Below are 72,089 nucleotides of genomic sequence, written 5' to 3'. Positions count from 1 at the left end.
GTCTGTCGCTTATCCACTTCCTGTTTGCCGACTTAGTTAAATTTTCGACATTAATGGTCAATGGTAGGAAATTTTCGTAACAGTTTTCTCAGCAACTACTTATCACAGCCTTTTGATATTTGGTATACAGCATTAACACATGGTCCCATACCGTGGGATTTGATTTCAGGTCTGTCACTCATCCACTTCATGTTTGCCGACTTCGTTAAATTTTCGACATTATTGGTCAATGGTAGGAGATTTTCGTAACAGTTTCTCAGCAACTACTTATCACAGCCTTTTGATATTTGGTTTACAGCAGTAACACATAGTCTCATACCGTGGGATTTGATTTCAGGTCTGTCGCTTATCCACTTCCTGTTTGCCGACTTAGTTAAATTTTCGATATTAATATTCAATTGTAGGAAATTTACGTAACAGTTTTCTCAGCAACTACATATCACAGCCTTTTGATATTTGGTATACAGCAGTAACACATGGTCCCATACCGTTGGATTTGATTTCAGGTCTGTCACTCATCCACTTCCTGTTTGCCGACTTAGTTAATTTTTCGACATTAATGGTCAATGGTAGGAAATTTTCGTAACAGTTTTCTCAGCAACTACTTATCACAGCCTTTTGATATTTGGTATATAGCATAAAAGCATGGGGCAAAAGTATTATAAACCCTATTCCGAAAGGATCTATAACTAGCACAAAAGACCCTCTCTCATACCGTGTTATTTCTATTACACCTGTTGTATACAAAATTTATTGTAAAATGAGAAACTTACATCTTTTGTTGAAACAAACAATATTTTATTTGAAGGTCAAAGTGGCTTCCGTAAAGGTCGAATTTGTCGACCTTGACTAGTATTCTTGATACAAGTAGGAAAAGGAAGTTGTCAACATATTGCTCATTTAGACTCTTTAGATTTAAGGAATACATATGACTGTATAAAGAGGCGAATTTTATGGTGTAAATTAGATAGTGTTTTAGAAGGTAAATTGTAAAATGCTATTTTAAAGTCTATACAATAATGTTTTGTGCTCAGTTAAAGGTAACAATTTTCTAAGTTAACATTGATTGAAACAAGGATGTACCTTATCACCAATGCTGTTTAATCTTTAAATTAATGACCTTGCTACAAAATTAGACATTTAGAAACACATCTGTAAGAAAATGTGATTTTGTATTTTGATGTGGAGATTCAGAGTATGCCTCTCAGTACAAGTACTTAGGTCTTATTTTGACTAAAATCTAGATTATTCTGTCGCAGCGAATGCGTTACTAAGTTTCCTGATATTACCTTAGGTTTGCTTTTAGCGAGGGCACGCTCAGTTGCTGGATTTTCATATCAAGCGTTTACTCAAGTATTGTACCAGTAATTACATATGGCTCTGGTATATGGGCAACTGAAGAGTTTAAATGTATAAATGCTATCCATCATAAAGCAGCAATATATTTTTTGAACGTTGGTAAATATACTTCAAATGCTGCTGTAAATGATGATATTTGGTGGCAACCAATGATCTGTAGTGTCAACAAACAGTTGCACATTTATGGTCTAGATTAGTTTATATGTCAAGTGAAAGAATAAACAGAAAAAGTGTTTGTTTGGTAAATTAATGTAAGTAAAAGAATGTAAAAAAATGGAATTTTAAAGTTGTTAACATGTTTCTGAAGTATGATTTAAATGTACATATTAGCAGGTTTGGTCTAAGCATGAAATATGGAGAAAACTTGTTCCAAAATTATATGAAGAATATTTCATGTCATGGCATGCCGAAGTTAATTGAGTTAATGCCCAGAGAGGAAATGGTAGAAATAAAGTAAGGTTCCACCGATTATTCAAAACTTCCTTTCATATTGAGCCATATTGTAAATTAGAATTAAATCGATCACATAGAGCTGCAAAGCTTCGTAGCGGTTCAGCCCAAATCAATGTTGAGATTGGGAGATATAATAATGTTTCGTTAAAGAATAGAAAATGTTCATTTGGTCAATATTGAATTAATGTAGTTGAGGATGAGATGCATGTGTTACTGCACGCTCTTCTGTATATTGATTTAACACAACAGCTATTTTTAAAGCATGTCAACTTTTATTAAGTTGATAGTGTAGATGATGTTGAAAAGATAAGAATACTTCTGAATGAGGAGGCCATTGTTAATTGCTGTGCCAAAACCTGCTTTCAAATGTTAAGAAAGCGTCGTGGTAGCTAGTATACTGGGTAATTTGAAACTGTACTATATTTCATTACATATAAACATTATTTTAGCATATGAACATTGTTTTTCTTGCTCTTGAAAACCTTGTTAATAAGTAATATGTCTGTTTATATCAATCATGTGCTTTTACTGTTTAGACCATTTTGTAATGTTGAGCATTTAAAAACTATCTTAAATTCAATGTTATTAAATTTTTAATCTTAAAAAAAAAATCTTATGACCTTATATAGATATGAAAGTTATATTATAACATTAGTAATTTATCGGAAGAACATGTAGACAAGTGGCGTAAATCGTTGACTTATTGTAGTTACCTCCGTTGGCATGAAATTCATTTCAGACTAGTTCAAGGCACATGCCTGATGTAATTCTAAAAGTTTCCAAGTTTTGCCATTATACAATCATATACTGTATTTCTAGAAAAGATTTTGCGCGTTTTAAGTTGGCGTTTTTCGCGGTAGGCATGATTCCGCGAATCTTTATAGCCTCAAGTATGTTACTCATAACAAATCCGCGAACATTTCTAGCTTCAACCAAATAAAAACATAAACGAGCAGAATATTTATTATAATCTACTTACACAAAAACATATAAACACAGGTGCCATAAGTATACAAGAACTCAATTTATGTACACACGGTGCTATAGAAATGTGTCAAGAATAGAATAGTGTATGAATGTTATAGATACCTGTTTGAACCCTGAAAATAATATGTCAATTATTAGTAATTATCATGCTTGCTAGTTCGGCGTATACAAAAGGATTTACAGTTTGCATACATTGAATGACTTGGATTTTGATTGCTTGGAGTAGGTTAAATCCTTTGTAAAAAGTGCAATAGCGATCAAGTGCTACATTGATAAAATTGACGTACAGTCTTATACTGTGTAAAACAAGACATGCCGATACTGTTTAAAAAATACGAATCGACATTTTGAAGATTAAATCAGTTATAATTCATATGAGAATAAAAGCAAACGTCTCATTTAATTTAATCACATAGTAATAAGGTTATGAAATAAGTAAAAAGTGTTTACGGAACAACCGGCCGTGTTAGACTAGTAAATAGATGAGTATCGAGTCGACTTATAAAAAAAATTGAAAGAATTATAAGTACACAATAGGCAAGGTCATGCATTAAACAACGTAGCCTCCAAAGACTGTAATTTAGGCCGTAACGACTTAATATTCGCATTCATCTTCTCTCATTGATACTAACATCTAACCCTTCTCTAATTATTTACTCAGGAGTAAGTGACCCTTGTTTTGATAAAACAATACGTTATCATTGCCCTGTATATGGTTTTCTTACTCTTAAGAAACATAAGATGGCGTCTTTTAAACGACATATCTGGCTTTTTGACAAAGATAATTATCATCTCCTTAGAGAGAAAGTTGCAGCTGTCAACTGGGAAGAACTGAAAGACACAAACATTGATACATATGCCATTAACATTTCTGATGTCATTTTAAAATGTTCGAAATCTTGAATTCCAAATAAACAAAAAACAGTTCGTCCAAGTGACCCTCCATGGATAACATCACATTTAAAACTCCAAATACGGCGTAGACACAGAGCATACAGAAAAGTGAAACGAATAACCAATGCAGCTGAGTGGACAAAATTTAGATCTCTGCGTAATCAAATAATTAATCAAATGATTTCAGATATAAGAAAGGCTAAAGATGATTACATCCATACACTTGTTGCAAACCTTGAAACTTCATATCCAGGTCAACTATGTCTTGGTTGTCTTGTCTTAAATCTTTTATAAAACCATCAAATGACTCTTCAACAATACCGCCGTTGCAAGACGGTGACGATCTATTTGAAGATGAACAGTGTAAAGCTGATAGTCTTAACAATTATTTCCGTGATCAAACTTTTTAGATGAAAATCCTACACAGAATTTTGAGGAAGAAGAGCCTTCACCTCATAAATTGGATTCAATTGTTACTTCAGCGACTGAAGTAGAGTCAATACTACAAACGTTTACTTTAGGTAAAGCATCGGGCCCCGATAGAATTAACAACAGGATTCTTAAAGAACTTTCCAAAGAATTATCAATTCCTCTTTCAGATCTTTTCAGTCAGTCTCTTCGTACATCTAGATATCCTCATGCTTGGAAAGAAGCCAATGTCACTCCAATTTTCAAATCCGGAGATCGATCTTTACCTGTGAATAACCGTCCTGTATCTCTTTTTGTATAACAGGAAGGTCTTTGAAAGAATTGTTTTAAATACATTTATAACCATCTTTTATCACATAACCTTTTAACACCTTTTCAGTCAGGTTTTGTCCCCAGCGATTCAACCGTAAATCAGCTTACTTACTTGTATAATTTCTTTACTGAGGCAATTGACTCTGGAAAAGAGGTTCGAGCAGTATTTTTCGACATCAGCAAAGCTTAAGATAGGGTTTGGCATAAAGGCCTCATATGTAAATTGAAAAGGTTCGGTATTAAATGAAATCCTATAGGTTGGTTCTCCTCTTATCTGTCGAACAGAAAACAAAAGGTTGTTTTTCCTGGTGCATCACTAAGTAGGTATATCAGAGCAGGTGTACCTCAAGGGTCCATCTTGGGCCCCCTTCATTTTCATCAATGATATTGTTGCCGACATTAAAGCTTATATATCCCTGTTCAATGATGATAGCAGTCTTTATATTACAGTCGAAGATCAAGTAAGTGCAGCCAAACTTTGAACGCTGACTTACAAACAATATCAAGATAGGCCTCAAAAAGGCTAGTCAAATTCAACCCTAAGAAAACAGAAGCTATAATTATTTGTCTTAAACCAAAATCCCACACCATCCTCGCGTATTTATCAACAATGTTGAAATTCAGGAGGTATCAAGCCACACACATTTAGGTCTTATTTTTGCAAATAATTTGAAATGGAATACTCATATTGATTATGTACTTGGAAAGACTTATCAGCGCATAAATAAAATGCGGAAGCTAAAGTTCACTCTTGACCGACAATCGCCACAAACTATATACATTTCATTTATTCGGCCATTATTAGAATATGGTGATATAGTTTTTAAAAAATTGTACACTCGAGCAAAAAACTATATCACTTGAAAATGTCCAGAATGAGGCTGCCCGTATTGTTACAGGTTCAAATAAAGTAGTATCTTTGCAAAAGCTTCTAGATGAAGTTTGTTGGGACACTTTAGAATCCAGACGTCAGAAACATAAGCTACTCCTTTTTTACAAGATGAAGTCTAACCTAACGCCAACTTATCTTTCAGATTTATGTCTGTCCGCCATTAGTTGATAATGAAAATTATCTCCTCCGTAACCGTGAAGTTCTTAGAACACCAAGCGCTAAAACGTTGCTGTACTATGACTCATTTCTCCTTGCAACAACTAGAGCCTTTATTGAACTTCCTATATTTCTTAGAAATGCAGCAACAGTTTCAACTTTTAAGAAAGAATTGTTTAAACAAACAAAAACTGTACCTCAATACTTCTACTTTGGAAAACGTAAAAATCAAATTATTCACGCCCTTATTCGTACAAATTGTAGCTTACTTGCAGATGACCTATTTTCCAAAAATATCATCCCATCACCACTTTGTACCTGTGGATTACGCGAAACAGCCTCTCAATTCTTTTTGCATTGTAGGCAGTATGATAATATCAGGACTTCCTTGATAAATGTTATCAAAGCTTATTGTATTGTTTCTCTTAAAACCATTATTTCAGGAAACACATCTTTATCATTTGGGGAGAATGAATGTATATTCAAAGCTGTTCACACTTATATTGAAAAGTCTAAACGTTTTGACTGATCTGAAAAGGTCCATTATCTTTATGAATGTGTCATTCTGCAGTTCGCCCAATTATATAGCTTCACACTTCTTTATATCTTTAAATTTTCTCATATTTTCTTCTTTACTCTTAACTTCTTAACACTTCTTTATGTTTTTCTCTCGATTTTTGTTCGTTTGTTTTGTTCTAATTTTGTCTTATTTTCCTTATTATAATGTTAACATATTTCATCTTGGATGTAACATTAAATCATCTGTAACGCAAAATCTGTACCGATGTCTAGCTAAAAGTGTCGACGTTATGAAAAACGCGAAATATTGAATCCGCGAACATTTTTAGGAATACAGTAATACTAATATATTTGTTTAGGAAATAGACATCAATTCTGAGTGCATTGTTGTAGAATAATGCACGGTTTGAGTTCAAATGCGTAGTAATATAATCACGAAGGCCGATAGGATAATTACAAAGCATTTGAACGAAAAACGTGCATTATTATACAATTATGCACAAAGAAGTAACATCTATTTCCATTCTAACACGTCAATAAAAAGTATAATTATTATTATAAAGTCGGACTTTATGTTTGGTGGTTAAATTTGTTTTCGCCTCAGAGTTTCCAATAGAAACGTTCTTTAAAGGCTGTTACAGTGGTATGAAAAAAACTGTCGTTAAATCTTCCGTGTGTAGAAACATTTTGAGAATAATGCATTTTGAAAACGTTGATAAAACTTTGTTTGTTTATTTTATTTCACTCTATAATTTTTCAAGCGAAATAAAAATTATTAAAAGTGAAATAAATGTTAAACATAACTCGTTTGCGACATTAAAATAGCGTACTTGATTTGATTGTTTTGCACGTGCTGTTTGGCGCTACATTGTGGCGTCACGTAAACAATACTTTCAACGTCTGTACAGCGTTAACGACTGAATAAAAATTATAGGTGTTCGGATTCATTTTCTTAATTAGACCATTTTCTTTGCTTTCACAACAAAATTCGACCAAAAATTGTTTTATTTATTAGATTTTTCAAACAAAATGGCGACCGCAATGTGAAAATACATAGGGAGATAATAAGAACGGCGAGTGCATTGTTGTAGAATAATGCACGCTTCGGCCTTCTTTGTTTAGATAAAAAAAAAATCTTTTTTTTTTTTTTTTAATGCGTTTATTTAAGGTCGCCGCCGGAAAGCCCATATGGGCGACCGTACACTCAAGTCGGGCCATCCTAGAGCGTCCCGCCGAGATTTTTCGTCGATTTTTTCCAGCTTTATTGGTGGAGGAAGACCCCAGGTGCCCCTCCGGGCATTATTTCAGGCACGAGCGGGCACCTGGGTAGAACCACCGACCTTCCGTAAGCCAGCTGGATGGCTTCCTCACATGAAAGATTTCGACCCGAGTGAGGATCGAACCTACAGCGGTGAGGGACCTGTGATCTCAAGTCAACGACCTTAACCACTCGACCACGGAGGCCCCTCGAGGAAAAATTTCCGAAACTGTTAGAATTTATAATACTGCACGTTTGTAACGTCGTTTTTTCATTGGATAATCGTGACGTTTATATAGTTTTATATACATGGCTATTGTCGATTCATGAACAAATCTTACTTTTTTCTCTAAAAAATGATATTTGCTGTATTATGCAATATATTTACAAACAGCCGTTTATATAGGGCCATATAACCTGTCAACAATCTTTATAACTAATAATGTTTATGTCATTTCAGACAAGTTCAAGGGACGTGCCTGATGTAATTCTACAGTATGGAATGTTTCGTACAGCGACAACACTGCAATTCCAAATATTATGTTTAATGATGGCTTTTATGCATGAAAACGAAATGCATGATATCGGATGCACGTTTGACAAAAAGGAAAAGAAGAAATACAATGTTATTAAGACCCATACTATTTCAGTTTTTTTGAGAACCAATTTATCTTCAAACACATGGGTTTTTATGACCAACAGCAGTACCCTATCGGAAAAGCAAAAAGCAGAAATCAAAAGAGAAAAACGAAAAATAGAAGCGAAACATATCAAGATTCCGCTTGTTATGGGCATGGATTTAGTCTCAAAACAAGGCTATTTGATTGTGGAAGAATATCAGGCCATATTTGGCATGCCACACGAGAAAATGAAACATATTGTGGAATATCTTAAGTACTGGGATATTCTCCGAGTATGCTGTGGAGTACAGATGTCTGCTCACTGGCGCAACCACCTCTTTACAAAAACTCGTTCTGGTAACTTGCAACATAATACAACTGGCAAACCAGCTTGTGATTTGTACAATATAGGTGAAATAGAGAAGGAGTTCATAAAAACGTATGCTTTTAAGAAGTTTGCTCCGTTTATTGACGCAATTGGAACACTTTCGGTTAATGACGGGAAACTTGATGGAAACTACTGCGAACAATGTAATAAACAAATTGCTAATTTACATCTAAAATTCAATAAAAAATGTCTTACTTTAAAAAAAAATAAAACAAGAGCCCAGTTTGAAACGGGAGATGTTCCCAAATAGGTTATGAACACAGGAAAGTACATCTCTTGTAGTGTCAGAGTTATTTACCTGGAAAAAGTTCAAAGGGCAATAATTCCAAAATAAGGCTAGGCAGAGTAACTTTTCCTTGCACTGCACTTCTAATCAATGCGATCGATCAACCTACAAAGTTTCTTGTTGCTACCTCATATGGTTTCCGAGTTATGTCCCGGACAAAGTTCAAAATGTAAAAATGAACAAAGGGCAATAACTACAAAATTTGGCAAAGCGAAGATCAAGTTCTTGTGCACTGCATACCTACCCATTGAGATCTATCTACCTACAAAGTTTCATGTTGATATCTCTTATAGTTTTAGAGTTATTTTCCGGATAAGATTTTTTTAAAAGTTGAGATAATTCAAAAACTGGGCAAAGAAGAGTTATGGTCTTTTCGTACTGCACTTTTATTCAATGAGATCTATCTACAAACAATAAGTTTATGTTGATATCTCTTATAATTTTAGAGTAACGTCCCAGACAAAGTTCAAAAAGTTAAACTAAACAAAGGGCAATAACTCCAAATTTGGCAAGGCAGAGTTATGATTCTTGTGCACTGCACATCTACCTATTGAGATATATCTATCTACAATGTTTCATGTTGATATCTCTTATAATCTAAGAGTTATGTTCCGGACAAAGTTCAAAGTGTTAAAATTAACAAACGGCAATAACTCCAAATTTCGACAAAAAAGAGATATGATTCTTGTGCAATGCATATCTACCCATTGAGATCTATTTACCTACAAAGTTTCCTGTTGATATCTCCTTTACTTTTAGAGTCATGTCCCAAACAATTTTTTTCTAAAAGGGGAGATAATTCAAAAGCCGGGCAAAATAGAGTTATGGTTCTTTGACACTGCACTCCTTCTCAATGCCCTGTACCGCTGTGTGAAGTTTAAACAAATTTTCTCCAAGGGTTTTCAAGTTATGCTCCGGACAAAACAACGGACGGACAGAGCAGACGGACGGACGGATAGACGGACAAGGTGGCGACTATATGCTCTCCCTTCGGGGAGCATAAAAGAGAATAAATGAATACATAAACAAGGTAATCAATGACCCCATGTCGGCCAATTTTGATCTTAGTGTAAGACATGTAAGTTTGTTATTGTTTCTGAAATATTCTATTTTTAGAATCATTATTTATTTATTAAATAATTACTTATTGTCATTTTTAGCATTTAAGTAATGTATACGCAATATTCCTCCTTAAATAAGGACAGTAAAGTTATTATATTGTTTTCAGCATTCTAATAATTCACTATGTATAAACGTTCCTAAAATTGAATGTTACCTTTCTCCGAATTTCATGTTAGATTGTTGACATTTTAGGAAGCACGATTATTTCTTTATTCCTGGATTAACATGTCTGTTACTCCACATTTTTGTAGTATCCATTATGTTTTGATGTTATAATCAGTAATTGTTCATGAAACATGCTCTAATCAATTTATTTTTGTCAAAATAATAATTCCTAAAACTTTCCCAAAATGTTCATGAGGCTGCCATCTTTGTTTTAGGTACACGAGTACCGATATGAAAGGAAGCATATTTGACTTTATTGTGTAACATGTATTTTGTATTATGTGATTATAATGTTTGCTTCTCAAATTGTTCAAGAGATTTACTGTAATATTTTATTTTTGTAAAACAAGACCGCACTATTTGTTCGGTCATACGCGTAGTAAGTAAAGTTGTGGAATCACCCTAATTCTCTTTAAATTGTAATAATCCTGCTAAATTACCATAAGTATTTAATTGAAATGTATTTAATAGCATAAGTTTTATTTTTCAACATAATGATTACTTACAACTTTATATGTTTACTTTGTATTTTGTTATTATGATCTGTTGAGCTGTTTACTCATTTTAGGATGGGAATTCCTAACCGATTCTGATTGGCTTAGATAAATCCTAAGTGCAATCTGATTGGTCGTGAATCCTTTCCTAAATTCCTAAACGGCTCAAAGGTTATAAATAGAGCGACAGTCCTCATTTTGGAACAACAACGCCCACTTAAGTTGCTTAGGCGCGATAATTCAAAACTGAGCAGAAAACATCAAAACTGAATTTTAGTAGGAAGACTCCTAAATCACATTGGAATATGTATTAAACTTTTATTAAGCAACTTTCCCTGAATGAGAGCTGACGTGCTTCATGTTATTACTTTTAATCCTAAATTAAACGGATATAAGACCAAAGAATTCAAACATGATAAAAGCGTTGTTGACTTATATTTAAGGAAATCATAAAATCACTTAACATAGCGCTCATGAAATGATGCTGAAATATTGATGATAAGATATATTAAAAGTTAGTATATATATATGCAGTTTATGTATACAAAACTGATGTATACACTATTAAACCAAAGAATTGAAACTTGATGAAAGCGTTGTATTATTTTTCCGGATATCCTAAAGAAAAGAGCCTACTAATATAACATTGAAACCAGGTGCTGTATATTACTGATGCTAAGTTAGCATATATGTTTATACAGTAGAACTTGTGGCGTATTTTTGAAACAGCTATCCTGACACTGCGGCAAAAGTACGTTACATTAGGGCTTTTATTTGAACTTGGTAGACATTCATTAGAAGATGTTTCATGCGAAATACCTAACCTCTAGCTCTTTGTGTTTTGTTTTAAAGAAGATTTTTAAAAGTTTTTACACAAGAGGATATTCAATGGCCTCCAGGGCGGGGATCTCAGTGATTTTATTTGAATAAATTTGGTAGACACTCACTAGTTTAATATTAAGCTCTCGCTCTTTGTTTTTTTTTTTTTAAGAATATTTTTAATTTTTTACTATATACATATAACACATAGAGAAAATCATTGACCCGTTGAGAGGGGCCAATTTCGACCCCAAGGCTTTTATTTGAACAAACTTGGTACTAGACGATTTTCCCTGCTTAATATCTAAGCTCTAGCTCAAAGAAGATATTTTAAGTTTTTACTATATACGTACATATATGGAAAATCAATGACACCAGGGAATAGGGCCAGTTTTGACCCCACATCCCAGGGCTTCGATTGGAACAAACTTGGTAGACACTCACTAGAATATGTGTCATGCCAAATATCAAAGATCTAACTCTTTGGGTTTTTAAAAGAAGATTTTTTAAGTTTTTTCTTTCGGTTGACATGGCAACCAGAGTTCTGTATGGAATAAAATTCTTCGAACAATTTTCAAAGGTGACCACCAAGGGAACATTCCTGTGAAGTTTTGTATGAAATTGGCTAAGCCATGAGAATGTGTCGTTTAAAGAAAAAGTTTACGGACGGACGTAAACTTAGATATTGAGCATGAAACATCTTATATTGAGTGATGAGCGATCACAAAAGTCGAGGTACAGTATTCAAATGGTCCCGGGTTCGAGTCCCCGTCAGGCTGCACATTTTCTCACCCTGAGAAATACAGTATACATGTAACTTTAGAAATACTGATTAGTCCCATTTAGCACGTATGTACAGAATGGATGCATAATTGAAGAGTTTAAAAAATATGCTGTCAGTAACCAATTTTAACTAGAATTCTTTGTCATTTAGGGCATAACTCCATGATATTGCTTTAAATATTAATATGTATCTTGTCTTGTTTTTTATGTTTGATTGATTTGCTACATTAAAGATTTTGTACATTGACTCCTACTTCATTGTTTTTAAAGCCTCAGAAAATGCAATAGGTTTTATTACTCACAAACTTTTATACTTGGTATCTTGTTACAGTTTCCAAACATTTACTCATTCATTTGCTACAAAGCTGAACTATCTGTCGCTTCTTTTTCACTGTTCGCAACTGGTATAACTAGAGTGAATTAGTATTTTGAATGGATGTCAAAGTACATTGTACTATTTTGTTTACATTTAATTTTTACTTAAAGTCTTTGCTACATTTATGGCGCATTTTTGTACATTCAGTGCTACGTACTCTTTTGTAAGACATCTAATTTGCTAATTAGACATTTCAAGAGTATTGAAAAGAATGTGATTTCTGAGGCATAATGTGCCTTTGATAAGCACTCATAATACCTGGACTTTTTTTATCGAAGCAGACGAGTTGAAAATGATCGAATGTAAACTAAAACGGCCTCTCGATATCTCCTTTCACTAAATCGGTGATATCTATGGTTCGTTCTCTTGGAAATCGGGAACGACTTACGAGTACGAGTTCCTTGTCATTATTTATGTCCAGCGCCTGCGACCTGTCCCGAAAAATGCTCTCCAGTCGCAGGGCCCTTCGTCGATGAAAAACTAGCATGAACGCGGCCATGTTTGATTTCGGAGTGGTTTTGACTTAGGTCAGTCCTAGGATACCTTTAAAATATTCCTTGACTTAGGACTGTTTTTGGTCATAAATATAGGAGTTATAAGTTAGAACCGTTTTCAAGACTTTCTTTGAAACGCAATCCTCTCATTTCTTATCTTAGGGCCGACTTTAGACTCAGGACTCTCCATGAAACGTAGCCCAGATATCTCTTCATAAATTTAAGCTTTTATTTATGAAATCATTGCTTCACGCAATTAATGAGCTAGCTAAGATTTGGTCTCTTTGTTTAGATTCCATAGGTGAATGTTTAGAAGTTGGCATAAACCTTAACTGCCTTACACTTAATACGAATATACATTTGATTGCATGTCAGGAATGTAAAGCCTACATGAGCCATGGGTATGTACATGTACCAATACTGGAAGCAAACTCGAAGGTGATTTGATTTTTTTTCATCAAAATTGAAATACAAAAATGTACTAATTTAAAGTCACTTTGATCTTTTTTGACAATACCAGCGTCTTAAAATGTTGTTGACCTTAATATTATGATTATTCTAAGATCGCTCGGTCTAACTATCCCAAAGACACCCCAAGAATACTTCAATATGCCCCTAGGCAAACCCACGACTACTTTTAAACACCTTTAAGGGATATTTTATTTAAAATAAAAGATATAGTGCTGATTTAGGACTGTTAATTGATTTTTAATGCGGTAAGATGTACAAAATCTATGGGTAGTAAAGTATATAAGAATGCATGTCCATGCAGTGGACTAACTAATTTAAATGCATGTAACTACACGTATTTTCATTTTATCCATGAAAAATGATGCCATAGTAGTCAAATATGTCATATTTGTTAAAAAAAAACAAATATGAAAAATAAATAAGAAATTTAAGTAGGCGGAGTCAAAACTCATATCTATTTTCTCAGATGATTTTCTATGCCTGGCAGTCAATTAAGCTTTGAACAGCTTTTCAGTTCATTACCAGAAATTTTCTGGTTATGTTACCTCAAGACAGTTAAAGATGAATAAATCACGCACTTTAGAATAGTCAGTGTATTGCGTAACAAATGGGCGTTTTCATAAAGATTTCTTTCCTTGAAGGTAAAATTAGATAAAAAGGTTACTTTTTTTCGTTTTTCATGAAATATGGTATATTTTCACTTAACATGATAAAATTCAATATGTTGCCGAATTATTAATTTATTCAATATCATTATATTTTTCCTATTCGGTGGCATACACAGCTTATCTTGAAACTAATGGGATTTATTTCTACCTCCTTTAAATTTCAGAAAAACGACAATTTGATAGTTCTACGTAAATGCACAGATGTAATATTTTTTAAAAAAGAAAATAAAAGATTTTCGTTATTTTCTAAACGTCAATTTTTTCTGAAGAAGACTAAACGTCGAAAGCTTAAGAAATGCGTTTGTTTTTATTGAACTGATTATATAAAAAAAAAGAAAATAACATCTTTTAACTAATTTTCAATTGGGACCCAAAAGTATTTTAGTTCCCAGTTTTTAACCAATTAACATCATAAATCACTCATTATGATAACAATTTGAATACATTTGTCTCCTAATGCCTGGTAAATTTTTTCTTATTAATTAAGGTGTCTCATAAATAGCGATGTGTTTGTGCCCACAGGGACCCAGCGCAGTGTTGGGATAGTGTAAAAAGTAATTCTAGAAAAAAAATACTGTATATATAATATAAAGACTTTTTACACTATTCCAAAACTGTGCTGGGTCCCTGTGTGGGTGTGTGCCTACGAATATTACAGCTAACAATTAGTGTTGTATGACCGTACAAAATTAATTTAGCGTCACTATGCCGATTAACGGAAAGGACAATGACCAAAGTATTCCAAATAATACAGGAAGTAGAATTTTTTGACAGCTGGCGGTGTCGGTTTTGATAAGAATGGCAGGTAACGGCGGGTTTCAAGCTTCGGGAGGTTACAATGACAGGCCTCCGTCTTCTACTGGCAGCGGCGAACCAGATGTGGGTGTTGATCCTGCAAGCAGCAGTTTCTTTAACAACGAGTTTAAACGGTATACATTTTACTGCTATGTTAAAAAGTGGGTGGGGTATGAATTTTATTCCTTGTGAGTTGGTCTATCCAAATCAGCTTATAATACTCGCAATCAATAAATCCATGGTTTTCACTATAGTGTTTAGTGTACTTAAATGATTATTTCACTTATCTTTTGTCCGGGACTGACACTGAAATCAGGTGAGTGTCCCGGACATGTCTGGTAGATGAATTTTGTCTGGGTATAAACAAAAATCTGAAATTATCTCCTTTGCAGCAAGAAATAAATAAATTTTTATGCAATCTTATTGTCAAGTTAATATTTACCATGATGATAATCCACAGACAGTATAGCAATGTACAGGAAATGGCGACAGTAATCGTTTAATTGGTAAATCTAAGTGACGTTAATATGAAATTAGGCAAAGCCTATGAATGGGGATGTTGTTAAAAAATTCCTTTCATTCTTTCCGTTTTAAAGGTGTCATTCGGTATTACATGCTCTTCTTTCCGTTTTCACTCGGGAATACTCGACGACTATTTTTTATCCGAAAAGTTGAGATTTGTTCCGTTATCGGAATACCCCGCCTATTATCATTGAGTTACATTGTAAATGGCGGCGCCCGACTAGAACTGATAGTGAAAATTTCATTGATAGGTATAGAATTCTATATATTTTTTAATTGTTTTTTATTTGATTTTCTTTTAAATTTACACGTGTAGTCTATAGCCGGGCAAGCCAAAGCCCTGACTCGCTTCGCGGGCCCGGTCTTTGACTTCCCCGTAATAATTTAGATGAATTAAAAGTTAAGTTATGTATCCCCAGAAGCTTGCTGAGCGAAGGTGTCAAAAACTGTAAGCAATTGGAGCAATGGTTCAGCTATTTTTACAACATGAAATGGCTAATTGTCCTTTTATAACATAGTTTTATGCTGTTCTGTAACAAATTGAATTTACAAACCCTTGTTACTTTTAAAAAAGATAGATAGATGGAATATAGGTATTTCTTGTGTTTTCAATGACATAGTATGAAATACTTGGAAGGGCATGTTACAGCACCTATCTATAGATAGATGAATTATATGAAGTTTTTTTTTCTCTTGTATTATAAATTGCAGCCATGAAGATCTGAAGATAATGCTGGATAGTAACAAAGATTCACAGAAACTTGATGCTATGAAGAGAATTATTGGAGTAAGTATGAAAATCGAGGATAATCCTGAGATAAAAAAATATGGATTAAAAAAAATCCCCTAAGGATTGCCAATGAAATTCTCTGAAATGGTCTGTGATGAATTTTAGGCCGTCATTTTTCACAAATGATTAAGAATATTTTCTAAGTTTTTAGGTACTCCAAAATACATTGAGACAGGCACTCTGGCCTCAAGCTGCCTCCTTATGACAATCAATGCTAAATTGCTTGTGATATTTCTAATAACATTTAGATTTGATTTTCTTTATCAATGGTGGAAATTTTATTTATGAATTGATGTTGTTTGTTATTCCTAGTGTCAGATGCTTGTATATTTAAAAATTTTGGTTTTCAAAAGCAATGAGATTTTTCATGTATCCAATTCAATATGTAATACACTGAACGATATTTTACAACTAAATATTTCAATAAACTTTAAATATTATATTACATACTTTTTGGGTTAAGACAATATTTTACAACTTAAACTTTTCAATTAACATTAAATATGTATATGTTGCATACTTTTTTTGTTAAAACGATATTTTACAACTTAAACTTTAGATCAGCATTAAATATGTATATTACATATTCTCTAGGTAAATCAGTGTAATATTTCATCAGATTTTGAATTGTGAAAATACCAGTCATTTCTCCATATGATAAAAAATTTGTATAAACAATAATCATCTATATTTTTCCTTAAAAAAGTTCAAATTTAATTTTTTTCATAGCTGTGGGCTATTGGTCGTTCCTGAGTTATATGTAGTATTGTTGTATTGTGTATTTTCATTTTTTTAAGATGGTGGCCAAAGGCAAGGATGCCTCAGACTTATTCCCTGCAGTGGTGAAGAACGTAGTCTGTAAAAATCTAGAGGTAAGTTTATAGTCGTCCTTATTAACATCATTTTAGGGTTCATTATAAACATAAATAGACTGATTTTGACTTACTTGCCTGTTTTTATCTGAAGCATATCTTAACTTGTCTGTCTGATATTTAGTAAAATAGTAAAATCTTGAAAATTTCAACTTGCCTGTACAGGCTGTGGGACAACGTGGGCAATATGGACAATTGATTTTGCTACCTCTGTTTAAGGGTAAAAACAAATGCTAATGGTGTACGGACAGAAAGAATGTGTTAATCTATTTCTGTAGTAAATTATATAAAATGATAATACAAATGTATTATAAAGTCATCAAAACATATTGTAAGAATTATTTATATAGATATGATAGATTTCTCTATTATCACCTTCATCGTAATCATTATTATTTTACTATTCTCAGCAAACTTGTCTTAAATGTTTTTCATATCTTGTATCTGTAACATTCTCTTTATTATCTAGAATTTAAAAAAAGTGATTGCTATCTTGTATTACAAATTTGTCAATTTAAAATATGATTAGAAATGAATGCTGTCACACTCGCACCATCAAAATGTTATGAAAATAGCACGTCTCTAAGGGTAAAAGTGCATATGAGCAATTCCAGAACTGCATGAACTATGAAAAAAATAATATGAGCAACTGTAGAATATTAGCAACCAGATAATATTAACAACTGGATTATATTAGCAACCAGAGAATTGTATGCAATATTACCCTGAGAGACATGTGCTAGTTTCTTCATCATACTGAACCAACATTTCAATGTATTTTTTCACAGCTATGCACAATTACTTGGAGTGCAATTCATCACTGATTTTTTTTCATACTTGTGCAGGGGAGAGAACTAGAATATTTCATTTTCTTAAGTCAATATAGATTACTTGCCCTTGGGGGATTATTTAAAAAAAATCTATAACCATTCTGCTGTTTTAATTACGTCAGGTGAAGAAGCTCGTGTATGTCTACCTGACGAGGTACGCCGAGGAACAGCAAGATCTTGCCCTCCTATCTATCAGTACATTCCAAAGAGCTCTCAAGGTAACAAGTGTTCTGACATATTTTATAAACACAGAAGTATTTAAAGGCCCATTATGCCTCAGAAATCCATATATACCTTATTCCCATTGATTTGTGACTTCCCATCAATCTGTGACTTTAATAAATGTCTGTTATAAACACTCCTGCAAGGACAAACGATCATTTGAAAACTACACAAGTATTAGCCGACACTTGATTAAACAATTTTATCCATTCAAAATGCATAATTGAACAGGTGTTCAGATCACGAATAAACGAGAGAAAAGCATATATTGAATTTTTTGGAAATGTCAAACATATGTTTAATAATGTTTTGATAATGGATTTAGAGTATATTCGGTGTTAAACAGCTGAGGAAAGTAGCACCGAATGTACAGCAATGCGTCGCAAAGGTAACAAAATGTAAACTAAGTAGTATTTTTACTTCCATATAAAATACTAATTCACAATAATTATACCAATTGCAAACAAAGCAAAGATAGTTCATCTATATGGGAAATGAGCATATTTTGAAAACTGTAACAAGATACCAAAAATTTAATATTCTTGTGAAATAAAAACGATAGCATTTCTGAGGTATAATGGGCCTTTAAGCAAACATATAGATAGATATATTCTTGTACAAAAAATATTTGTTTATTGATATCATACTTACCTTTCTAAACATGTTAAATGGACATGTCTTGCGTAAATTTATAATTTTTTTACTGCCACTATATTAATGCAATCTGGTCAGGCTGTATGTATTTTCAGATTACATCTTTGACTTCATTTTAAATTCAGGTCACTGGTCAATTTGCAACAAAATTTTTAAAAAAGGTTTTTGTACATGTAATAGGAATTTGAAAGAAATAAAATCCTTATAAAGTATACTTGGGTAAAGACAATTGTGATTATACAGTGACTTTGTGTCCGAAATTAAACCTTTTGTAAAATAAGATATAATTGACATTATAGATAAATATGTATTTCTCGACACAGGATCCAAACCAGTTGATAAGAGCAAGTGCCCTGCGTGTATTGTCTAGTATAAGAGTACAAATGATCGCCCCAATTATGATGTTGTCAATTAAAGAAGCTGTGATGGACATGTCCCCATATGTCAGGAAAACTGCGGCTCATGGTATCCCTAAACTATACAGGTAATACTTTGAGATGTTAGGGGAGTATCATACTGGCTGAAAAATGTTAACATCATCTGATACTTGGCCAATAACCTTTAATGTAATATGTTTAGAATTATTTCAAGTATATTCACCCTGAATTTGTCTGAACATGTTTATATGTATGAGAGATTGGTTGAAGAAAAAGATTTGATTATGGTTTATACATATGAGCTGTGCCGTGACAAAACCAACATAGTGCGTTTGCGACCAGCATGGATCCAGGCCAGCCTGCCCATGCACGCAGTCTGATCAGGATCCATGCTGTTAGCTATCAGTTTCTCTACTTGTTATAGGGTTTGTTAGCGAACAACATGGATCCTGATAAGACTGCACGGATGTGCAGGCTGGTCTGAATCCATGCTGGTCGCAAACACACTTTGTTGGGTTTTGTCATGACACAGCTCAATTATATGTTTACAACTTATTTCATATAAATTAACAACTTTGATTAATTGAATAGGGATACCGTAAAAATGGACATATGTACACAGGTCTTATATAGATTAAATATTTTATTTACAGTGACTTTTTTCTGTTTCAGCATTGATCCAGAGTTAAAAGATCAGCTCATTGAAGTGATTGAGAAGCTTCTGGCAGATAAAACTACTGTAAATATTTATTTCTTCATAATTATATAATATTTAACTATTTTTAGAGGTAATTAAATCTGCATGCCTCTTTATGAACCATAATATTTAAAAAAGAATCTACCTTGAGAAAAATGATTTTAAGAAAAGTAAAAAAATTCAAGATTCAAGTAATAGTTTACATGTTATTGCGTTAAATGACTGATTTTTCTTTTTTTGTCACCATATTTGTACTGTGTGACTTAAGCAGCATGGACTATTTTTGTATATTCTGACCTATTTTTATAGATTTTAAGTGCCATATGCAGTACATAAATTATTTTCTTTGTTTACTTAACACTATTTTACTTTTTAATACATTTAAAAAAAAAATTCAACTTTTATTTTTACAGCTGGTTGCCGGCAGTGCGATACAAGCATTTGAGGAAGTGTGTCCGGAGCGCACCGACCTTATACATAAGAACTATCGTAAGTTGTGTAACCTGCTGGTTGATGTGGAGGAATGGGGACAAGTAGTCATCATCAACATGTTGACCCGTTACGTCAGGTCACAGTTCATTAACCCCAATGATGATGTAAGCCATTTTATCATGGTATATCTATACCTTTTAATTAATGACGTTTTATCATGTTATATCTATACCTTTTTTATTATCACCATTTATTGACAAACCTGCCTTTGTTTTCTAACTTTAAAGCATGATGAGCTGTAAAAATCAAGTCCTGGATTGGATACTTTGACATTCCTAACATTAAAAGTAAAAATATATGATAAGTAGGAAATTTTTATCAATTTTGAGTGCACTGTTGTAGAAAAATGGATGGTTAGAGTTCAAATGTGCAGGAATCACGAAGGCTTGAGTGATTAATTACAAAGCATTTGAACCATAAACCATGCATTATTATACTATAATGCAAGAAATATTAATATTTATTTCCATTTTAATATGCTAACAAAAAAAAAGAATTGATAAAACTTTGTTAACTACATTAAGCATAGACAGAATTTCCTGACATTATCATATGTTGTGTAAGCATTTGCTTTTTATGCATTACATATATTGCGTAATAATGCACTTAATTGTCTTATCTGTTTGGTAAGGGAATAGTGTGCAGCATGTAAGAATGATTGTTAAACCAACTTTCTTAATATTTCCAATACATTAGACTTTTGTGTAAAAGTTTAGCATTTAGTGCTTGTGGCTAGAGTTGTTTAACCCTCATGTTGAACCTAAATAGGAATGATTTGTATGTGTCTTTTTAATGTAGGAGAAACCTATATATCTAGCTCAACCAAGCTAAAGTGGTTCTAAGCAAGTCCCAAATTATGTCCACAAACAGAAAAGCATATGATTGGCTGCATGGCCGAGTGGTTTATGTGTTGAACTAGTAATCTAAGGAATGCTGACGGCCTAAGTTCTAACCTCATAAGGGCCAAACTGTTGTTTCCGTGAGCAAGAAACTTTTCACTCATTGTTTATTACTTGTTGGTTCCAGGAACAGATTTGAGCGTGTTTCAATAAGCTTACAGCTTCCAACACAATCAAACTAAACTAAAAGGAAAAGCAGCTGTATTGTTATAATTTGTTACAAATTAAGGGAATTTTTTTTTTTGCTTTAATGGTAAGGGAATTTTTTTTTGCTTTAAATATGGTAAGGGAATGTTTTTTTTGCTTTAAATATGGTAAGGGAATGTTTTTTTTTGCTTTAAATATGGTAAGGGAATGTTTTTTTTGCTTTAAATATGGTAAGGGAATGTTTTTTTTGCTTTAAATATGGTAAGGGAATGTTTTTTTTGCTTTAAATATGGTAAGGGAATGTTTTTTTTGCTTTAAATATGGTAAGGGAATGTTTTTTTTGCTTTAAATATGGTAAGGGAATGTTTTTTTTTGCTTTAAATATGGTAAGGGAATGTTTTTTTTTGCTTTAATGGTAAGGGAATTTTTTTTTGCTTTAATGGTTCCACTGAGCTTTAAAACTTTGAAGAATCAACAAAACAATAATTTTTTAACATCTTTGTACACAGAATGTTGGGGATGAGGTGGACAAACCATTTTACGAGTCAGAGAAGGACAGTAATGAAGATGATGATGATGATGATGACGATGATGATAAGGCCAAGGCTAAAACAAAACCTAGACAATATATCATGGACTCTGATCATAGGCTTATTCTTAGACAGTGTAAACCGTTGTTGAACAGCAGGAATGCTGCAGTAAGTATTGTTTACAATTTTAATTACAGATTATAAATAAATAGTAAAAGATAAGTAGTCAACTGCAAATTCTTAAAATTCGCTTTACCAATGTGTCGGCTGAACAGCCTCCTTCAGGGTACTTAAATAAATAATAAACAAACAGCAGGACAATATGTCAGAAATATCAGAAATATACACATGATGATGCAGAAACTAATTTTGAAAATTGTAAAAGTTGTACATAATAGATATATACAAAATCCTTGGTGCATTTATCTGTATGTTAAAAAACAAGACAAAATGTTTAAGGTAACTAGACAATTAGTTGAGATACACATTTAATAAACTGAATGCTCTCAATCCTTAAAAATTAAAAAAGAAAGAAATTCGTGAAAATCTTCCATGTGTCAGAAAGTATGCAGATGCTATTTTACAAAATTAACAAACCAGTTTGATTCCCTTTAAAAAAATTTATATTTTGCAGAAAAGAAAATATACATGTGTGTTTTAAATTGATGAAGATTATAAATTATGAAAAATAGTTTTTCTAGAAGTATTGATTTCTTGTGTTTTACTTTTTGACAATATCGTCACCTAAGTGCAGTATTGGATTACATTTATCTTCCCTATTAATTTTAGATGTGATTTAACCCATTATTGCACGATATGAGCCGCGTCACGACAAAACCAACATAGTGGGTTTGCGACCAGCATGGATCCAGACCAGCCTGTGCATCCGCGCAGTCTGATCAGGATCCATGCTGTACGCTTACCAACCCTATTACAAGTAGAGAAACTGATAGCGAACAGCATGGATCCTGATCAGACTGCGCGGATGCGCAGGCTGGTCTCGATCCATGCTGGTCGCAAACCCATTATGTTGGTTTTGTCATGACGAGGCTCATATGTTAAACTAGTAATGTATACTGACATGATTTCAGGTTGTGATGGCCGTAGCTCAGTTGTACCATCATTGTGCACCAAGGTCGGAGGTTTCCACAGTTGCAAGGTCTCTCATTCGACTCCTCAGATCTCACACGTAAGTTATTACTCCAAATGTTACATTTAGGAAAATTAAAAACATAAACTTAGCAACATTCAAATAAATTGAGCATATTTACAATAAGTGTATTAGTAAAACTATATCATATATAACAATATGAAAGTTATAGCATTTTGTTCTTGTTTAATTTTTTTGAAATTTTTTTTAATAAGATTATCATATAGAAAAGATGCCTATTTAAACATACAAAGCTTATCAAAAATTCACCAACATTTACTTCTATTTATTACAGAGAAGTACAGTATGTGGTGTTAAGTAACATAGCAACGATGTCGTTGAAACAGAAGGGCATGTTTGAGCCGTTCTTGAAGAGTTTTTACGTGAGATCTAATGACGCCACCCATATCAAACTTCTGAAGTTGGAAATCTTGACAACTTTAGCCACTGAGACAAACATTGCTACAATACTTAGAGAACTACAGGTACTACAATTTATCCTGCTACTGTCTATATCATCAGCTGGATAAAGCCTTGCTGGATAAACTTATCTATCTCCAGTCATTACGTCATATTATGACGTCACATGTTTAGCAGCAAAACAAAACTTCATATAGATTCTATTTTATCTGGGAAAAGAAGAATGAAACCATTTAATTATTCTAAAAACATGATAAAAAGCAGGATAAATCAAATACATGGTTGATGTCGGGATGGAGAAGGTTTATCCGGTGAGCGAGAAAGTCTTGGCGAGCTTTTATATATTAGATGAAAAGTTTGTAATAAAATTTTAATTTTTTTTGAGTAGAATCTATATTGAATTTTTTTATATTTTTACCTTTTAGCTTGTAAAAAACAAAAATAGTTGTTCTGTCCAGTGAAAAGTTGGTTAAATATGAAACAGCCTTTTCACTTAACCTTTTGAATTTAAATAACTTTTCTTATGACTGTGATCTTCATTTTAAATTTCCACAGCTGAACAAAATAAAAGAAATTTTAATTTTTAAAAATTTTTTTTAAAAAAACCCCCAAAAAAAAAAAAAAAAAGGGTTTTTTTTGGGGGAAAAAAAAAAAATTTTTTTAAAAAAAATTTTTAAAAACAAAAAAAAACCCTTTTTTTTTTTTTTTTGGGAAAAATTTTTTTTAAAAAAATTAAAAAAAAAGGGAAAAAAAAACCCCAAAAAATTTTTTTTTCCCAAAAAAAAAATTTTTTTAAAAAAAAAGGGTTTAAAAAAGGGAAATTTTTTTTTTAAAAAAAATTTTTTTTTTTCCACCCCAAAAAAAAAAAATTTTTTTGGGCCAAAAAAAAAAAGGGAAATTTAAAAAAAAAAAAAAATTTTTTTTAAAAAAAAAACCAAAAATTTTTAAAAAAAAAAAAAAAAAAAAATTTTTTTTTTCCCCGGGGCCGGGGTTTTTGGGGGGAAAAAAAATTTTTTTAAAAAAAATTTTGGGGAAAAAAAATTTTTTAAAAAATTTTTTTTTTTAAAAAAATTAAAAAAGGAATTTTTTTTTTTTTTAAAAAAAAAAAATTTTTTTTGGGGAAAAATTTTTTAAAAAAAAAATTTTTTTTTTTTTTAAAAAAAATTTTTTTTTTAAAAAAATTTCCCCCCAAAAAAAAAATTTTTTTTTTAAAAAAATTTTTTGGGGGAAAAAAAATTTTTTTTAAAAATTTTTTTTTTTTTAAAAAAAATTTTTTAAAAAAAATTTTTTTAAAAATTTGTTTTTTTTTTTTGGGTTTTTAAAAAAAATTTTTAAATTTTTTAAAAAGGTTTTTTTTTCCCCCCTTTTTTTTAAAAAATTTTTTAAAAACCCCCCCCAAAAAAAAAATTTTTTTTTTTAAAAATTTTAAAAAAAAAATTTTTTTTTTTTTTAAAAAAACCTTTTTTAATTTTCCAAAGAAAAAAAAAAAAAAAAAATTTTTTTAAAAATTTCCAAAAATTTAAAAATTAAAATTTTTTTTTTTATTTTTTTAAAAAATTTTTTTTTTTTAAAAATTTTTTTTTTGGGGGGCCGGTTTTTTTTTAAAAAAAAAACCCCAAAAAAGGGGGGGTTTTTCCCCGGGGGGGGGTTTTTTAAAATTTTTGGGTTCTTTTTTTTTTGGGGGTTTTTTTAAAAAAAACCCCCTTTTTTTTTAAAAAAGGGGGGAAAAAAAAAAATTTTTTTTAAAAAAAAAAAAATTTTTTTTTTGGTTTAAAAAAAATTTTTTAAAAAATTTAAAATTTTAAAGGAATTTGGGGGGGTTTGGAATAGGACCTTTGGCCCCCGTTTAAATCTGAGGGAAAAAGGCCTTTTTAAAATTTGGGGGCCGTCTTTCAAGGGCAAAAAGGGGAATGGTTTAATTTTTTTAAATTAAATTTTGTTTAAAAAACCTTATTTTTGGCTAAATTTTTTTTAAAATTTGGGAAAAAAATTCTTTTTTTCCTTGAATTTTTAAAAATTTGAAACCATTGTTTAATATGGGGTTTTTTTTTTAAAATATTTTCCCAAATTTTCAACAACTTTAAATAAATTTTTCCCCAGAAATTAATTTTAATTTTTCTTGACGCAGGTGTGAATCTTGGGAAAGGCAATTATCAATACAGGGGGAGGGGGTTTTTAAATGAATTTCTTTTTTTTTGAAAAAGGAGTCAGCAGAAAAAAAGTTTGGGGCGATTAAAACACTTTAAAAGTGCAGGTTAACCAGGCCAGTTAACCAGGTCAGTTAACCAGGCCTGGCCTGGCCTGACTCTATACTGGTTTACCTCACCCTTTACCTGCTGAATTTGTGTAATAGATTTTCCCTTAAATATAGGAGTATATAAATACAAAAAATAGCTATCAATAGTACAAATTTTGCTCAGATTGCACGGATATGATAAAAAAATCTTAGAATTGGTAAATTGTTAGTAATCTTTGTCATAGTAAGATTTGAACTGTCTTTCTTTTAAAGCATTAATTCCCTATACATGTTATTGTACTGATTCTGTGAAAATGGATTCTAATTAGCGATTTTATTTGCAGAACTTTATTTGTATATTTTATTTTTACAGAAAGTGTAGTGCAGAAAAAAGTGTTGGGGGGTTATTTAAAAAGTTTCTTCAGAGCAGGTAAAGGAAAATGTTACGTTTAATTAAACTTATTTTAAACTCAAAATTTGGGAAAATAGGGGGAAAATTTTTTTTTGGTTTTTGGGGTTTGCCTCATCACAAATTTTTAAATTTTGGGTTTAAAAGGGGACCTCCAAAAAAATAATGAAAAAAGAAAAAGGGGCTAAAAAATTCCCAAAAACTTATTTAAAAGCATAATAAAGGGCACTTTCAAGACCCCCAAAATTAAGGCAATTGGTAAAAAACCCTGTTTAAAAACCCCATCCCCGTTAAATTGGGGGCTGTTTAAAAAATAAAACCACCGGGTTTAATTTTTGGGGATTTCCGGTAGAGAAACAAAAGTATAGGGAAAAAAAATTTTTTATTTTAAAGTCTTTGGGTTTGTTTAAAAGGTTTGGGGGTTGGCATTTTAAATTGGGGGCCCCGGTTTAAATTTTTCCGGGCGGAGGTCACTTTTTTTTTGATTTTAAAGAAAAACCTTTCCCAGGGGCCTTCACACTAAATTTTTTTTCCCCGGGAAGGAAGAATTTAAGTGCCCCTTTGAAAGTTTTAAGGAAAAATTTAAGGGAAAACACAGCCTCCCAGGAAAAATGGGGGTGGCTGAACTTTCTCTTTGGTAAATTCATTTGGCTTACTTTCCCTGATTTCCGGTTAAAAATAAAAAACCAAAAAACCAAACTGCTATTGGCTTTTTTAAAAGGGGGTTTTTTAAAAAAACTTTAAATGAATTTTTATTTTTCCCGTCGTCACCAAAATAAGGACATTATTTTTCACATGGGAAAGGTGGGAGATAAAAAACCCTTTCCGTGGCTAGAGGGAAATATCTTATGGTTTTATTGGTGAATATAAAAGATAGAGTCCTAAAATTTCCCCAGAGTACTTTAGGAAAAAAAGGCCCAAACATTCATTCAAGAGGTATGTTGGCAGAACTTATAATAATATTATCATTTTCCATGATAAATTTGCTCATTTTTTGCACTTTTTTGTGCATTTGCTTATACACTGTCTTATAAAAGCATTTACTGTATAATTTGTAAATATATACAGTCCGACCCCGGTTATTCGACAACCCTTTATTCGAATACCCGGCATTATCCGAAGTAGATCGGTGGTCCCGTTTTTATCTCTATATAAAACAATATAAATACGAGCGTATTATTCAAAATGCATTATCCGAATACCTCCTATTTTTCGAAGTAAAATTTCGGTCCCGATTATACAATTATGAAAGAATTTCACACCTATTATTCGAAGCCAGCCTAATTATTATTCGAAGCCAGACTAATTGGCGCAGATCCACTCGCTGACCAGTCGACTTGTGAAAAATATCCACAGTCATGCGTGTAATTAGACAATCATGATAATAACTCTTTGTGTGTTCTTTAATCAACTTTAATTACCGAAAATGAATAGCTATGCACCGTGTCCGATTTTGTTGAAGATGACAGCAATAATTTTTATACAATCCGTATATGTGAATTTGTCAAAACATGCAAAACATTTTTTTTCATTAATTGCAACGCTACATGAGAGCCTTAATTTATCCTAATCGAAAACACCAGAGTTAAGCTGTAAATACCGTAGTGACCACACGGCCATTATCAAGGTTTTGCGCGAAACGAAACGATACATAATGTAAAAGAAAATGCAAGTATTTATGTCTTCAATGTCAATACAATAATTTTTACGCACCTTTTCTTAAATATTTATTTTTCTGAATTGATTAGAGGAAGCAAGTGTGTTGTAAACGGTAGTTTTGCGATGATTGGTCAAAGTGGAGTAGTTTTCATCTATCACAATATTTCGATTTCGATTATTCGAACCCATCGATTATTCGAAGTAAATATTCAGTCCCAGGCACTTCGAATAAACGGGGTTGGACTGTAGCACCAAAAGATTGTATTTTGTAAACAAACTGATTTGTCTAGTATATATGAATTATTATTTATCTTAGCTTTTCTATTCTCTTCATTGCTATATATCATCCCCTTAGTGCAGTATTGGTTTAACTCATATTGAATTTACCAGGAGATAATTCGTTACTGCACTAGGGTGAATAATTTTGTAGGTTTAATTAAATCAGTGCAGGCTATATTGTAATTTTTTATTATGAGATAGTTATCCTGTCATTTGCGATAACATTACCTCAAATCCCCAAGATGTAAACATGTCTTATTAACATAACAGTTTCTGTGGTACTGAAAACTTGACCAACAATTAAACAGAATGTCAATCTATGTTGCACTGTTTTTGATTATTTTCTTCATTTACTGAAGTTAGTCATTGTTTTCACATTAAATTATTGACAGTGAAAAATTCAATATTTGACAAGTATTTAAACAACACAAAATGTTAGATCTTCAGATCATTTTGTCCATTTTTCATTATTTATCATCATTTGTATTTGAGATGTTTAATAGTTTAAACTATCAAAGATTAATATTTTACAATAAATGAAATGAAAGATATGAGCTGCATCATGACAAAATCAACGTAATGCGTTTGCGACCAGCATGGATCCAGACCAGCCTGCGCATCCGCAGTCTGATCACAGATCAGGATCCATGCTGTTCGCTTACCATCCCTATTACAAGTAGAGAAACTGATAGCGAACAGCATGGATCCTGATCAGACTGCGCGGATGCCCAGGCTGGTCTGGATCCATGCTGGTCGCAAAACCCATTATGTTGGTTTTGTCATGACGCGGCTCAAATGAAAGATATTCTGAAATCTTAATACATTGGTATGAAAATTTTCAGGAGGATATTGTAAAGTTACAGATTCTCAACCTTGGCGCTAAGTTGATGATCACCAACAGTAAACAGACCAAGCTTCTGTGTCAGTACGTGTTTAATCTGGCTAAATACGACCAGAATTACGACATCAGGGACCGATCTAGGTTCCTCCGTGCTCTCGTTCTACCGATTGGAGAGAAAGGACAACTTGCTAAACATGCCAAGAAAATCTTCCTGTCCACTAAACCTGCACCAGTTCTAGAGTCAAAGTTTAAAGGTGAATATGTTTATTTTTAGCTTGACTTTTTGATGAATAGTGAAATATTGTACTCACCTTGGCATCGGCATCACACTTTGGTTAAATTTTTTGCGTGCAAGTTGATATCTTCAAAACTACTGAAAGGAATAGGTTGAAACTTCACACACTTGTTCTTTATCTTACATGAAGGGAACAGGTCCGTTACCATTTTGCAGAGTTATGCCACTTTTCTTTTTGTCAAACACCAAAAATTTGTCGTGCTAGGTGTCATACAGTCAGCTCTATTTGTAATAAACTTTTTGGATTCTTTAATGTAGGTAGGCTGTCTATCAGGGTGATGGGAAGGTTTGTGGTTTTACTCCGGTGCCTGCTTGTATCAGAAATAATGCACAAAGGGACACATTAGGTATTCTGTCACAATTAAAGCTCAAAAGTCACCATAACTATGACCTTACTAGTGTTAGTGTGACTTTAAACACAACAGAAAACAATAGTTTACAACTTCCTCATTGGTTTTGGAAAGTGAACAATCGTAAAAAATCATACCGGCGACCGGATTTAGGCACCCGTTAATTTGTAAATTTAAAGGGATGTTTTTTGAGATATAATTTTTTTTGCTTTTGTTAAAAAAATAAATTTTTCAACAGATCGGCCCAATTACCAGCTCGGACCCTGTCTCTTTAAAATAAACATGAAAGTCCCGGGTACCAGCATTACCGGAATGGCCGGGGGGCCCAGACCGAGTGTGAGAACTTTAAGTTGTAATCCCTGGACGGAGAAAAACCATTAACAAAGAAACAGAAACAAAAGAAAAAACCCGAAAAGTCTTTTATTTCTAGCCCCGAGCCCCTCGAGCCCTGAGGTTTTGTATATAAAAGTTTGTTTGGACAGTTAATTAAAAGGGATGCTAATTTGTGATGAAAAAATCAAATCATTAGGTTTATAAATATCATTTTTGTTTTGTTTTTTAAAAGTGAAAAAAAAAGGCTATATGTGAAAAAAAGAAATTTTCACACCAAAATACAAGGGGAAATAAAAAAAAAGATTAATGTTTGTCCGCCTTACAGGAGTAATGGCACACATATAGGGATCATTTAACTTATGATTTTTATCTTGGTCTTGGAAAAACTGAAAGCTCAGTAAATTGAAATGAACAAAACAATGTTCACAATGTTTTGGCTGTTTCGGAATACTGGAATTAAATATATATGAGCCACGCACCAAAAAACCAACAAGTCACGCGACGCAGCATGAATCCAGACCAGCTTGCGGCTCCGGCAGTCTGATCAGGATTCCTGCTGTTTCGCTATCAGTTTCCTACTTGTAATAGAGTTGGTAAGCGGAACAGCATGGTCCTGATTCAGGCGCGATGCCAGGCGTGGTCTGGATCCATGCTGGTTGCAAACGCACTATGTTGGTTTTGTCATGGCGGCTCATATTATCTTCAAATAATAAGCCTTCTTAAAAGGGAAAAACAGAATAGTTTTGTTTTAATTCTTACTCTATTATGTTATCAAGACGACAGTTCGGAACATGGATGACAGTGAATGTTGATGACGACTAGCGACGAAAGAGTCCGACAGTGATGACGAGAAGAGCGAGGACTCCGACGAGGATTCTGACTCTAGCGACGATACTGATATAGAGAAATATAAACCAAAGAAAGAGGTTAAAGTGGAGAAGAAGAAACCACCAGCACCGGTGGAGACGGAAAGTGACGGGGACACGTCGGAGGAAGACGACAGTAGTGATGATGAAGAAAGTAGTTCCGAGAGCGAAGTGGAGGTTAAAAAGAAAAAGGTGAATCAGTCATATTTATTAAAGGAGCACCTCTGATGTTCAAAAGTCTACATAAAATTTGAATTCCTTACATAGATCAGCTGGGCATTTAAAAAAGAAAGATACATGACTTTTTTTTGTATTCAAAAGATAATAAGAAAAATACTTAAAAAGATAAATTGGATATCCTGTTTTTGTGCTTTTTTTTAGCCCGGTTTGAGTGGAAAGCATTGCAATACTTTTCAATTTTGGGTCATTTTTCACAATTTGAATTATTATTTTAGAAAAATGAAGTGACCAAATGATCTGAAATTTTGCACATAAGCTATTGGTCTAGAACTACATCAAATGGAATATCGATCTCAAAAAATTAATTTCAGTCCCATCATGTCAAAAAACCACAGTTGATTCCCTTTAATTTATTGATAAGAATTGAAATGTCTTTGTCTTTACTTTTAAAGAATCCATTACATAAATTGTCTATAGAACAGTAGTGTTGATTATGGAAAATAGTTCTGAGAGTGAGAGATTCATGTTAAAAAAGAAAACAAAATGAGCTGTGTCACGACAAAACCAACATAATGTGTTTGTGACCAGCATGGATTCAGACCAGACTGCACATCCGCGCAGTCTGATCAGGATCCATGCTGTTCGCTTACCAACTCTATTACAAGTAGAGAAACTGATAGCGAACAGCATGGATCCTGATCAGACTGCGCTGATGAGCAGGCTGGTCTGGATCCATGCTGGTCGCAAACCCACTATGTTGGTTTTGTCATGACACAGCTCAAAAATTGATTATTTATAACTTTATTTTAGAATTTGTTCAGTTTTACTTTTAAAACTTTTTTTTGGTGAGTGGTTTATGTTACTGTCCTTGAATACTTTTTGTTTCATTACACGACTGACAACTTTTAGCTGCTTACAGAAATTTGGTAGAGGATTTCTGCATTTATTTTCATATGAATAAGACCATTTGTATCGTTCTACATGAATAATGTAAATAACATGCATGTCCTAATGAAACTATTAATGTTGCTATCTGAATAGGACAGTTTGTGTTGTTCCCCATGAAAAACATTTAAAAAACAAAGTGATTCTGCGTTTTGGCATATCTTAATTCTAATATTTCTTTGAGACCATTCATGGTTTGGCTTGCTCTTTGTTTATGAGTTTATCTTTCATTGTATTAATATATTAAATTTTGTAGACACCGGAGAAAAAGCCGCAATCAAAGAAAACAAACAAAGCATCACAAGATCTTGACCTACTGTTGGACTTCGGCAATGGTAATATGTTACTTCTGCTTGATATAAAATATGTACAGGCAAACCTGTAAACAAAGGCCACCAGAAGGAGGGAAACAAATAATGGTCTTTATATACAAGTGGTCTTTATTTGAAGGTTTTATCAATTAAATGAAGGGTTATCAAAAGTGACCTTTATTTGCATGGATATTTTTATTCAGAGGTGATCTTTATCCCAGGTTTTATTGTATTACTGGAAGTTTCATAGATTCATTTCATCCTTGTTATCTTGAAGTCTCTAAAGATAAACAATTATATCATGTATAGATAATGAAACAATGAAATCAGAACTTCCAAAATTTGATCCAGATCATGAAAAATCGAAAAAAATGATGTCAAGATAACATAAGACTATTGTATATAGATAGGGATATCTATTTTACCAGGTATGTATATTAACGGTATCCGCAACTAGATTTTAGACCGTGATTGGTGTCGTGTCATTTATGCGCATGCGCACATGCTACGAAAAACATTAATCGATGGCGTAAGGCAACAATTTCAGTTCATGAAAAAATATGTTTATTAAGCGCTAATTTATGGGCATCTGCACAAAATACTCAAGAAATAATGACAGGTTAGTCTTATTTCTTTGTTATGTGTGTAAATATTTACTAGATCACGCTTTCAAAGGCGTAAATCTGGTTTGAAATATTCCACTCTGGATGAATGAGATTTACAAAATGGCGGAAAGTTTGTTTGAAACGAGTGAACACGTATAAAATCTGCAGAGTCATCAGGCTTAAACCACTAGAAGAAAACTGACTAAACTTGCACAAATCAGTTTAAAATAAATTAAAGTATGTCGTGAAGGTACTTTTGACACTCCCTTATCATCTGTTCTATTGTTTTTGTGGCGTGGAATTTGAAGGAAAATGGTAAATTTTTGTGGTGCAAAATTAAATTCACGACCTATTTTAGCCGAAGCATTAGAGGTATTTTAAGACCTTTAAAATATAAATTAAAGCTGAAAAGTTAGTCACTACATCATAGTAAATGGTTTATGATATTATTTATAATTTTCAGCCGAGTAATTTTGATGCTATGTCTTTTTGAAAATGGATGAATTTTCCCCCATTTTTTTTCATTTACTCAGAAGTTAAATTCAACTTCTTTTTTGTTAGTTATATCAGGTACGTATATTAACAAGTTTAAGTTTAAATTGACGCTCCGGAAAAAAATCAACAAATTATTTATTAATTCAAGTGAAAAAATACTTTTCGTCATAAATTATATATTTTTGGAAAGCGCAGAAGAATACAAGTCTGAAGATGTAAATATCGATGTTATCGAGCGGATTTTTACAGAAAATTCAGAAGTCAGAAAATTGAACAAAGAACGAATATGAATTCTTCTTTGTACGTGCGTTCAACATGATTCGGTTAACCAGAAAATCACAACGGGTCAAAGGTTGACAGATTTTGATGTAGAAGCGGCGGATTCTTATTTATATGGTAATTTGATCACAAATAAACAATTAACTTTGAGCAGAAAAATCACTGTAGAAGAAAATGCAGAAAAAGTTTTATTTGCTAATTATCAGTTTACAAGCGAAAGCATCTCTTATTATCATCAAATTTTATATCATTATATTCATACAAGGCGAACTTTTACTTCGGTCAATTTAGCAGCTACGGTGAAGATTCTTTTAGCGCTGGCAGGTGATATCGCGCTAAATCCAGGACCTATCCACAACCCGTGCACATCATGCAAAACGGGCAATTGCACGGACACATCGATCAGTTACGTGCGACAAATGTGCGTCTAGATGGGCACATTAAGTGTGCTAGGGTGGAACCGACATTATATTCAACATTACAACGTTCCTCAATTAATTGGTCGTGTTTTCATTGTGAGGGTTTCTGCTTTTCGGACTCGTTCTTCGAAGACGAATTTGTTCAGGATGAAAACACAGCACAGACAGTTATTAACGAAACATCACAGACGGCGCCCGAGGATAAATGTATTCAAGTGCTTCAGTAACAAAGGTCTACATTTTATTCATTTAAAACGTAAGATCCATAATTCCGAAAATGTCCGAACTGAAAACAATAGCTAATAACTGCAATGCAGCAATTTTTTCGATATCAGAAACTTGGTTGGACTCTAGTGTGTATGATGGTGAAATTGACATTCAAAATTATACTGTACTAAGAAATGATCGCAAATAGAAATGGAGGTGGGTATGTATGTACATTAGAAATGATATTTCTTTTAATGTAAGATATGATTTGTCAAACAACACAAATGAATGTATATTTGTTGAGATACTTTTGCCCCGGAATAAACCTATTATTGTTGGAACATTATATAGACCCCCTAAACAAACCGATTTCAATAAGTTTCTAGAATCAATTTTATCTAAACTTTCTTTCGAAAATGAAATATATATACTTGGAGATATGAATATATGCTTTTTTGATAACAAATCTGTTATATTCAGAGAATACTGCAGCATTTTGAGTTTATACAATCTTCAGCAAATTATAAAATCAGCGACACGAATTAGTTCTACGGGTTCTAGTCTTATAGATCACATTCTTTGCAATTATAAAGAACGAGTGTCTCAGTCTGGGGTTATCCCTCTTGGGTTAAGTGACCATTTTATGACTTTTTGTACAAGAAAGATTGTTAAGAATCCAGTTAATTGTCATAGATATGTTAATATACGATCGCTTAAAAAAATTACTCTAAAGAAAATTGGATCGCGGAGTTGACTCAAACAGACTGGAGTTCTTGCTTTTATTCTTTAAATGTTATAACGCATGGAATAATTTTCAGAAAAATTTCACTGATTTATTAGATAAGATTGCTCCATTTAAGGAAATTAGACTTAAAAATCAAACTGAACCTTGGATAGATTCAAATATTCTAGATCTGATACATAGGCGAGAGAAAGCATATGCAAGGTATAGAAAAGTCGTAATAATTCTGACAAGATTTTGTTCAATAAACTTCGCAATGAAGTACAACGATCTATAAAATTGGCAAAAATCTGAATACTTCAAAGGGCAAATATTTGATAATAATAACGACAATAAGAAACTATGGCAGAATATCAAATCCCTTGGGTACAGTAACAATAAAAAAGAAAGTCCGAATATTGTTTTGTCGATTGATGGTGAAACTTATCACGATCCTTGTAGAGTTGCAAGTCATTTTAATAACTTCTTTACAAATATTGCATCTAATTTAGTACAGAAACTCCCGGCAGCAAAGAACTTTTATAGTGTGGCATCCGATACAATTAAGAATTTTTATAGGAACATATCACAAAAAAGAGTTTTCACCTTCATCATGTAAGTGAGGAGTTTGTATATAAAGAATTATGTAGTCTTAATATAAGCAAAAGCACTGGATTAGATGGTATCCCTGCAAAATTTCTTAAAGATGGTGCTGATGTGTTTAAAAATCCCTATAACTTATATTGTGAATTCTTCAATAACAGAGGGGGTTGTCCCAGATGATATGAAAATTGCTAAAGTAAAACCTCTACACAAAAAGAATAGTAAGCTAGATGTCGGGAATTACAGACCAGTTAGTATTTTATGTATTGTATCCAAGATTCTAGAACGGGCCGTGTATGTACAATTTGAGTCATTTTTAAGAACTAATAATCTAATTTACGAACACCAGTCGGGTTTCGGAAAATCTCATTCAACTGACACATGTCTTATTTACCTACTTGACTATATCCGTACAAATAGCTCCAAAGGTTACTCACTGGTATGGTTATGATGGACTTACAAAAAGCTTTTGATACCGTCAATCATGATATTTTGTGTGATAAATTAGATATATTAGGTGTCAAATCTATTTCTTGGTTTAAATCATACTTGTCAGGTAGGTATCAGAAAGTAAGTATTGGTAAAGTTTTTTTCTGACTCAATTCCTATTACGTGTGGGGTCCCTCAGGGCAGTATTTTGGGTCCTCTTCTATTTCTCTGCTACGTTAATGACATGGTAACAAGTATCGATTCTGATTGCAAGTTAATTTTATATGCAGATGATAGCACAATATTATTTTCGCATAAGGATCCAAAAATTATAGCCCAAAAACTTGGAAAGGTATTGGAACGATGCTCAGATTGGTTAGTTGATAATAAATTATCTCTACACCTGGGCAAGACTGAATGTATGCTATTTGGTTCTAAATCGAAAATTAATAAATTACAAAATTTTTCCATTTCATGTAATGATCAAACAATAAAGTCTTCGTCTGAAGTTAAATATCTTGGTTTGAATATCGATTGTTACCTATCAGGAGATAAAATTGTCAAGAGCATTCTTTCAAAGGTGAATGGAAGATTACATTTTCTATACCGTTACAAAAATTGTTTATCGGAAGAAATAAAGAAACAGTTATGTCCTGCCCTTTTGCTGTGTCACTTTGATTATTCTTCATCTTCTTGGTACGAAGGACTGAGTAAGTCACTGAAGCGCAAACTTCAAGTAGCTCAAAATAAGGTTGTGCGCTTTATAAAAAGACTACACTCCTAGGACTTCAGTGACAAAATAAGGTTCTGTCCGATCTTAAATTTATTAAATGTCAATGATAGAGTTAGACAGTTAAGACTCAACCACATTCATAAAGTTTATTACAACAAAAGCCCTTCTTATTTAAAGGAATTGTTTAAGGTTTGTAGAATATCCAATTTAAGATCCAGTAATTTTAATTTTGTTTTACCTCAAAATGATTCTTATGTTAAAAATACATTTTTCTACAATGCCATTAAAGACTGGAATTCTTTACCAGACAACATTAGATCAATTGACAATATCCAAACATTTTAAAACGAAAGTAAAACTTTTTTTAAGTAATGAAAATGATAAACAAGTGAATAATATGTTTATTTATTATTAAATTGATGTGTAACTTATGATAAGGTTTTGAAAATGTGTATGTGTACTTGATATGTTTTAGTTTAAAAGAAATTTATTTCATTTTGTTTGTGTACAATGTACTTGTCTTATTATATTGAAAAATGTGTTTTGATTATTGAAAATTGTCATTAAGTTTAACTTCTTTATAACTCATTTATTATTATGTAAGTCAGTGTAATAATTTTACAGAAAATGGACCCCATTGGAAATAAGCTTTTAGCTTAATGGGCAATCCTAGGGTTACATAGAACATACTTATTAATTAATCTTATAGTTATTTTTGTGCATTTATATGTGTGTTTTTATATATATGCAAGTTGATATCTGTGATAAAATTGTATGTGTATACATGTATGTCTATTCCCTGAATAAATCGATACGAACATACGTACCTGGTTATTCTGTGTTGATAAAACAAAATAAATATTTATATAAAATGTCATTAAATTAATTTCATCTATTTCAGATCGTAACAAATGTGTTTCAAGTGGTAGATCTACATCAGCACGGCAATTTCACTGAATGCTGATACAGCCCAAAAGTTCAAAGATTTGCTGCTTGTGCCAGGAGGGTCCCCAGAAGTGTCAAAAAAATTTCGGGAATACAGTGACACTAAATGAAAACACTATAAACAATCATTTTATAGCCAGTGCGATGATATTGAAGTTTTATTTAAATCAAGTTATAAAATAAAAGACAAAACTTATGTGTTTTCATTTTTATTTTTTTTTTTTTACTACCAGGTACCTGATACTACCATTTCCAATACCTTTATGTCTATTCTCTCTAATACATGTACGTTCATTCAAGAGAACCTGAAAAAATACTGATATATGTAGTGGTGAAACAGTTTACTCAATATAATTGTATAAAAAGCAACACAAAGAATATGTTTTAAATAAAAACAACTGGATATAGTAATTACAATCTAGCCTTACCCACTAAAAAGCAGTTTCAAACAGGACCGACTGATAGAAAAAGTGTGAAAACTATCATAATTGAACAATTAAATAGATGCACATTAATAAACCTGATTAAATCTATTACTGAATCTGCAGCAAACCTCAATTATGACGGTACAATGTACTTATTTTTCACAATACTTTCATTACAAAAAATGTTTAGGCCATTTTTCAGAAACGAACATTTTTATAAGAGGTCTTTTCTGGTGCAGTTTGTAAATTATATAATCATACTTTCATTCAATTTCAAAAATAACTTCATTCTTTAAAACAATGTTCAAATAAAATTGAACGTTCGAAATATGCAAGATGATTTTGGCCATGTGATTATACCGCGATTGGGCGTAATTAATTCGTCACGATATTTTATCCGCATTTATTTTAAATACGCAAAAGAAATTGAAAAATAAAAAATTTAAAACTACAGTTTATAAGCTTTTTATAAATATTATTTCACAAATTTCTGCCAAAAATGACGAAACAATAATAACTTGTTACTACATGTATATAAAATTTCTTTCGTGTGCTGTAACTGCTGATGCAATTTGGCTGGTAGTAAAAGTTGCGTTTTTTACTTGTTACAATTCCGGAAATAATTTAGCTTTGTAAATGATAATTACACGGTTAAAAAGATCAAATTCTCAGCTTTCTTTTGATAGGTATTTTGCGAAATTTGGACCATAAATGACGAAAAAATCTTATATTTCTTCGAAGAGGGGATCATTATTTTTACTGAAGTTTTGACATAATCGGGAGACAAAAAAAACTCTGTGTTTAACTCGTCGTAATTTTCTTCATACTAAACGCACTGATTTATAAAATATATATTTGAAAAAATCTATCTTTCAGCTTTCTAGAATATGTTACTTTTAAAAAATTGAATAGAAAATAACATGTTGACGGTAATTTAAATAACCAAGGTCAAATATCATATCGCTTAACACCGCTCGTAATGATCGGCAGTCTGGATGGATTATCTGCCACGACAGCATAATTTACCGTTATTGATTTACTGTATAGAGTTGCGGATACCGTTAATATACGTACCTGATTTTACATATAATTTTCTTACACATATTGTTGTTTTGAGATCTTGTTGAAATAATGTGTTGTATAGAGTCGGACTAGTCTGCTGTCTTATGATGGCTGGGAGCTAGATGTCTCTGGTGGTTAAAATGTTAGGGTAATGTAGGCTCACTCTGTGATTTTCCATTTTAGTTATATGCTAATTTTTTAGCTCACCAGAACCAAAGGTTCAGGGTGAGCTATTTGCATCAAATGAACTTGCGGAAAGAGCTGGACTTGCCTTTCAGCAAGTTCATTGGAAAAATAATTTCCAACACTGAGAAACAGTTGTTTCTGGTGAGCGACTCGGGGTCATCATGGCCCTCTTGTTTTATATATTTGGCTACAGAAGTTATAATTTGGCTACAGGATTTCTTGGCAATATTATGTTTTTTTATTGAATATAGTTTCATTGTGTATGAGTTACATATTTTGTCATGATTGTTTATGTTTTAGATGCACCATCAGGAGGTGCTGCAGGGGGAACAGCAGCTGGAGGCCCCACCATGGGGGCCGGAGATTTACTAACACCCCTTAGTGCCCTTGACATTGATAATACAACACCTACCAGCAATACTTCAGCATCATCTAGTCAAATGGTAAGTATGATATTCTACTAATATCTAAAGACAATTTACTACAACAATTTGTGGTGACTATACATGCCATAATTTTTAGACTCATTTCCGGGACACATTTCATTTGGAGGTGGGGCATTGATCAGCAAACGTATTTCTTGTAAGATTTACATATTTTTATTGAGCTTGTTAATAAAATAATATTAAACTTACACTTATTCAATAAATTCAGTATTAAACTTACACTCATTCAATAAATTCAGTATTAAACTTACACTCATTCAATATCCTCTATATATTTTCAGTTTGCCCCTATACAAGTTGAGAGTAAGCCACGTGAGCTACTGAACAAGATGGCCGGAGATGGTCTCAGTGTCACATATAAATTTACAAGAACTATATCAATATTTTCTCCTAAAATGGTCTCTATAGAACTGTCCTTTACCAACAATAGTGACAAAACTTTGTCCGGGATTAAAGTAGGACAAAAAGTATGTATACATGTTAAGTGTTCTTTTATTATCATTGCATTTATAAATCAAATAATGAAGCCATTTGATTTGGTTTTGCCAGACTTTTCATAATACAAAGTAAAAAAGGAGGAGGGATTTTTTTCTAGAGAGAAGGAATTTTTTTCTGGAGTGGGAGCCTGGGAGGAGGGATTTTTTTCTGGAGTGGGAGCCTGGGAGGAGGGATGAGAGAGACCTTTAATTGGGAGAAATTTTGTAATTCTGAGTTGGATATTAAAACATTCTATGCATACATAGTAATTGTTCATGTTTTTTAAATTGGCTTGCCTAAAGTGGAGCTCTATGGATTCAACTTTAACACCTACTGGTTAAATAATAAAAATCTATATTTTATGACCTTTACCTTGTTAAGTTTGTCATTGAGGTTTTGTTTTGTTATATTGTTATGTTTTAATTAAGAAAAAATATATCCCAAACAGTGATTTTATCGCTTGGTAATATCACTGTTTGGAGATTGGATGCGAGGAATTACATATGAAATAATGATGAGCATTTGAATGACAAACACTGACTTTGTCAGGCAATAAAATCACCAATTTGGATATATTATTTTGATTTTAACATGACATCAACAAATAACTGCTGCCATACCTGATATTAAGCTAAATTGGGCCTGATTTGTTTCTGTACTTATTTTTAGCGTGTCGCATTTTTAGTGGTCAGTTCACATATATAATGATTATGTCACATGTCTAAATACAGAACATTAACAGTGATTTTATTGCATAACAACACACACTTTCAGTTCTTCTATATTCAGTAGGGAAAAATGCGGTTGTGTTAGAATACTGTATATTATTAGGCTTTTTACTATTGTAAGGTTTATAAAAATGAACTTTTTATTGTGTTTTGTTACAGAAAATTCAGACTGGTATGGAAATACAAGACTTCCCAGAAATTGGTAAGTTGTATGAGATAATATTGAACATATGATAATGAATTTCGGCTTCAAGATAATACATTTAGTAACAGAGACATCATTTGTTACAACTCTATCAACTATCTTCCTTAGGTTTATGGAAACAACATAAGTTTGCCATTTCTAAAATATTTATAAAAACGTTTCATAATATATAACTTTATACCCTTCTGTTTATACAGAATTTATTTCAATTCGATTGTGTAGGAAGCTATAAGCTTATAGACACACTTTCGAATCCTTTAATGTGGTTTATGAATTTCAAGTAGAATATATTTATATTACTGTGTTTTTTAATTCATCAACATTGTCAATAACGTTCATATGTTCTTGTATTTTAAATCTAGCTGTATTGGCACCGAAGAATTCCACCACAGTTTTAATGGCAATAAACTTTAATGATACCACACAACCAGCCGGGTTTGAAATCTGTACAGAAGAGAGGAAACACAACGTCACTATATCAGCTCCTGTAGGTGAAATATTACAACCTTATAACATACACGAGAAGGAATTCGTTAAAGAACAGGGTAAGAATTGTCTACATACCTTAGGAACTACTTTTTTTACCACGTCTCTACATTTTAGCAATGAATTATCTTGCTAGTTCCCAAATACAAAGTAGAATACATGTATGAATCTGCACAATTTATGGAAAGAATTGTGTACATATCTTTTGGAACTACTTTTTTTGCAGATCTCTACATTTTAGCCATGAATTGTCTTGCTAGTTCTCATGTACAAGGTTTAATACATTTATAAACTTGTAAAATGATCTTTAAGTATATTGAACCAATTCATAATTATCATTTACATTGTCATTATCATTATCATTTTTATTAATTCCATTATCTACATCATCATGATTTTAAGATTCATCATAATTATTGTCATCATTTTAAATCATCATCATCATCATCATCATCATCATCATCATCAAATGAATCATGATCATTACTGTCATTTTAAAATTAATCATTATATTAATCAATTTATCTTCCATCATCATTATCATCATCATTATGATTATAATCCTCATCTGCAATTAATTGTAATTACAATCATCATCATTTTAAGCTATATCACATTGATCGCTATTTTCTTCACTTTCATCATCATCATCATTATCATCACTATCATTGTTATGAAAATCATCATCATCATTATTATATACATCAATCATTATCATACTATTATATTTTACAAGTAGATTATCTGGTATAAATGAGAATATATTTTGATATTTTACAGTGAAATTGTCAGGCATGAATGAGAATATATTTTGATATTTTACAGGGAAATTGTCAGGCATGAATGAGAATATATTTTGATATTTTACAGAGAAATTGTCAGTCATGAATGAGAATATATTTTGATATTTTACAGGGAAATTGTCGGGCATGAATGAGAATATATTTTGATATTTTACAGGGAAATTGTCGGGCAATATATTTTGATATTTTACAGGGAAATTGTCACGGATGAATGAGAATATATTTTGATATTTTACAGGGAAATTGTCAGGCATGAATGAGAATATATTTTGATATTTTACAGGGAAATTGTCGGGCAATATATTTTGATATTTTACAGGGAAATTGTCACGGATGAATGAGAATATATTTTGATATTTTACAGGGAAATTGTCACGGATGAATGAGAATATATTTTGATATTTTACAGGGAAATTGTCAGGCATGAATGAGAATATATTTTGATATTTTACAGGGAAATTGTCGGGCATGAATGAGAATATATTTTGATATTTTACAGGGAAATTGTCACGGATGAATGAGAATATATTTTGATATTTTACAGGGAAATTGTCAGGCATGAATGAGAATATATTTTGATATTTTACAGGGAAATTGTCAGACATGAATGAGAATATATTTTGATATTTTACAGGGAAGTTGTCAGGCATGAATGAGAATACATTTTAATATTTTACAGGGAAATTGTCAGGCATGAATGAGAATATATTTTGATATTTTACAGGGAAATTGTCAGGCATGAATGAGAATACAGCAAATTTAAAGATGAACGAGGATAAGACAGATATGAAATCTGTTGTTACTGCTGTATATAGAGTAGCAAATGTTGTACAGGTAGGCCCTCTGTCTTATACTAGAATACTTTCATGATTTTTATCATCAAATACACTGTGAACCTCCTCCGTGGTCAAGGGATTAGAGTTGATGACTTCTAATCCAGTTACCTCTCTGGCGTGGGTTTGATCCCCGGGAGATGCTTTGGTAGTTTAGCCTGGAGGAAGGTAGTCTAGTACAGGTGTAACTCTCCAGGAACGATGGTTAGGAAACTACCCACCTATATGACTGAAATACTTTTGAGAAATCAAACAAACAAACAACACTGATGGTGTTTTTGTTGACTGAGTGCTTTATATGCTTACGGTTGCTGGTCCGTCTGCTTATCTCAATAGAAAGAGAGCATTAGATTAGTTATTCAAGGTATGTTTGTCTGATCCTTTGGTATGACAAAATTTCTCCATGTCAGCTGGCCTAAGGCATTGCGTCTAAAAGGGTTACTTGGGCAAATTTCTGTATGAATTCTATATATTTTGGGTTTGAAGCGTAAATATAACTATATTTTGAACAAAATTTAGATGCGGTCATAATCATGGACATAATTTCCCTATTTTCCACTTTGTGACATAATTCATAATTTCACCTCTATGAGACCAGCCATCATTCTCCCCCTCCCCCCCCCCAAAAAAAATAAAAAAATAAAGAAAATAATATAAAAACAGCACTAGTGATAATCATGCCACATTAAAAGCCTTGTGTTCATTAGAGAGCTTGTAGGAACAACAATAAATATATCTGTCTCTCCTTTAAGTTCTTTTATTATTATCATTTCTTGCTCATTATTTTGAATCTGTGTCATTTAACTGTGTAAAAGACCTGTTTCAAAACTTTAAAAAAGTGCTTGTGTCAAATTGTTGTCAATCATAATGTTATTTTTTAAGGTAGAAAATGTTGTCCTTTATCTATACAGGTACCTAGCACAGAAGATGGTACGTACAGATTTGCTTCACAAACTATGGCTTCCAACATTCCAGCTTTAATTACAGTCAGTGTTACAGATACGGGGACGGGCAAACTAACGGTAAACTGCGAGAAAATGGTGATAGGAACAATGTTAATGAAGGACGTGAAAAGTTCACTAGAAAGTTGATTAAATAAAGATTTTATATAAGCAGATGATGTTTATGGATATTTGACTTGATTGAGTGAAAATCATTGGCACATAAATCTTAAATTTTACATATAATTTTAATGTTTAGTCATGGTCATAAATATCATCTACATGTAATTACTGCTTTTTACATGCAATGTCATAAAAGTTATTGACATGAATATAAGTAAACATGTGTAATGTTAATAATGTCATTTACATGTTATTTACATGAATACTGTTTACATATAATGTCATAAAAGTCACTGACATGAATATAAGATGTTATTAGTTATTTACATTAATTCTTTATTACATGTAATGTCATAAATGAACATGAACATAAATACTATTTAAATGTTATGTCATAAAAGTCATTTACTTGAATACAATTTACATGTAATCTTTTAAAATCATTGGCGAGAAACTCTTAATTTGGTAAAATCAAGCAGAACAGAAGTTCACACTGCCCTTTGATTGTTTAGCTATTTTCATGGATAAGCTGTATAGTTTGGTATTTAGAATTATGGAAACAAGAATAAGTGATTGTATGTCATCAAAAAATATAAATTAATTGATGAACAATATTTTAAATAATTTTGATTGAAATGCTTGTATCTTTCTTTCCTTTTTGTTATCTTTTGTCCGATTTAATGTTGTTGTTACACAGTCTATTTTCATTTTGTCATCTTCTGTCCCATTTGTGTTGACACCTTGTGAATTCTTGTTATTATATAATGTCTGCTTGTATTGTTTTAAACATATTTTTTTGCCAAAAAAAGCCCCCAGCAAATACATATAATGACTAATAACATACTTTTCATCTTATCATGCAAGGAACCAAAAGTGTTAAGTTTTTGCCCCCCCCCCCTTTCCCCCCATAGAGGGGCCAACAAGTTTGTACATCCATAATCGACCGGGCCTTTTTAAACTGTTGGCTAATTAAAATTTTTTAAAATTTTGATGAAATTTATTTCATAATTTTTGCATTGATGGGATCATTTAAACATATTCATCTATTCTAGAACAATGTGCTATAATAATATTGGTGTCTTATTGTGCAATATCATATGTATGTTTTACATGTTTTAAGTTTACCTCCCTTTGTAAGTACAGGTGGGGAGCTCATTATTTTAATGTTGTTAACGGTTGATGATTAGTCAGTCAGTTTGAGAACAAGTTGATTTTTGATGGTAGACAACACCTGGCCTCCAGGTTCTTATGTGATGATTTCTGACCAGTCTTATATACCTGAGATTAACCTTAGATTTCAAGTATTTGATTGGCCAGAAACTGTCACAAGATGTACAGTAACCAATGAAAATCCTGAGATTTGAGACAAACCTCAAAAAAAAAAGTTTTATAACCTCCAGGCCTGATCTCTTTTAACATTCTCATTCCAAATTTCAAGATTACATTGACTACATTGCCCTTTGATGACTTTGTCATTGGCTGGTTTATAAGAGTATGGCTCAAATATGTCAGGATATATCTATATAGATGAAGCTATTATACAATTTCTATATTAGGCAATTATCATATGATGATTTGGCCTGGCTGAACATCACATAAGCAAGGTTTCATAGACTTACTAATGGGCAGTTAAATTTATCGGCACTTCAAATGATGTTATGATATAGTTTGTTGTTAACATATACACCAGATGAATTTCCCATTCTATTGGCTGTCAATCCTTGGAAGTCATATAAGTATCTGTTAATATATTTAGTCCCTGACCCTTATGTGAAACATTAAAAGTAAGGCTTAACTACTACTAATCTTCTAGTATTACCCTGTTGTTGACTTACACCTATTATCATGGAAATGAAATGAGTATTGATTGAAATTTAATATATCATTATTATTGATTGAAATTAAATAAATGTTTAAAATAAACTGTGTTTTGTTACGGTACTTCAACTCATCTGATCAAGCTCTATGTGCTTTTATAAGTGGATAGAGATATAATCGATGTTCTCCAATAATTATTATAATACCTGAGTGCTCAAAGTACTAGTATAATGCCAAGAGGTTAGGTATTTGGTATTTTCATTACAAAAGTAATACAAATCATACCCCTGGGGTGGCTCCTGGGTCACTTAGTTAATAAAGACGATAATAGGAAATATGTTTATGTCTTCATATGTGAAAGTACAGGACATTTGGCAAGAAGTATTGCCTTGAGGACCTTTACAAAATTTATATAAATGTTAGGCACACGGGGTCATAATGCCCCCGCCCTGGGTGGGTCACTTAGTTTACATCGACTTGTATCTGTCAATCTATTTACCCCCAAGACTACCCCAACACGCTTAAACTGACATGTTAATATGAACTTAATTTTACATTGTTTACGGGAGGTAACTATGCGAACATTGAATTATCTCCCTTCTGAAGAAAGGAATATCACACGTACGTGCCAACAAGTAATCAACATAATGGCAATGATTATAACTGAATGGAATGATAAATAAAAAACTGTATTTATTTTCTATATCAAGTAAAAATATCAGGTCTCAATAAATACGTTAAAGGAAATAATCTATATCCGAAATACCAAAGGGGCCCGACACACATGGGTGTGTTCATATATAGAGTAATTAACTAACACAAGCAATTTGAGAAAAAATATAGCGACAAATATTTTATATAGTCTCTATTGAAAATTTAATTAAAAGTCCCTGATAGCAGTATAGTATACAAGAAACCCCAAAAACTACATCTTATTTATTAATTCCAGGTGTCACACTACTGCAGGGAGTTAATTCCAATAATGACGTCGGTTTTTACCTAGTTACTACCCTTAGATTATCTCTGACAGGGTCGCATGTTAATAAAGCTTTCCAATTTAGAAGCTAATTTCCATTATTAAGTTTCTTGAGATGTCTTGGGGTAATTAGACCGACCCGACTTGTATAGGAACAAAATTAATCTGTAATATTCTTATGTAAACATGAAGACAACAACGACAGCAGACTACTTTGATTATTAACCTATTTTAAGAGGAAAAATAAACAATCACAAAAGCTGGTATGTCCAACAACATTGACCTGGCACTTTTGAATTTGACCCTGTAGCCGGTATATTCCGTAAACGTTACGATGTATACTTGTAACTCGATATGAATGTAAATATACAATTGTTAAAATGGTATAAATTAAAAGTCCCTCTTAGCGCAGTTGGTAAAAAGAATGTAGACGTAAACTGGTAGGTTCAACGATTTTCTTTTTTCTTTCTAAATGCCATTCTTTTTAAACTATCGCAAACCTTTGTTGTGTGTTCTATCTGTAAATATTTAATAACTGTCTTATCGCGTGTATGCGCTAAAGCATAAACGATTGCATAATGTCACAGAGAACAGTAAAAAAATACGGTAATGAAAGAAAAAAAAATGTATTAAAACACCACTTAAAAGATATTTTATAACCAGGTGGTAAAACGATTTAGAATTAATACTTGCAAGTAAATTAAAGAAAAATCATAACGTGGTGTTGGTAGGGAATCGAACCAGAGACCTTCAGATCGGCAGTCCGACATCTTGACCAATACACCACACCTCACTGACGAGTGAAGTAAGCAAATAAATAGATATATTTGATAGATGCTGGTCAGTGTTTATTCAAATGACCTTTACGAAAGATAATGAAGTGCCAGGTCAATATTGTTGGACTATAATGAAGTTAATATTCAATGGGCATACGACGGATTTTGTGAATTAAATGAAAATGATGAGTTATTTTAAATTTTTAGACTTAAGTCAATATAAAAGGATCAAAGCCTGCCGAAACGTTTTTCCTTCAATTTTCCAAAAGTTTTATAAATGCACTTTGGCCCTTATGGCACTAGACCGTCGAAGGTCAACTTTCGCCCTTATGGCACTACACCGTCGAAGGTCAACTTCCGTCCTTATGGCACTACACCGTCGAAGGTCAATATGCACGAAGAAAACTCAACGGCCGTTGTGGGGTAGTGATAAGCATACTGTTAAAAGAAATATGTAATAACTGAAATAATATTTGAAATTCATTTTGATATCATTACATACAATTTACATACATTACATCAATTAATTCATAAATCAGACCCAATCTCGCTCTCTCTCTCTCAAAAAAAATCAAACTAAGTGAAAAAAAATGTAAGCAGCGAGCTATTTTTCTGGTGACATTTTATATAATTTTAATTAAAGTAAGGTATTAAGGTAATTAGCATGTTCTTATGCACTTGTAACTCAATACTTTCAGACATAAATGTAAATCCAGCTTTAAATGATCTGAAAAAGATAAATAAAACAAGGGTGGTAATTGGTGGCTTGCACCAATTACTTCAATTATAACTTTTTTTTCCATTTCGCCATATAGTCAGGATATATCTATGTGTTTAAAACGTCTCGAAAATGATTTTTTTAAAAGTGGGAATATTTTATATGAATTTTATATGGGTATTATACTATAGTTATAATGATGGTAAGACTTTTTAATTCTATATTGTTTTAAGTGTTTGCATACCATAAACTCATGATCACACAGCAGTAAAAAAAAACAAGTATGCGGCAGGTGTCCGCTTGGCATAATACAAATGTACTGCGTTGTCGACGTCCTGTGTTACACTAGTACCGCGTTAACGTATCGTACTGGCATGGCTCGCACTAAGTCTTTTTATTTAAAACATATAAAAACGAAGTTGACCGTAGAAGGTCTAGTCACATTTAGACATGTGTGACATAATCATTATATAGAACTTGTTATAAAGAACAGGAAATTAAAAATTGAATGCATCACAGGTCAGCGCAAGACAGATTTACTTCAACTTTCTGAAAATAAATCCAGCCAATCTCTCGTGAGGCTTTTCTCACCCCCTCTCCTTTTTTACCCGCCTACTCCCCTTTTCACCCTTATCTCTTTAATTTCCATATGGGCCGGTTTTAGGTAATAGATATACCATTGCTGCGTTGACGATTTCTGGGTTTGCGTAAATTATACCATAATCACGTGACCTTTCTTTTGCCTTAACCTCACGAGACGAAGTCGAGTGAGGTTGCATAAGAAAGGTCACGTGATTATGGTATAATTTACGCAAACCCAGAAATCGTCAACGCACCAATGGTGTATCTGTTTTAACCTATAGCTCCGCCCAGAAACACTTACTCCTTCGATCTTCAAAACTGAAACTTATACCATAGTCTGGGTATGGTATAATTTACGGTTATTGGAAATTATACTTGGAAGAATTTTACATAAGAAGCGCTGAAGAGCTATAGGTTAATTTTTATTATTTCACACATTACGTGTCCTTCTCCTTTCGCTGTCCTTATGTCCACTCCCGGTTTTGGTTTGGTGCATTCTAGGTGCGCTGCTTAGGCGTGTCGGGGGACTGCGTCCTGTGAACGTTGCCTTTGCCTTGTTGATCTTCATTCTTGTTTTTTTTTGTTAAACACTGGCATTTTTTTACGGAGTCGAGCGACCCAAAAGTTCTACGTCCCGGTTTGACCAAGCCTTTACTTAATACAATTTGTTTTCGTGAGGCGAATGGCTTAGTTACTGTTGTCACATATAAATATTCATATAGCGTACTCATTGAACAAGAACAGTTTTCAAGTAAGGTGTGATGTTAAACTGTTGCATTTTTATTACACAGAAAGTAACTAGAGATTTCATGGGTTGACAGTTATTTCATGAAAAAACATGATTTGAAAACCTTGATATATATATCAATTCCTGATCAAGTTCTCATTAAATATGAATAAGACAATGTATTTCGGAATTATTTTTTTTAGCTTTTATTACATGTTAGCCATCAATTTGATCCTTAATTGATTCTTTTCAGGTCCATTTCTCGGAAAAAAGTTGACATGACTCTCTCGTCGGCGTCTAACCTTGTCGTTTTTAATTGATCCTTTTTAATTAATTGAAGGAACTATTCTCATTGAAATGATTATATTTTTAAGATCAGTAATCTTCAATTTGATCACAATAAACTGGATTATGTCTGTAAAGCATTTTCAATGTGTCACAGATGTCTCAAAAAGCGTATTGCAAAATAAAAAAAAATATGTTATTGTTTAATATCTTTTTAGCTTAAAATGTTAAAGTAAAAAGTTCAAACATTAAAAAAGAAATTTTCAGTGGATAAAAATGCATTCTTTCCTTTCGAACAGACGAAAATACATTTGACCTTATAAACAGCGCTTACATTTCTACTGATAACGACCAGCATAACAGAACGATACAAAAGATAAGTTTGAAGTGCGCCATCATCAGTATAAAACACCATCAGTATAAAAACCAATGTATTATTACAAAAATTGTATGTAGAATGTCAGGAGTAGCAAACGAACAAAGATCCATGTCCAAAGGTGTTGAAGTCTGTCCCCTGCAAGATATTCGGGTAACGAGGCAAGTTACAAATATCGTTACTTATAAAGTTCTCTTTAGTTTGAATAGACAGATGTGCTTAAACAAACACACAATCCATTCTAAGATATTGTATCTATTGTGCAGCCTGGTATCTTGAATAAAAATTGTCTCTTATCAAATGTTTTGTACCATTACATTTAAGATACCGGTATGATGTGATGACCACATTTAGTTTTGCTTTAGGTTGATGTGCTCGACATTCAAAATACATATTGATTATGGAGTACCAACATCATCTCACCATGCTTCTGTCCTTTACAAGCAAATCTATTGCACTCCTTTCCAAACGTTTTGATCATCTTGCATTAATAGGGGCAATTTAGTCATTTTGAGACGGTGTCTAACAACCTAAATGCGCCATTTTATGCTACATTAAATAAAATATTGTATTTGTGCGATTTTCTAGCTTCTTAAATCACACACATGTCTTTTAAATCCTTTAAATTATTTAGATAATCCATTTTTATCAAATGTATTTAATCATTATCTTATCATACACAAAGCGTTCTCAAACGAAGAGATACAGCTGCTTTTAGGCTTAAATCATTTATTATTTCTTATGTCAGAATATTGTACCATGAAGTGACTTAAAATACTTTCTATGCTCTTTTGCTTTTTATCCATAGAGTAATATGCTTGTTTTGTAGTTCACTTTGCATAACATGACACTTTGTTTAACATTTCATAATAAATATTTATTTTAAACTGGACTGATTTGACAAAGAAAACATTTATATAGAGGATCTTAAGTAAAATATTCTTTATTAAATAGGTAAGTATTGTAGTTAAAGGACAGGGGTGTCAAAATCACATGTTTCTATATAACTAGAGTATTTCAACTTTTAATTGAACTTATTTAACCTTCTCCATAATGCGATCAAATCTCAGTAGTTGGAGACTTTAGCAAGACTCCGTCTTTTCAAGACGTTGAACTGTGTGGCCCAATATATATATTTTAACTACATTTCAACCTTGCTCTAAAAGTAATAATAAAAGTTTAAGTCAGTTTCAGAAGCATAACGGTGTCATAGAAACTAAAACGTACATTAAATGTAGGTCGATAGAGATATATTACCAACAATGTAGTTGATATACTGTTGTTGATATGAATAAATTAAAATTAATATTATAATTATTCTTAAATTGCTATCAAAAGAGTTACATAATAGATAAATCTTTAAACACTTGGACGAAAATTATTATAGCTTCTTAATAAGTTTGGCACTCTGCTATGTGCACCTTGTTTTAACTTAAGGGTTATTATTGAATTTAGTAATTACTGCATTGTAAAAATATTATTGTAATGTAACATCATTTATTTCTTTTTCTTTCAAGCATTTGCATGTCTTTCAACAACTAAAGAGTACAAACAAATTGGAGATAATGTTACACTGCAGTTCCAAGCAACGACAACAAACTTTAGATACCCTGATTCATACGTGGTAAATTTCATTTTGTTTGACAATGGTAGCATCGTTTTAGGTGTGAGCTATAAAAATGGTTATAAATATGGATCATTTGATTTTGGTCCCTGTGAAAACTGTAAATTCGTTGGTAATATAGATACTGGAAACCTTTCTCTAAGACTGGATAATCTTCAAACCTCAAATGGCGGTACATACAGACATGAAGTTAAGGTTTCGGAAACGAGCGAGGAAATAAAAGAATGTATCACTGTATATGTTTTAGGTAAGACTTACTTTTAGTTATGGGCATTTTTTCCGAACTAAAACTTTGCTATTTCCGAAATGCGGAAACTCTTAATAATGTGTAATATCATTATAATAAAAAATGATTTTACTATTGCTCATTGTTAAGAAATAAATAATAAAATTCAGGTAACAAATTACACGAGCACAATGATTGTTGCTAACAAACTGTTTTAATAAGTATAAAATGTTACCGTACCCCACCCACTTTAATCCATTATTTGACCATTTCCCTAAAAAAGGCCTTATTCATATATCCGTAATATTCAACACAATAAGGAGCTGTTATCAAAGTTTACCTAAATTTTCTGAAAAGTATATTAAGGAAATAGATACCAATTCTGAGTGCATTGTTGTAGAATAATGCACGGTTTGAGTTCAAATGCGTAGTAATATATAATCACGAAGGCCGATAGGTCTGAGTGATTAATTACAAAGCATTTGAACGAAAAACGTGCATTATTTAAGAAATAATAAATCCCAAACTGTGATTTTATTGCTTAATTACATCACTGTTTGGAGTTCGGATGCGGGGAATTATATCACGAGTGATATAATGATGCGCCTCCGAACGACAAACAGTGATGTTATCAAGCAATAAAATCACTGATTTGGATATGTTATTTCGATTCTAACACGACATCAACAAATAATTGCTGAAGTACATGATAATAAGCTAAATTACGCGTGACTTATGGTCAGCGCGTCACATTTTTAGTGGTTACGTCACGTGTATAATGATTACGTCACATGTCTAAATATAGAACGCCAAACAGTGATTTTATAGCATACTAACACACACTTTCGGTTTTTCTATGTTCAATAGGGAAAAATGTGGGTCGTGTTAGAATATACAATAATGCAGAAAGAATTAATATCTATTTCCATTCTTACAAGTCAAGAAAATTTATAATTATTATTATAATGTTGGACTTTATGTTTGGTGGTTAAATTTGTTTTCGCCTCAGAGTTTCCAATAGAAGCGTTCTTTAAAGGCTGTTACAGTGGTATGAAAAAAACTGTCGTTAAATCTTCCGTGTGTAGAAACATTTTGAGAATAACGCATTTTGAAAACGTTGATAAAACTTTGTTTGTTTATTTTATTTCACTCTATAACTTTTCAAGTGAAATAAAAATTATCAAAAGTGAAATTAATGTAAAACTTAACTCGTTTGTGAAATTAAGCGTACTTGATTTCATTGTTTTGCACGTGCTGTTTGGCGCTACATTCTGACGTCACGTAAACAATACTTAAAACGTCTGTACAGCGTTAACGACTGAATAAAAGATATTGGTGTTCGGATTCATTTTCTTAGTTAGACCGTTTTCTTTCATTCTAGATAGTTTTCACAACAAACTTCGACAAAAATTTGGTTTTATTATATCAGATTTTTCAAACAAAATGTTCTACCTTAAGTGTATATAGAAGTCAGCTATGGTGTTCACAACGCACGAGGTCTTTATGATAAGTTTGTAGACTGGCTTGAGAGAAGCAGGGCGTAATGCAATATTTAAGAAATAATATATCCCAAACTGTGATTTTATTGCTCAATAACATCACTGTTTGGAGTTCGGATGCGGGGAATTATATCACGAGGGCGTAGCCCGAGTGATATCATGATGCGCATCCGAACGACAAACAGTGATGTTATCAAGCAATAAAATCACCTATTTGGATATTTTATTTCGAGTCTAACACGACATCAACAAATAAATGCTGCCGTACATGATAATTAGCTAAATTGCGCCTGATTTGTTTCCGTACTTGTCAGCGCGTCACTTTTTTAGTGGTTACGTCACGTGTATAATGATTACGTCACATGTCTAAATATAGAACGTCAAACAGTGATTTTATAGCATAATAACACACACTTTCGGTTCTTCTATGTTCAATAGGGAAAACGCGGATCGTCTTAGAATTTATTCATATATTCTACATACAAAATATAGTTCATTTGTTTTGTGTCACAGTACAAAAATCAAGTTATTAATACATCTAACAATTAACAAATGAAAGTGTTTTAAACACATCAACACACATCAACGTACCCCGGGACATGACGACATTAAAACACGCCAAGACAACGTCATATTCAAAAAGCTACAAGTACTTTTCGATGTATTGGACAGGTAGACGGACACAATTTTCATGCTTGTAAATCCACTTGAAGAATGTAAATTTCCAATCGCTAGTTACTGTTTCTGCAACAACAACTTGCATTCATAGCATACCAATCTCAAAATTTTGCGGAAATTAAATCATGATTTAGCTCAATGTCGCAACATTATCCTGTCAATTTACGTTAACGCTACATTGTTTCTTTATTTAGTATAAATATTACTACAAGGTTAGCTTTTAAAAAAGCTAGTAGCGGCTCGCTTCTTAATTCTTTTCAAGGGGTGTGTTTAAATGTAAAAATGACAGTTCTGTTAGCTGAAGAGACTTCAGCGAACATCAAAATAAAAGTGAAGTCAACACTGGCCCGGTGCCCGATGGCCAGTGTATATAAGTTCAGGCCAGTGTAAATTTAAGAAAATTTTGTTAATTATTTAGTAGAATAAATTCAAAACTGGAATTCGGGCCAGTAAATTCAAAATCTTAAACTCATTGACTGAAAGTGACATATAAAGTTCTCTCAGTTTAACCAAGATGAGTATGAGTATATATGAAGGTGCATGTAAACAGATAGAATGAAGAACCTATGTCTATGCACATTTACTATATGGCCTGTTGACCTTGACCACAAAATGTTAGATAGGTAGATTTCATAAAGATGTCTCTTTATACAAAATTAAGTTGTAATACATGTATGTTATTTAGTATTGGAATGAGAGGCACAAGTCCTAAAGTAAACACAAGTTGTCAATCAATTCAGCCAGAAAAAGCCGGGATCCTATTAAAAAATATAGGGATCCCGGAAATTGACCAGTCTAAGAAGATGTTTTTCAGATAAGCCGGGATCCTATTAAAACATATAGGGATCCCGGGAATTGACCAGTTCAAGAATATAGTTTTCAGAAAAGCCGGGATCGTATTAAAATGTAAATAGATCTCACGGATTGGCCAGTTCAAGTATATAGTTTTCAGAAAAGCTGGGATCGTTTTAAAACATATAGGGATCCCGGGATTTGACCAATTCAAGAAAATAGTCTTTGATTTTTCCAATTAATTAGGCATATAATTATAAGTATTGTGATTTCCGCATTTTAAGTTTGTTAATAAATAGCTCTAAATATATCTATATTCTAAGTTAAATTAATTTAACGTTCATTATATAAAATAAAAAAATAACGTTTAATGGCCTTTCATTACGACAACAATCAACACAAATATAGTTCATTAGGTTTTTCCTCCATATCTTATACGATCCCGGATCCCGGGCGTCCCGGATCCCGGTCAGTAAATACATACACTCAATACCGGAAAGGATAAAATGACCGGAAAAAAGGAAAAATAAAAAATGCACAGAACCAGATGTACACTTATTTAATTAACCAAACGAAAACTTACTACAGAGAAAACAGGTGAAATCGCTAAATCAGAAGTCAGTGTAAATATGATTTATTGAAAAGAATTCATAAAGACAAACATTTTAATCATCATTATATCTTTGCGCTCAAAACAATACTTGCTGATTTTTAAAAATGGCGTGAAAATTGAAGGTTTTTTGACGCTATGTAAGATTAAATTTGATTGGCTAAATAATTTTGGATCCTAGCCCTGATAGATAAATTTTGTAGAAAGCTGGAAGCCAAGCTTCGATTAAATTTTTGGATAGCTTCGGAGTTTTAGGTTGTTTCTCAGTAAAATCCTACCGTAATACCGGCTCGCCGTGGCGAGCCGGCATTATGTTAAAAATATTTAGTTCTCCAGATAACGTTACTATGACTACATGTTGCATTAGGTATGATCATGGTTGGATAGGTAAATATTTTTCCAGACAATATTTTACAAGTTTAGTATGAACCGGGGAAAGATCCTATTAAAACGATAATAACTAAAGTCTATTAAGTTATTAATCTAATTGAAGTCAGATCCTAAATAACGCCACGTATAAGGATCTGACGTTTAGCAATAGGTTGTCACTTTCTCGTGATTTTTCAAACAGCAAATCATCAGCGAGCTTTCACAATTATGAAAGCGGTGCGGTAATTAATACCGATAGTAGAAATTCTAGCTCAAATTTAAATATGGGTCATATGGGGTCAAAATTGTAGGGGCACACAGTCCAAAGATGGTAAACGTCGTTAGCACTGTAGAGATAAACACTTTATGCTCAAATTTCTTTAAGCGTAGATTGTTTCTAGTTTCAAGCTCAAATTAGAGTATGAGGCATCTAGGGTAAAACAAAGAGGTAAATATCAGGTTTGTCAAAAATGTCGTTACAAAAATTTTTTGCACAAGTTTTAATATGGGTTAGCTGGAGTTAAAAACTAGGTCACAGAGTCCAAATGCGCGAATGTTTTGCAATCACGCTAACTTAAGGTTACATACATTTCAAATATGGAAACATGTCAGAAAGGTTATTTTGATTTCTGTATCAGATTCAAATACGGGTCATCTTGGGTCAAGAACAAGGTCATACAGTCAAAATATGGAAAACCCCTTTTCACATTACCTTTTTCAGATGCAGATACATATATGATAGTTTTGATATCATTTTAAAATTTAAGAAATTGCATCTGCTTTTCATTCATAGTAAACAATATTAATTGTTCTTTGTAATTTAATGCCTTGATTATCAGATGAGCGATATACCGGTCATCATGACCCCGTTTGTAGGTTACTAGTACTAAGGATATCATTTTGTGGTAAGAAGCAATTTATGATACGAGTATAAGAAATTCTTTATAAATATATTTTGGTTCAAATTTATCAAAGCCATACTTTCTCTTTTCAAATGTTCAATCATTAACTTTACTCAAATATGACATAATCGTATATTTAGGGAAACAGACATTATCGTATATATAGGGAAAGACAACTATAGTCGATTGTAATTATTGTGACTAATAAGATCTTTCTTTTCCCCAGGTAAACCTGAAAAACCGACAATACAATATAGAACCGATAGTATTGAAGAATTGGATGTTCATCTGATCTGTAGCAGTAGATCAACTACTTATCCCTCAGATCATGACCTAAGTCTCCAGTACGATTGGAAAGTGGACACAGAACATAATCCTGTAGAATATAAGTACACATTCCGAAATATGATGACCATCGAAAATCCAGATAATCAAGATATAAACAAAACGTTTTCTTGCAAGGCTACAGAGTCTGGTTCTGACGTTACTGGTTTGACTTCTAGTTACAGTGATGAGTTTATGATTAACATGTCATGTAAGTAACAGTTAATTATACATTAAATGTCAAACGACCTTGTTATATGTGAACCGGTTGAAAAGAAGTACATGTACAAAGTTTCTAGTTTTTAAGAATCTAGGAAACTACTGTCTTATAGCATGGCATTTATATAATTATTATGTTTTCTTTTTTCATAATATAACTTCAGCAAATTTCGAAAAGCCAACAAAAATAGCAAGAATTTTACTGAAACAGACACATGCTGTCTTATACAGACGACGTAGCCAAGCTTTTGTTTTCTTCATATATTTTCATAGACCATCTTCACCAAGAAGATATCAAGCCAATATTGCTTTTCAAATGCACCAAAATCGTTTAGGGAACAACGTATTGTGGCAAAGATCTCTATATCGAATAAAAAGATTAAATGCAAATTATAAAAAAACACACACACACACACACAAATCGAGAAAAAAATGTCCATCTAAATCGACAGGGTTTGTTGGTTATTTTTACGCATATATGGAAAACTGGTTCTGTAACCTACGTTGATGCACTTTTTCCCGTGATAACTTAGGTTATTTTCTAGGCATAATCCTGCTATGAAATGTCCTTGTTTAAAACCGAAATAACGAGAACTGACTTGGCCCGTATTTGATGTGCTAATAGATTTTTTTCATCTCAACCCAATGAGCACTGAATAAAAATGAAAGCAAAATGCTTGTTTTAGAAAATAACCCACAGGAAATGCCTGTTTATGATACTGATAAGGGCGATCCTAGCGAGGATCCACTCCCAGTTATCACCAAAGTAAACCATAGGAATATTAAATCTTATCCAATATTGTCGATCAACTGCTGTTGTACATATTCAAGGCCAAAAAGTAAAAGTTATCTTATATCGAATAACATTATATACATTGCTATAAAGCCTGTCACATATGCTTATGTAAACATTACATTGTCGCGGGTCGCTTTAAGATAACACACGTGCAGCACGAAAATACATACGACAAAAAACAGGTCAACATTCGATAATGCAAACTGCGTCGACGTAGAAGGTCGCATGTTACATGGTTGCAATAACGTAGGCCATTTAAAAGCCCAAATGCGAAGGTTGGTCTTGCATTGTCATTGCATGCATGACAGGTCAACGCAAAACAGACGTACATCAACTGTTTGAGAAAAAATCCAACCCATCATACATCGGACTTTGTTTAATACTGGCGCTTTTTACGTAGTCGTACGACAAAGCCTTTACTTGAATCAATTTATGCAATGCGACAATCGGAACCACTTGGCTATTATTCATAATAACCTCGGACGTTAACGTATTGAAAGTAGTTCTACCACGTGTTTTATACGTGAACATAAACTTTGATAATTTTGCAAAGCGAGCACGGGATTTGCTGTAGTGGTTGTTTGTTAGTCTATTGAGCGTATGTGAACGTGGACTTTTGATGGGTTGTTTATTTTTACGTAATATGTTGTACTTGCGGCGGACATGACTCGACGGTCTATTGGAAGTGCTCGGGTAAAAACTATCTAAAGTTGTAGAAATTGTAGCAATATTATTCGAGCCAATACTAATCTACTATGTTGTTCTTTGTGTTGCTCTATGATCTCAAAAGATGAACGTAAATAAAAATCAAACGAAGACGCAAAGTCTTGGCTTTCTATAGTTGATATATCGCGGTAGTTTAAAATGAATGTCACTGACCGAAGAGTTGAAGTTTAACACAAATGGTTACACCATCGATTATAGTTAAAACAATTTGTTTAAATAACACAAGAAAAACTGCACACCGAAAGGAATCCTAGTTATGCCCCCACAGAGTGGGAGCATATAGCGTTGCACTTGTCCGTCCGAGTGTCCGTCCGTACGTCCGTCCGTCCGTCCGTATGTCCCGTAATCTTGTGAACGCAACTCCTCTTAAACCGAATGGCAGATTTTGCTTAAACTTCCAGGGATGAACAACCTTAATGTGTAGATGGTAGTAAAGGAAGGAATTTTTGCTGCGACCAAATTTAACAGAATTATGGCCCTTTGTTGATTTTTTCACTATATACTATGCAGAAATTTTGTGAACGCAACTCCTCTTAAACCGGATGGGAGATTTTGCTTAAACTTCCAGGGATGAACAACGTTAATGTGTAGATGGCAGTAAAGGAAGGAATTTTTGCTGCGACCAAATTTAACAGAATTATGGCCATTTGTTGATTTTTTCACTATATACTACGGTATGTAGAAATTTTGTGAATGTAACTCCTCTTAAACCGAATGGCAGAATTTGCTTAAACCTCCAGGGATGAACAACGTTAATGTGTAAATGGTAGTAAAGGAAGGAATTTTTGCTGCGACCAAATTTAACAGAATTATGCCCTTTGTTGATTTTTTCACTATATACTATGTAGAAATTTTGTGAACGCAACTCCTCTTAAACCGGATGGCAGATTTTGCTTAAACTTCCAGGGATGAACAACGTTAATGTGTAGATGGTAGTAAAGGAAGGAATTTTTGCTGCGACCAAATTTAACAGAATAAAGGCCCTTTGTTGATTTTTTCACTATATACTACGGTATGTAGAAATTTTGTGAATTTAACTCCTCTTAAACCGAATGGCAGAATTTGCCGAAACCTCCAGGGATGAACAACCTGAATGTGTAAATGGTAGTAAAGGAAGGAATTTTTGCTGCGACCAAATTTAACAGAATTATGGCCCTTTGTATATTTTTTAGCTATATACTATGTAGAAATTTTGTGAACGCAACTCCTCTTAAACCAGATGGCAGATTTTGCTTAAACTTCCAGGGATGAACAACCTTAATGTGTAGATGGTAGTAAAGGAAGGGATTTTTGCTGCGACCAAATTTAATAGAAATATGCCCTTTGTTGATTTTTCACTATATACTATGCAGAAACTTTGTGAACGCAACTCCTCTTAAACCGGATGGCAGATTTTGCTTAAACTTCCAGGGATGAACAACGTTAATGTGTAGTTGGTAGGAAAGGAAGGAATTTTTGCTGCGACCAAATTTAGCAGAATTATGGCCCTTTGTTGATGTTAAGTTTTCAACTTGTGGCACAAGTAGTCCAAAAAATATTTGACCTAGAGTCATAAGATTGACAGAACAGTGGCGTGAGGGGGCATCCGTGTCCTATGGACACATTTCTAGTTTAAGTAACTATTGTGTAGAAACTATCAACAATTTTAAAGAAATAATCGTAATTGATTCGAGTAAAATTTAGAATAAAATGCAAAAATAACTTTTATGTTTATTTACAAATTTAACAGAATTATATATGGCCATTTGTTGATTTTTTTCACTATATACTATGTAGAAATTTTGTGAACGCAACTCCTCTTAAACCGGATAGCAGATTTTGCTTAAACTTCCAGGGATGAACAACGTTAATGTGTTGATGGTAGTAAAGGAAGGAATTTTTGCTGCGACCAAATTTAACAGAATTATGGCCCTTTGTTGATTTTTTCACAATATATTATGTAGAAATTTTGTGAACGCAACTCCTCTTAAACCGGATGGCAGGTTCGCTTAAACTTCCAGGGATGAACAACGTTAATGTGTAGATGGCAGTAAAGGAAGGAATTTTTGCTGCGACCAAATTTAACAGAATTATGGCCCTTTGTTGATGTTAAGTTTTCAACTTGTGGCACAAGTAGTCCAAAAAATATTTGACCTAGAGTCCTAAGATTGACAGAACAGTGGCGTGAGGGGGCATCCGTGTCCTATGGACACATTTCTAGTTTTAGTAACTATTGTGTAGAAACTATCAACAATTTTAAAGAAATAATCGTAATTGATTCGAGTAAAATTTAATATAAAACGCAAAAAAATGTTAATGTTTATTTACAAATTTAACAGAATTATGGCCATTTGTTGATTTTTTCACTATATACTACGGTATGTAGAAATTTTGTGAATGCAACTCCTCTTAAACCGAATGGCAGAATTTGCTTAAACCTCCAGGGATGAACAAAGTTAATGTGTAAATGGTAGTAAAGGAAGGAATTTTTGCTGCGACCAAATTTAACAGAATTATGGCCCTTTGTTGATTTTTTCACTATATACTATGTAGAAATTTTGTGAACGCAACTCCTCTTAAACTGGATGGCAGATTTTGCTTAAACTTCCAGGGATGAACAACCTTAATGTGTAGATGGTAGTAAATGAAGGAATTTTTGCTGCGACCAAATTTAACAGAATTGTGCCCTTTGTTGATTTTTTCACTATATACTATGTAGAAATTTTGTGAACGCAACTCCTCTTAAACCGGATGGCAGATTTTGCTTAAACTTCCAGGGATGAACAACCTTAATGTGTAGATGGTAGTAAAGGAAGGAATTTTTGCTGCGACCAAATTTAACAGAATTAAGGCCCTTTGTTGATTTTTTCACTATATACTACGGTATGTAGAAATTTTGTGAATGCAACTCCTCTTAAACCGAATGGCAGAATTTGCTTAAACCTCCAGGGATGAACAACCTGAATGTGTAAATGGTAGTAAAGGAAGGAATTTTTTCTGCGACAAAATTTAACAGAATTATGGCCCTTTGTTGATTTTTTAGCTATATACTATGTAGAAATTTTGTGAACGCAACTCCTCTTAAACCGGATGGCAGATTTTGCTTAAACTTCCAGGGATGAACAAACTTAATGTGTAGATGGTAGTAAAGGAAGGAATTTTTGCTGCGACCAAATTTAACAGAATTATGCCCTTTGTTGATTTTTTCACTATATACTATGCAGAAATTTTGTGAACGCAACTCCTCTTAAACCGGATGGGAGATTTTGCTTAAACTTCCAGGGATGAACAACGTTAATGTGTAGATGGTAGTAAATGAAGGAATTTTTTGCTGCGACCAAATTTAACAGAATTATGGCCCTTTGTTGATTTTTTCACTATATATATTGTAGACATTTTGTGAACGCAACTCCTCTTAAACCGGATGGCAGATTTGTTTAAACTTCCAGGGATGAACAACCTTAATGTGTAGATGGTAGTAAAGGAAGGAATTTTTGCTGCGACCAAATTTTACAGAATTATGGCCCTTTGTTGATGTTTAGTTTTCAACTTGTGGCACAAGTAGTCCAAAAAATATTTGACCTAGAGTCATAAGATTGACAGAACAGTGGCGTGGCGTGAGGGGGCATCCGTGTCCTATGGACACATTTCTTGTTTTAGTAACTATTGTGTAGAAACTATCAACAATTTTAAAGAAATAATCGTAATTGATTCGAGTAAAATTTAGAATAAAACGCAAAAATAACTTTTATGTTTATTTACAAATTAACGGAATCATAAAAAATAAAACGTACGCTCAAAGTAGTTCGATAGGGCTGTATCACCCACACTGTTTTCACACTGTGATTATGACAGGTGTAAATAAACATGGCAATAACAATCATATATATCCCTAATACTTTATGTATTTATTCTTAAATTGTTAGGAAAATGGTGTTTTAAAGCCGCCTGCCTGTCTTCCAACAACTGACCAAACATTTTGAACACAAATTTTTGCACGCTGACTTGTGCACGCTGTTTAGTTTGGGGTTCATAGAACAAATGATAATTACTATATTGCAAAGTTGTTATTGTCCTATTACAAAAATTGTTTCTATTTCTATTTTTTACCAAGCGTTTGCATGTCTTTCAACAACTAAAGAGTACAAACAAATCGGAGATAATGTAACACTGCAGTTCCAAGCAACGACAACAAACTATAGATATCCTGATTCATACGTGGTAAATTTCATTTTGTTAAACAATGGCAGCATCGTTTTAGGTGTGAGCTATGAAGATGGATATAGATATGGATCATTTGATTTTGGTCCCTGTGAAAGTTGTGAATTCGTTGGTAATGTAGATACTGGAAACCTTTCGCTAAGACTGGATTATCTTCAAACCTCAAATGGCGGTACATATAAACATTTATTGAAGGATGAAGAATTCAGCGAGGAAATCAAAGGATGTGCAATTGTATATGTTTTAGGTAAGACTCGATTTTATATGTAAGGGAGCAAACTATACTAATCTAATAGAAATACCATATTTATTTCACACGTCACAAGATTGAACCAATGGACTTTCTGCATTTGCACAATGTGAATTCCGAATATAAATCATTATTTGACCCAATATTACCGATTTAGCTTAGACAATATTAGAAATTAAATTTACTGATTAGATTTTATCAAGTCACTTACAAAGTTGCATATCTGAGATTTGAATATATCGAAATTATGAAATTAACCAAGAAGTAACAGAAACTGGTTCAAATTGTGATGTATGTCTTGAGTTTTTTTATTTTACCCAGTACAGTATACTCACAGTATTTGCTATACCAAGTACACTAATACTATACGTCGCCGTAGAAGTCAATTCTGGCGTTGCTCCATCTCAGAAAAAGTTGTATTTGAGTTTATGAAGAGGGGAAAAAGAAGTAATCTATTTAGATTTCTATTTTTGAACGAGACTTTGTACCTCAGGCAATTTTTCTCGATTTAGTTTTGAATCGAAATCCGATTATATACGGCGTACAGTTCCATATCGTGAATATGTTACTATCGTATATTTGTAGAGAAAAAAAAAAACAACTTTGGTAGATAGCAATAATTTTCTTATGATATTTTCACGATTAGTTAAATCTTTTATTTCCTTCAGGCAAGCCAGAAAAACCGACAATACAATCTAACAACAGCAACAACAACGGTAGTATTGAAGAATTGGATGTTCAGCTGACATGTAGCAGTAGATCAACTACATATCCCTCAGATCATAACCTAAGTCTCCAGTACGATTGGAAAGTGGACACTGAATATAATCCCCAAGAATATGAGTACTCAAAGACAAAGAATAAATTGACCATCAAAAATCCAGATAAACAAGATATAAACAAAAAGTTTTCTTGCAAGGCTACAGAGTCTGGTTCTGACGTTACTGGTTTGACTTCTAGTTATAGTGATGAGTTCATGATTAACATGTCATGTAAGTAACAGTTATTTATAGATTCAACGTCAAACGGCGTTGTAATATGGGAACCGATTAAAAAAGTTTCTAGCTTTTTTGTTTTAGAATCCTACTTATTAACCAATCGTGAGGCATTTATAGAAACTCTTTGTTTGCAATTTCTATAATACAACTTCAGCAAAATTCAATTTGCAAACACAACTAGCAAGCATGGTTACTGACATATTCAAACATCTTAGCCAAGCTTGTTTAGGGTTTTCCACATACATTTCACATAACATCTTGACAAAAAGAGAACAAGTCATTTATAGTTCCTCTAGTTTACTAATTAATTCACAAATTGTACATTAAGTATATGCAAGAAATATTACGGCATTCATCGAGAAAACAAAAAAGTCTTACCACAAAACGTAAATCCATTTCATCTGTTTCAACGGTTTTGGTTCGTTGATTTTTTAAATATTCTTAGGTCCACAGGTTCCGTAACACCTTCGTTTTTATAAAACATAGACAAAAACATATCTTATTTGTAGTGTTGCGTTGTAGAGAAGGGTGTGCAAAACGAAACTTGAATTGATATATCTCATTAACAAAGCTCTTCTGATATCCTAGCTGTCACATTAGTATTATGAAATTCATTAATTGGAAATAAAGACATTAAGAAGTACGGTCACCACTTGTAAGTCTATGGACGGACAACGTTACGGACGGACAGCGGTAAATACATACCCTTATGCCCACATGTGTGGGCATAAGATCCAATTATGATTGGTTGTAGCATATAGCGTTAACGGCGTCTGACATTATATTACATCCTTACATATTGCACATCTTACAAAAATAAATAAGACCTTACGGAAGTAAATGTGATGCGCAATATATTCATCATAAAATACACATAAACCTTTTATTTAGATCATATCCCAAATAAGTTCCTTATGTGGGATTTTATAATTGGCAGTTTTGATTGGTGAATAACTTTTATTCTCTTTTAAATTAATCAAAATATTTTTTTTTAACAGACACGAAACAGTTGGAAATTAATCAAAATGAAGCTGAGGACGGCACATTCACCAGTTGGGTGATAGTTGGAATTGTTTTTGGTTTTCTCACCATAACATTTGGAATCTGTGCATCTTGGTTTGCTTTCAGGTGGAGACAAGCTGTTTCAAAAGGTAACATATCTGAGTTGCTGATATTCAAGACGGAGATCTTTTCATTATATAGTACTGTAAACTGTGCATGAAAGTGGTTTATAACTTGTAAGCTCTACATTTTTACAAATACTGACTTAAAAAAATGTTAGAAGATAAAGCCATTATTTGAGTTTTGTTTTTAAAACATTTTACATTCATAAAATAAATAAATAAATAAAAAATTAATAATGTTTGCACAAAAACAAAAAAAAAATTGGAAACAAAGTGATCCCTCGGAAGCATTAATCACAACAAAATTACATGAGAATTGCAGACTCGGTTAGATTGAGTCTGTACATGAGGGATAATTAATACGTGCAACATCCCTCACATCCCTAGCACCGAAAACACTGGTTATACATGTGAATTATTATGATTCTCTTTTCAGGTGCAGCGGAGTCAAACGGAGAACTGACAGCACAAGCGTAAGTCTTTTAACTATTTTTACTAAGAGCAAAAAGCCTAAAACATAAAATTTGAATTTCTTACATAGATCAGCTAGGTCACTTAAAACAGAAAGATATGCAAAAGTCAACAGATAAGAAATATAATCAGAAATAAATCGGAAATAATATTTTGTGTTTTTCTTAGACTGATAAGAGAGAAACACTTTACAACGCTTACCGATTTTGGGTCATATTTCACAATTTGATGAATTATCCTGGAAAAACTGAAAATGCTGAGAATGCACTTTTCAAATTATCAATTTTTCACACAAAATAATGGACTAGATTTACAATGAAACATTCATCTAGAAAAATTATTTCCAGTCCCTTCATGTCAAAAGCCTCAGTGGAGTCCCATTAGTATTGCTTTACCAAACGGTATTCATAATTGTCCAAAATACTGCTACATTTGAAGCATACTCCTGTAGAAATTTTATTTTCGCATCAACACAGTGAAGGCATGTGTGAGGACTTTAGCTTTTCTGGCGGAGGAAAATCTCAGATGTCCCTGCATGATTTATTTCAGGCACGGGCTGGCACCTCTAACCACCGACGTTCCGTAAGAAGGATAGCTTCCGCAAATGAAATAATCTAAACTCCTTGGTGGGATTTGAACTTACAGTGGTGATGGGCAAGAGATGTAATGTCAAAGACGTAAATCAATTGGCAACGGACTCCCCGAAACAAGTGTATAATAAAACACCAATTTAAGTTTATTAACAAGAAATAATATTCATTTACGTGTTTCAGGGCGTACGTGAACAGTGATATTGTTTTGCAACATGCTGAATCGAGCAGGATCCGAGATGAACACATAATTGAAGCCGATTCTGTAAATCTTTACACAGACCTAGCCTATTACTCAAGGGATGAACAGTCATCATACGAAGTTCTTAGAGGAAACAAAGGAAATGTACTTTTTACAATTTAATATCTGTGCTGTACGAAATGCAGATTTTGATTGAAACGTGACTAGTTGAAATGAAATTACAATGTTTACTTTTCATTAAGACACATTTTTAGCTTACCTGTCACAAAGAGACAAGGTGAGCTTTTGTGACAGCGTGGTGTCTGTCGTCCGTCAGTCCGCCCGTTCGTGCGTTAACTTTTTCAATCAAATGACTGCTCCTCTAATACCACTTGCCAAAATTTAATGAAACTTGGCAGGCATGTTTTTGCATAATGCTCTAACAAAGTTTTTAAAGACTTATATTCCTTGAAGAACTCTGGTTGCCTTGGCAACCAAAATATCAAAATATCTAAAAATCACAAGGCCTTGAGCCTTGATATTTGGTATGTAACATGATCAAGTGGTTCTCTACAAATATTGTTCAAATTATGCCCCTAGGATGAAAAAGGGCCCTGCCAGGGGGCTTATCAATTTAAAGGAAAACAATATTAAAATTTTCTTGGCAAAAACCACAAGGCCTACTGCTTTGATAATTGGTATGTCACATCATCTAGTCGTCCTCTATAAAGATTGTTGAAATTATGCCCCTAGGGTCAAAAGGGGCCCCATTAGGAGGCTCATCAGTTAAACATAAAGTTATTTAGGGAATCTTAAAAACTCTCCTTGTCAAAAACTTGTAAAATCATATAGTAATCCTCTACATAAACTGTTCAAATTATGATCATAGTATCAAAAAGGGCCATTAGTGCAGGCCAGGGGGTCATTAGTTTAACATAGAGTTATACAGGATTTAAAAAAACAAAACTCTTTTGTCAAAAAAAAACCCCACAAGGCCTAGAGCTTTGATATTTGGAGTGTAACTTCATCTAGTGGTCCTCTAAAAAAATTATGCCCCTATGGTGAAAAGGGCCAATTTTTGGGCTCATCAGTTTGACATGGAGTTATATAAGAATTTTAAAAAAATCATCTTGTCAAAAACCACTAGGCCTAGAGCTTTGATATTTGGTATGTAACATCAACAAGTGGTTCTCTACAAAGAGTAAATCATGCCCCTAGGGTCAAAAGGGGCCCGATATGGGGACTCATTAGTTTTACATAAAGTTATATTTGGAAATTAAAAGTCTTGTTAAAAACTACAATACCTAGACCGTTGAAATTTGGTCTGTAACATGATCTAGTGGTCTTTCGACCCATCTGTTTGTCTTTATGGCATGCATCCATGCCTGAGATGAGCGACATAGTGCCCAAAGGTCCTCTTGTTTTATTTTGTTTGATCTTTTCCAGCTTTTCCAAGTTAATAAATATAGTTGTCTAAATCAAGTTAGAATGTATAATGAATAAATAGATGTTTGGATATGTACTTTTAAGCACATATCATAGTCGTAATGAAAATAATTAGTAAATAACAAATATAGTTTGCAAATACGGTATTTTTTATTGGCTCTGCCTAAAGATTTTTTATGTTATGCTGCTAGATATTTATGTGTTTAAGAAATTTTATTAAATTTTCCAATGTCTTATTTCAATGTATAAGATAAATATGTGTAATGTAGGATCACGTGTAAATTATACTAAAATTTAAATTGTAAACAAATCTGCAGGTAGAATCCTTCTATTAGGCACTACAAGTACAGTACTGAAAATTGACAACATAATTTTGTAAATATATGGAAGCAAAATTTAAAAAAAAATACTGAAGGGTCTGGACTTAAGAATTAAGAAACAATATATTCCAAACAATGATTTAATCGCTAAATAAAAATCACTGTTAGGAGTAAGGATGCGAGGCATTTTATCAAGAGGGTGTAACCCGGGTGATATGATGATGGGCATCCGAACGACAAACAGAGATTCTATCAAGCGATAAAATCACCAATTTGCATATATTATTTAAATTCTAAAATGACATCAACAAATAAATGCCGCCATACCTGATATTAAGCTAAATTGCACCTGATTTGTTTCTACTTATTTTCAGCGCGTCGCATTTTTAGTAGTTACGTCACATGTCAAATGTCTACGTTTGTATGTTTAAAAATATTACGTCAACAGTGATTTTATTTAGGAAATAGATAACAATTCTGAGTGCATTGTTGAAAAATAATGCATGGTTTCAGTTCAATGCCTAAGAATATAATTACGAAGGCCGGTACGCCTTAGTGATAAATTACAAAGCATTTGAACGAAAACCGTGCATTATTTAAGAAATGATCTATCCCAAGCTGTGATTTTATTGCTCAATAAAATCACTGTTTGGAGTTCGGATGCGAGGAATTATATCACGAGGGCGTAAACAAAGTGATGTAATGATGCGCATCCGAACGACAAAGTGATTTTATCAAGCAATAAAATCACCGATTTGGCTATATCATTTCGATTCTAACACGACATCAACAAATGAATGCTGCGTACCTGATATTAAGGCTTTCCGGTCGGCTGAAAAAAAAAACAAAAAAAACTGTTGCTTAGTCTTCCGTTTACAGAAACATTTTAAGAATAATGAATTTTGAAAACGTTGATAAAATTTGTGTGTGTTTATTTTATTTCACTTTATATTTTTCAAGCAAAATGCAGATTAAATAAATATGAAATTTAATTGGTTTGCGACTTTTAATTAGCGTTCTTGTTTCGACTTTTTTGTGCTACATTGTGACGACACGTCAACGTGAATGACTGAATAAAAGATATTGGTGTTCGGATTTACTTTCCTAGACCATTTTTTTCATTCAAGATAGTTTTCACAACAAAATTCGACCAAAAATTGTTTTTTTTATTAATCAAATTTTTCAAACAGAATGGCGCCGTCAATGTGCCGGTTTGAAAATACACAGGGAGGTAATAAGAACGGCGAGTGCATTGTTGTAGAATAATGCACGCTTCTGGCCTTCTTTGTCCATATAGGAACATTTCCGATAGTGTTAGAGTGCATAATAACTCACACTTTCGGTCCTTCTATGTTCAATAAAGGAATAATTAGGGTCGTGTTAGAATTATTGTTAATCATTTAGATTATTATACAGTTATTTTCGTATGTGATTTGGGAACAGTCAAAATGTAGGCCCAAGGTTGAGGGGAATTTTTTTTGAACTGTCGCCGGAGGCCGTGGGCAACAATTTAAAACACTATCGCAGACACCGACTTTGTAAGAAATTCAATTTCTATGTTTCAGGCTTTTAGACGATCCAAACATACGTGATGTCATTCGTGTGATAAGTGTGTCGGTTTATGTAAATAGTTATTTTGAAGGGTTTGATTTGACAGATAAAGGATTGTGGATATAGACATGTCTTTTTAACACTCAAGACTTTAATTTGAACTGAATTTACTTTGACTGGTAAAAGTTCTTTCGTTGCCAATGTCAGAAAATCTTCTGCATATACTAGCATTATATTATTTAATAATAATACAATAACAAAACTTGGAAACGTTTAGAATTACATCAGACAGGTCCCTTGAAATAGTCTGAAATGACATATACACACAACATATATCAGCATTATATTATAATACATGTATAATGGCAGAACTTGCAACTTTCTTTGCCAATGGCAGAAAATCTTCGAACTTCAAAATACGCCACACGTTAAGAGGTAAGTGTATGTAATAGAGGTGTTTACGACTGGGACATACGGATAAATGGACAATTTAACTTTATTACTCAAACAAACGAAAGAGCCATGTTCCATTTAGGTTCGCTATATGTTTTGTTGCTTCCGATAAGACTTGACTTATTATTTACATTTTTCATTGAATTTAAGACGTAAATTAGCAATGTTTTCATTACATTGTTCACAGTAGTTTCCATCAAGTTTCCCGTCCACAGCCGAAAGCTTTCCAATTGCGCCAATAAACGGCGCAAACTTCTTATAAGCATACGTTTTTATGAACTGCTTCTCTATTTCACCTATATTGTACAAATCACAAGCTGGTTTGCCAGTTGTATTACGTTGTAAGTTACTAGAACGAGTTTTTGTAAAGAGGTGGTTGCGCCAGTAAGTAGACATCTGTACTCCACAGCATACTCGGAGGATATCCCAGTACTTCAGATATTCCACAATGTGTTTCATTTTCTCTTGTGGCATGCCAAATATGGTCTGATATTCTTCCACAATCAAATAGCCTTGTTTTGAAACTAAATCCATGTCCGCAACAAGCGGAATCCTGAAATGTTTCGCTTCTATTTTCCGTTTATCTCTTTTGTTTCTTGCCTTTTGATTTTCTGATAGAGCACTGCTGTTGGTCATAAAAACCCATGTGTTCGAAGATAAATTGGTTTTCAAAAAATCTGAAATAGTATGGGTCTTAATAACATTGTACTTCTTCGTGTCCTTTTTGTTAAACGTGCATCCGATATTTTGCATTTCGTCTTCATGCATAAAAGCCATCATTAAACATAATATTTGGAATTGTAGTGTTGTCGCTGTACGTGGCATTCCATACTGTAGTATTACATCAGGCACGTTCCTTGAACTTGTCTGAAATGAAAAATACCACATTTATTCGTTAGCATAATATGATTGTATAGTGGCGAATCTTGAATAACATCAGGCAGGGGTGTCTTAAACTAGTCTGAAATGACATATACATTCCACAAATATTATCATTATATGATTGTATAATGGCAAAACTTGGACATTTTTAGAATTAAATCAGGCACGTCCCTTGAACGTGGCTGAAATGACATATTTATACCACATTATTAGCATTTTATCATAATAGAATGGCATAACTTTCAAAATTTTAGAATTACATGAGGCACGTGTATTGAGATTGTCTGAAATGACATAAACATTCCACATATATAATTACATTATATGATTGGAAATAGAATTACATGGGCACGTGTATTGAGCTTGTCTGAAATGACTTATACGGCTTTATATGATAATAGAA

The 72,089-nt window shown here is 32.7% G+C and overlaps 2 protein-coding genes across 2 annotated transcripts; both read left to right on the top strand.

Annotated features, from left to right (window-relative positions):
* The first annotated feature begins 14,674 nt into the window (after nucleotides 1–14,674).
* On the top strand, nucleotides 14,675–44,637 carry LOC132751028 (AP-3 complex subunit beta-2-like). Its single transcript, XM_060741129.1, has 20 exons — nucleotides 14,675–14,874; nucleotides 15,974–16,049; nucleotides 16,850–16,924; nucleotides 17,877–17,972; nucleotides 18,954–19,114; nucleotides 19,680–19,746; nucleotides 20,118–20,300; nucleotides 21,752–21,940; nucleotides 22,864–22,961; nucleotides 23,218–23,437; nucleotides 26,894–26,923; nucleotides 28,768–29,020; nucleotides 30,567–30,802; nucleotides 31,992–32,070; nucleotides 39,456–39,598; nucleotides 39,883–40,068; nucleotides 40,966–41,008; nucleotides 41,374–41,556; nucleotides 43,025–43,134; nucleotides 44,045–44,637. Exons 1-20 carry the CDS (start codon nucleotides 14,744–14,746, stop codon nucleotides 44,222–44,224), a joined length of 2,739 nt encoding a protein of 912 aa, XP_060597112.1. The 5' UTR covers nucleotides 14,675–14,743; the 3' UTR covers nucleotides 44,225–44,637.
* A 3,423-nt stretch (nucleotides 44,638–48,060) lies between these two features.
* On the top strand, nucleotides 48,061–67,621 carry LOC132751017 (uncharacterized). The gene is made up of 8 exons (XM_060741119.1): nucleotides 48,061–48,190; nucleotides 51,973–52,326; nucleotides 57,382–57,690; nucleotides 63,314–63,667; nucleotides 64,339–64,662; nucleotides 65,667–65,819; nucleotides 66,229–66,265; nucleotides 67,037–67,621. The coding sequence occupies exons 1-8, from the start codon at nucleotides 48,061–48,063 to the stop codon at nucleotides 67,215–67,217; spliced, it is 1,842 nt and encodes a 613-aa protein (XP_060597102.1). The 3' UTR covers nucleotides 67,218–67,621.
* Nucleotides 67,622–72,089: the final 4,468 nt, after the last annotated feature.

Source organism: Ruditapes philippinarum, unplaced genomic scaffold (assembly GCF_026571515.1).
Source record: "Ruditapes philippinarum isolate M1 unplaced genomic scaffold, ASM2657151v2 ctg1868_1_1_1_1, whole genome shotgun sequence".
NCBI classification, from domain to species: domain Eukaryota; kingdom Metazoa; phylum Mollusca; class Bivalvia; order Venerida; family Veneridae; genus Ruditapes; species Ruditapes philippinarum.
The sequence above is the reverse complement of the archived record's forward strand: the minus strand, read 5'-3'. Positions and strand labels throughout refer to the sequence as shown.

Bases quoted from the DNA above. Each gene is read 5' to 3' on its own strand.
- LOC132751028 (XM_060741129.1), top strand. From the start codon at position 14,744: ATGGCAGGTAACGGCGGGTTTCAAGCTTCGGGAGGTTACAATGACAGG. The intron at 29,021-30,566 runs GTGAATATGTTT...GATGACGACTAG, and splicing joins TCTAGAGTCAAAGTTTAAAG to CGACGAAAGAGTCCGACAGT. The intron at 30,803-31,991 runs GTGAATCAGTCA...TAAATTTTGTAG, and splicing joins TGGAGGTTAAAAAGAAAAAG to ACACCGGAGAAAAAGCCGCA.
- LOC132751017 (XM_060741119.1), top strand. From the start codon at position 48,061: ATGGCACTAGACCGTCGAAGGTCAACTTTCGCCCTTATGGCACTACAC. The intron at 52,327-57,381 runs GTAAGACTTACT...TCTTTTCCCCAG, and splicing joins TATCACTGTATATGTTTTAG to GTAAACCTGAAAAACCGACA. The intron at 63,668-64,338 runs GTAAGACTCGAT...TATTTCCTTCAG, and splicing joins TGCAATTGTATATGTTTTAG to GCAAGCCAGAAAAACCGACA.